The sequence below is a fragment of the Triticum urartu genome, chromosome 5 (genome assembly GCF_003073215.2).
Source record: "Triticum urartu cultivar G1812 chromosome 5, Tu2.1, whole genome shotgun sequence".
NCBI classification, from domain to species: domain Eukaryota; kingdom Viridiplantae; phylum Streptophyta; class Magnoliopsida; order Poales; family Poaceae; genus Triticum; species Triticum urartu.
Genome location: NC_053026.1, coordinates 584,257,691 through 584,329,779, shown reverse-complemented (window position 1 = coordinate 584,329,779; position 72,089 = coordinate 584,257,691). Strand labels below are relative to the sequence as shown.

The following is a 72,089-nucleotide window of genomic DNA, read 5'->3' as shown; positions in this document are numbered from 1 at the left end:
AACAAAAGTAAATAAAGTGCAGAAAGGTGGCTCAATCCTTTTGTAGCAAAGGACAAGACGGAACAAACTCTTATAATAGGAAAAGCGCTCCTGAGGACACATGGGAATATCGTCAAGCTAGTTTTCATCACGTTCATATGATTCGCGTTCGATACTTTGATAATTTGATATGTGGGTGGACCGGTGCTTGGGTGCTGTTCTTACTTGAACAAACATCCCACTTATGATTAACCTCTATTGCAAGAATCCGCAACTACAACAAAAGTATTAAGATAAACCTAACCATAGCATGAAACATATAGATCCAAATCAACCCCTTATGAAGCAACGCATAAACTAGGGTTTAAGCTTCTGTCACTCTAGCAACCCATCATCTACTTATTACTTCCCAATGCCTTCCTCTAGGCCCAAATAATGGTGAAGTGTTATGTAGTCGACGTTCACATAACACCACTAGAGGCTAGACAACATACATCTTATCAAAATATCAAACGAATACCAAATTCACATGACTACTCATAGCAAGACTTCTCCCTTGTCCTCAGGAACGAACGTAATTACTCACAAAGCATATTCATGTTCATAATCAGAGGGGTAATAATATGCATATAGGATCTGAACATATGATCTTCCACCAATTAAACCAACTAGCATCAACTGCAAGGAATAATCAACACTACTAGCAACCTACTAGCACCAATCCCGGACTTTGAGACAAGAATTGGATACAAGAGATGAACTAGGGTTTGGAGATGAGATGGTGCTGGTGAAGATGTTGATGGAGATTTCCCTCTCCTGATGAGAGGAGCGTTGGTGATGACGATGGTGATGATTTCCCCCTCCCGGAGGGAAGTATCCTCGGCAGAACAGCTCTGCCGGAGCTCTAGATTGGATCCGCCAGGGTTCCGCCTCGTGGCGGCGGAGTCTCGTCCTAAAAAGTTCCTTCTTATTTTTTCTCATCGAAAGACTTCATATAGGAGAATATGGGCGTTGGAGAGCCACCAGGGGGCCCACGAGGTAGGGGCGCGCCCTAGGGGGGGCGCCCCCCACCCTCGTGAGCAGGGTGTGGGCCCCTGGCCTTCATCTTTGGCGAGGATTTTTCTTTATTTATTTTAAGATGTTCCGTGGAGTTTCAGGACTTTTGGAGTTGCACAGAATAGGTCTGTAATATTTGCTCCTTTTCCAGCCCAGAATTCCAGCCGCCGGCATTCTCCCTCCTTATCTAAACCTTGTAAAATAAGAGAGAATAGCCATAAGTATTGTGACATAAAGTGAAATAATAGTCCATGATGCAATAAATATCGATATAAAAGCATGATGCAAAACGGACGTATCAACTCCCCCAAGCTTAGAACTCGCTTTTCCTCAAGCGAAAAGCCGATAACAATAAATATGTCCTCATGTTTAGAGGTAGAGGCGTCGATAAAAATAAAATACGGACATGAAGGCATCATGATTATTCTCACAACAGCAACATATATAGATTTTTTCATATGATTACTTATGTTCAAGTGATGATCTATTCACGATGCAAAAGTATAAATCATAAACCTTATTGGGCTCCGACAAACTATAATCTCAGTCATTGAAGCAATTGCAATTTATCATAACATCGGAAAGAGTCTATGTCAGAGCTAAAAAGCAAGTCCACATACTCAACTATCATTTAGTCCTCCATGATTGCTAACACTCATGCAATACTTGTGGTTACGGAGTTTTAATTGGACACAGAGAAAGATAGGGGCTTATAGTTTTGCCCCACAACCTTTTACCTCAAGGGTAATGTGAAGAATAATGGTCCATGCTCCCCTACATCCAATTAGATATATATATATATATATATCATGCTCTTTCCAACATGCTGAGCTTGCCAAAGGATAAAATGAAAAAGAAAAGGTGAAGATCACCATGACTCTTGCATAAGGTAGAAGATAATAATAAAGGATAGGCCCTTCGCAGAGGGAAGCAGAGGTTGCCATGCGCTTTTATGGTTGGATGCATAAAATCTCAATGTGAAAGAACGTCACTTTATATTGCCCCTTGTGATATGAACCTTTATTATGCAGTCCGTCGCTTTTATTACTTCCACATCACAAGATCGTATAAAGCTTATTTCTCCCACACCAATCAATCATACATATTTAGAGCAATTTTTATTGCTTTGCACCGATGACAACTTACTTGAAGGATCATACTCAATCCATAGGTAGATATGCTGGACTCTCATGGCAAAACTGGTTTAAGGGTATTTGGAAGCACAAGTAGTATTTGTACTTGGTGCTGAGAATTTGGCTAGCATGAGGGGGAAAGGCAAGCTAAACAAGTTAGAGGATCCATGACAACATACTTTATCTCAGATATAAGAAAGACATAACTCATTACGTTGTCTTCCTTGTCCAACATCAACTCTTTAGCATGTCATATTTTAATGAGTGTTCCCAATCATGAAAGATGTCAATGATAATATATCTATATGTGAAAACCTCTCTTTCCTTATTACTTCCTATTAATTGCAACAATGACCAAAGCTATGTCTGCCAACCCCCAACAACTTTTAATCATCATACTCTTTCTATGTGAAGTCATTACTCTCAATAAGATCAATATGAACTTTTTGTTTCTTTTTATTCTTTTTCTCTTTTCTTTTATTCTCCCAAGATCATGGCAAAATAATCAAGCCCTTGAATCAACACTAATCTTTATTATATATAGCTCACGGACTCGATTACAAAGGGAGATCATAAAGCAAAACTCAAAACTAGATCATGCCATAAACTTTATTCTACTAGATCAAGATACTACTAATAGGATCGAACTAAGAAAAACGGTAAAGATAGGAGTTGTGATTGTGATACGATACCGGGGCACCTCCCCCAGGCTTGGCAGTTGCCAAGGGGAGTGCCCATACCCATGTGATTATATCTCCTTTGTCGGTGAAGAAGGTGGAGGTGACGGATAATCGCACATCGAGCGTAAGAGGTCCTCCAGCTTGCGAATAATGCCCTTGAGTGCGACAATATGCTCCTTCAACAAAATATTTTCTTGTGTGAGATACTTGTTATGTATACGAGCTAACTCAATCATCTTGAAAGCTTCGATCTCAGTTGGGGTAAGAAGGTTATGATCAAGTTGAAGGATGTCTTTTGCTGCCGGAGCTTGATCCTCCGTGGCCTTCTTGATCCTTTCATCCTTGCTGACCCTCGTGGGTTCTTCCCTCTTCAGATCTATCTTCATTAGCCAAGCATCGTTGTCACCATTGTTGGAGGAGGGAGATGACATGATGCCTAGCCTGGAAAACCCTGGCAGAAAACAGCTCGAAACAAGCACAGATGAGATTTGCGTGATACGGGAGTCAAAACCTTTGGGAGGTTATATAATGAATTTTTACCGACCAAAATACGTATCAAGCAAGAAAACGGAGTCCGGAAGGCACACGAGGTGCTCACGAGGTAGGGGGCGCGCCCAGAGGGGTAGGGCGCGCCAACCACCCTCGTGGGGCCCTTGTGTCCTTCCCGGACTGCTACTTATTTTTCTGTTTTTCTAAATATTCCAAAACGGAGAAATATTGCCTTAAAAATTGTTTTGGAGTCGGTTTACTTACCGTACCACATACCTATTCCTTTTCGGAGTCTGAAATATTCCGGAAAGTGTCCCTTATGTATTCCTCCGGGGTTACGGTTTCAATAATATTGGTTTCAACATTTATGGGATTACCTGAGATATAATGTTTGATTCTTTGACCGTTTACCACCTTCGGATTTGTGCCCTCGAAGTTGTTGATTTTTATGGCACCGGAACGATAGACCTCTTCGATAACATAGGGGCCTTCCCATTTAGAGAGAAGTTTTCCTACAAAAAATCTTAAACGAGAGTTGTATAGCAATACATAATCACCTACATTAAACTCACGCTTTTGTATCCTTTTGTCATGCCATCTTTTAACTTTTTCTTTAAACAACTTGGCATTTTCGTAAGCTTGGGTTCTCCATTCATCGAGTCAGCTAATATCAAATAACCTCTTTTCACCGGCAAGTTTGAAATCATAGTTGAGCTCTTTAATAGCCCAATATGCCTTATGTTCTAGTTCGAGAGGTAACTGACATGCTTTTCCATAAACCATTTTATACGGAGACATACCCATAGGATTTTTGTATGCAGTTCTATAAGCCCATAATGCATCATCAAGTTTTTTGGACCAATTCTTTCTAGACCTATTAACAGTCTTTTGAAAAATTAATTTGAGCTCTCTATTGCTCAACTCTACTTGACCACTAGACTGTGGGTGGTAAGGAGATGCAATTCTATGATTAACATCATATTTAGCAAGCATTTTACGGAAAGCACCATGAATAAAGTGTGAACCACCATCAGTCATTAAATATCTAGGGACTCCAAACCTCAGGAAAATAACTTCCTTAAGCATTTTAATAGAAGTGTTATGATCAGCACTACTAGTTGGAATAGCTTCTACCCACTTAGTAACGTAATCAACAACAACTAAAATATGTGTGTATCCATTAGAGGCAGTAAAAGGTCCCATATAATCAAAGCCCCAAACATCAAACGGTTCAATAACAAGAGAATAATTCATAGGCATTTCTTGACGTCTACTAATATTACCAATTCTTTGGCATTCATCACAAGACAAGACAAACTTACGGGCATCCTTGAAGAGAGTAGGCCAATAAAAACCAGATTGCAATACCTTATGTGCAGTTCTATCTCCAGCGTGGTGTCCTCCATAAGACTCGGAATGACACTTGCGTAGGATCTGTTCCTGTTCATGCTCAGGTACACAACGTCTAATAACACCATCTACTCCTTCTTTATAAAGATGTGGGTCATCCCAAAAGTAATGTCTCAAATCATAGAAGAACTTTTTCTTTTGTTGGTATGTGAAGCTAGGTGGTATAAACTTAGCAACAATATAATTAGCATAATCAGCATACCATGGAGTACTATGAGAAGTACTTATAACATTTAATTGTTCATCAGGAAAGCTATCATTAATAGGTAGTGGGTCATCAAGAATATTTTCTAACCTAGACAAGTTGTCTGCAACGGGGTTCTCAGCTCCCTTTCTATCAACAATATGCAAATCAAATTCTTGTAGCAAGAGAACCCATCTAATAAGTCTAGGCTTAGCATCTTTCTTTTCCATAAGGTATTTAGTCACAGCATGATCAGTTTGAATAGTTACTTTAGAATCAACAATATAAGATCTGAACTTATCACAAGCAAATACAACTGCTAAAAGCTCTTTTTCAGTAGTAGCATTATTTCTTTGAGCATTGTCTAGAGTCTTACTAGCATAATGAATAACATTTAATTTCTTATCAACTCTTTGCCCTAGAACAGCACCTACATCATAATCACTACCATCACACATAATTTCAAAGGGTAGGTTCCAATCAGGTGGCTGAACAATAGGTGCAGAGACTAATGCTTTCTTAAGTATTTCAAATGCATCTACACAATCATCATCAAAGACAAATGGTATATCTTTTTGCAATAAATTAGTCAGAGGCCGGGAAATTTTTGAGAAATCCTTAATGAACCTCCTGTAAAATCCGGCGTGACCAAGAAAACTTCTTATACCTTTGATGTCCTTGGGACATGGCATCTTTTCAATAGCATCAACCTTGGCTTTATCAACTTCAATACCTCTTTCAGAAACTTTGTGCCCCAAAGCGATACCTTCATTAACCATAAAGTGGCACTTTTCCCAATTCAAGACAAGATTAGTTTCTTCACATCTCTGCAAAACTCGATCAAGATTGCTCAAGCAATCATCAAAAGAGGAACCATAGACGAAAAAGTCGTCCATAAAAACCTCACAAATCTTTTCACAAAAGTCAGAGAATATAGCCATCATGCATCTTTGAAAGGTAGCAGGTGCATTACATAAACCAAAAGGCATACGTCTATAAGCAAAAGTACCAAAAGGGCATGTAAAAGTAGTCTTTGATTGATCTCTAGCCGACACAGGTATTTGAGAGAAACCAGAATAAACATCTAGAAAGCAATAGTGTGTATGTTTGCATAATCTTTCTAGCATTTGATCAATAAAAGGTAAGGGGTAATGATCTTTCTTAGTAGCTTTATTTAATTTGCAGAAATCAATTACCATCCTATAACCTGTGATAATTATTTGTGGAATCAATTCATCTTTATCATTAGGAACAACAGTAATACCTCCCCTCTTAGGGACACAATGGACATGACTTACCCACTCACTATCAGCAACGGGATAGATTATACCTGCCTCCAGAAGCTTTAGTATTTCTTTTCTTACCACTTCTTTCATTTTAGGATTCAGACGTCGTTGAGGATCACGAACTGGTTTGGCATTTGCTTCCAAATTTATTTTATGTTGACATAAAGCGGGACTGATGCCCTTAAGATCATCAATAGTATATCCAATAGCCGCATGATGCTTCTTCAGAGTTTTCAATAATCTTTCTTCTTCATGCTCTGAAAGGTTAGCACTAATAATAACATGATATATCTTCTTTTCATCAAGATAAGCATATTTAAGATTATCAGGCAACGGTTTAAGCTCAAACACGGGATCACCCTTAGGTGGAGAAGGGTCCCCTAAAATTTCAACAGGCAAATTATGTTGCAGAATAGGTTCCTGTTTAAAGAATACTTCATCTATTTCCCTTCTTTCATTCATGAACATATCATTTTCATGGTCTAGCAAATAGTGTTCTAAAGGATCACTAGGAGGTACGACAATAGAAGCAAGACCAATAATTTCATCCTTACTAGGTAATTCTTCCTCACGATGTTGTTTACTAAATTTAGAGAAATTAAACTCATGAACCATATCATCCAAGCCAATAGTAACAACATTCTTTTCGCAATCTATCCTAGCATTAACAGTGTTCAAGAATGGTCTACCAAATATAATGGGACAAAAGCTATCTTGCGGAGAAGTAAGAACAAGAAAATCAGCAGGATATTTAGTTTTCCCACACAAGACTTCAACATCTCTAACAATTCCAATTGGTGCAATAGTATCTCTATTAGCAAGTTTAATAGTAACATCAATATCTTCTAACTCAACAGGTGCAATTTCATTCCTAATTTATTCGTATAAAGTATGCGGTATAACACTAGCACTAGCACCCATATCACATAAGCCATGATAACAATGATCTCCTTTTTAACAGAAATAACAGGCACGCCTACCACATGTCTATGTTTATCTTTAGCACAAGGTTTAGCAATTCTAGCAATTTCACCTTCGAACTGAATAACATGCCCATCAATATTATCAGACAAGAGATCTTTAACAATAGCAATATTAGGTTCTACTTTAACTTGCTCAGGAGGTGTATAAGTTCTAATATTGCTTTTACGAACAACAGTTGAAGCTTTAGCATGATCCTTTATTCTAACAAGGAAAGGTGGTTTCTCAACATAACAAGTAGGAACAATAGGATCATTATAAGTGACAGTCTTTTCTTCAACTTTAATAGGTGCAACTACTTTTACTTCTATGGGAGGATGATATTTAAACCACTTCTCCTTAGGGAGATCAACATAAGTAGCAAAAGATTCACAGAAAGAAGCTACTATCTCAGAGTCAAGTCCATATTTAGTGCTAAACTTATGGAAAATATCGGTATCCATAAAAGATTTAACACAATCAAACTTAGGTGTCATACCTGACTCCTTACCTTCGTCGAGGTCCCAATCTTCAGAGTTGTGTTTAATTCTATCCAATAAATTCCATCTGAATTCAGTAGTCTTCATCATAAAAGAGCCAGCACAAGAAGTATCGAGCATGGTGCGATTGTTATCAGAAAGCCGAGCATATTAATTTTGCATAATTATTTCTCTCGGGAGAGCTTGGGCATGAATATAACATTGATTTAAGCCTCCCCCAAGCTTGAGCGATGCTTTCTCCTTTGCGAGGCCAGAAATTATATATATAATTGCGATCACAATGAACAAGATGCATAGGGTAATACTTTTGATGAAATTCCAATTTCAATCTTTTATAGTTCCATGATTTCATATCATCACATAGCCTGTACCATATCAATGTGTCTCCCTTCAAATACAAAGGGAAGACCTTCTTCTTAGCAACATCATCGGGTATACCTGCAACCTTAAATAATCCACAAACTTTGTCCACATATATTAAGTGCTCATCAGGATGCTTTGTTCCATCTCCTGTAAAAGGGTTAGCTAGCAGTTTTTCCATCATACCCGAAGGAAATTCAAAAGGAGTTTCATTTTCAATAGGTTCAGTAGGTTGAGGAGAAACTCTTTGCTCTACTGGACGGGGTGAAGATACCCCGAACAAGCCCCTCAGAGAATTACTTTCCATAGTAACAAGTGACAGTAAATTTCAGCACACTATATAAATTTTTCCTTACCAAATTCCACCTACCAAAGGCGGTACACTCCCCGGCAACGGTGCCAGAAAAGAGTCTTGATGACCCACAAGTATAGGGGATCTATCGTAGTCCTTTCGATAAGTAAGAGTGTCGAACCCAATGAGGAGCAGAAGGAAATGATAAGCGGTTTTCAGCAAGGTATTCTCTGCAAGTACTGAAATAAGTGGTAACAGATAGTTTTGTGATAACATAAATTGTAACGAGCAACAAGTAACAAAAGTAAATAAAGTGCAGCAAGGTGTCCCAATCCTTTTTGTAGCAAAGGACAAGCCGGGACAAACTCTTATATAAGGAAAAGCGCTCCCGAGGACACATGGGAATATCATCAAGCTAGTTTCATCATGTTCATATGATTCGTCTTCGATACTTTGATAATTTGATATGTGGGTGGACCGGTGCTTGGGTGTTGTTCTTACTTGAACAAGCATCCCACTTATGATTAACCTCTATTGCAAGCATCCTCAACCACAACAAAAGTATTAAGGTAAACCTAACCATAGCATGAAACATGTGGATCCAAATCAGCTCCTTACGAAGCAACGCATAAACTAGGGTTTAAGCTTCTGTCACTCTAGCAACCCATCATCTACTTATTACTTCCCAATGCCTTCCTCTAGGCCCAAATAATGGTGAAGTGTTATGTAGTCGACGTTCACATAACACCACTAGAGGCTAGACAACATACATCTTATCAAAATATCAAACGAATACCAAATTCACATGACTACTAATAGCAAGACTTCTCCCTTGTCCTCAGGAACAAACATAATTACTCACAAAGCATATTCATGTTCATAATCAGAGGGGTAATATTATGCATATAGGATCTGAACATATGATCTTCCACCAAATAAACCAACTAGCATCAACTACAAGGAGTAATCAACACTACTAGCAACCTACTAGCACCAATCCCGGACTTTGAGACAAGAATTGGATACAAGAGACGAACTAGGGTTTGGAGATGAGATGGTGCTGGTGAAGATGTTGATGGAGATTGCCCTCTCTCGATGAGAGGAGCGTTGGTGATGACGATGGTGATGATTTCCCCCTCCCGGAGGGAAGTATCCCCGGCAGAACAGCTCTGTCGGAGCTCTAGATTGGTTCCGCCAAGGTTCCGCCTCATGCCGGCGGAGTCTCGTCCCGAAAAGTTCCTTTTTATTTTTTTTCTCATTGAAAGACTTCATATAGGAGAAGATGGACGTCGGAGAGCCACCAGGGGGCCCACGAGGTAGGGGGCGTGCCCTAGGGGGGGCGCGCCCCCCACCCTCGTGAGTAGGGTGTGGGCCCCTGGCCTTCATCTTTGGCGAGGATTTTTCTTTATTTATTTTAAGATGTTCCATGGACTTTCAGGACTTTTGGAGTTGCGCAGAATAGGTCTCTAATATTTGCTCCTTTTATAGCCCAGAATTCCAGCTGCCGGCATTCTCCCTCCTTATGTAAACCTTGTAAAATAAGAGAGAATAGCCATAAGTATTGTGACATAAAGTGAAATAACAGCCCATAATGCAATAAATATCGATATAAAAGCATGATGCAATATGGACGTATCAGAGGGTCCTTCCCTTCTTAGACCCTTCGGCCTCCCCGGATGGGTCGGCCTTCCTTTTCTTGTCTCCCTCGGCTGGGGGGAGAACTTTTCTCCTCCTCCCTGTTTTCGTGGGAGGAGTGCGCGTCAGAGTCATCGGACGATGAGTCCGATATAACCTTGCGCCGGAGACCCTTTCGTGTCCCCGTGGCCTTCTTTGTCGGCACCTCGTAAGGTGCCGGAGTCAGCATCTTCGTTAGAAGAGCATCTGCAGGATCTTCGGGCAGGGGGGCTGGACAATTAAGCTGCTCCATTGTCTCTATCCAGTCCTGTTAATGGCATGGAAACTTAGATCCAGCACATAACTAAACCAGGGCAAATAAATACCCTAAGAGATATAAAAGCCTACCGGATGGGCGCGGCGCTTTGCACTGAGTCCGCGGTCCTCGGTGAGGGAGGGAGGAATCTCGGCGCTCTTGAACAGCACCCTCCAGACGTCCTCGTGCGTCGTGTCGTAGAGCTCTCGCAGCGTCTGGTACTTGGCCGAGTCGAACTCCCACAAAACGAATGCCCGCCGTTGACACGGAAGGATCCGGCGGAAGAGCATAACCTGGACCACGTTGACAAGCTTGATTTTCTTGTTCGTCATGTTCTGGATGCAGGTCTGGAGTCCGGTCAACTCTACCGAAGAACCCCAGGACATGCCCTTCTTTTTCTAGGAGGTGAGCCGTGTGGGGATTCCGGGTCGAAATTTGGGGGCCGCCACCCAGTTGGAGTCGCGCAGCTCGGTGATGTAGAACCACCCCGATTGCCACCATTTTATGGTATCCACATAGGTGCCCTCGAGCCAGGTGACATTAGGCATCTTTCCCACCATGGCGCCTCCGCACTCTACTTACTGGCCGCCCACCACCTTCGGTTTTACATTGAAGGTTTTCAGCCATAGGCCGAAGTGGGGCCTGATGCAGAGGAAGGCCTCGCACATGACGATAAACGCCGAGATGTTGAGGATGAAATTGGGGGCCAGATCATGAAAATCCAGCCCATGGTAGAACATGAGCCCGCGAACAAATGGGTGGAGAGGAAATCCCAGTCCATGGACGAAATGGGTAAGGAAAACTACCCTCTCATGGGGTTTGGGCGTGGGGACGATCTGCCCCGCATTTGGCAGCCGATGCGCGATATCCGCGGCCAAGTATCCGGCTTCCCGTAACTTTTTGATGTTCTCCTCCGTGACGGGGGAGACCATCCACTTGCCTCCTGCTCCGGACATGCTTGGAGTGGTTTGAGAAGAAGAACGCGAGCTTGGGCGCTAGAGCTCGAGTGTGCGGGAATGGGTAAGTGAGAAGGAAGAAGGCGTGGGTGAAAAAAGTAAATCTTTGTCCCTTTATAAGGGCGGAGGAGGCGATGTGTCTCCCCACTTGCCTGGCAAAACCGCTTATTCCCCAGGCGCCGTAATTGATGGCGCGGTTGGGTTCCCCATGTTTGTATTGATGATAATCCCGTTATAAGGGGAACATGATCTCTGCTTTGACAAGACGTGTCAAGGAAACCGCCTCGTGTTATGTGCGGAGCTGGTTAAGAAAAATGGTTCGAATAATAACCGGGCCATTGCGTGATGTCATGCTGTCAAAACGTGTCAGCAGATTAGATTTGTGGAAATATAATTCTCTCTACGGTGGTATGTGGAACTTATTTTGCAGGGTCGGACACTATCCTTGTATTCAAACTCTTCCATGGTGTATTCGGAGGAGGAACCCGCCTTGCAATGCCGAAGACAACACTGCGCGCCGGACTCATCGTCATTGAAGCCTGGTTCAGGGGCTACTGAGGGAGTCCTGGATTAGGGGGTCTCCGGACAGCCGGACTATATCCTTTGGCCGGACTGTTGGACTATGAAGATACAAGATTGAAGACTTCGTCCCGTGTTCGGATGGGACTCTACTTGGCGTGGAAGGCAAGCTAGGAAAAATGGATATGTATATCTCCTCCTTTGTAACCGACCTTGTGTAACCCTAGCCCCATCCAGTGTCTATATAAACCGGAGGGTTTAGTCCGTAGGACAACATACAATCATACCATAGGCTAGCTTCTAGGGTTTAGCCACTTTGATCTCGTGGTAGATCAACTCTTGTAATACTCATATCATCAAGAACAATCAAGCAGGACGTAGGGTAATGCCTCCATCAAGAGGGCCCGAACCTGGGTAAACATCGTGTCCCTTGCCTCCTGTTACCATCCGCCTTAGACGCACAGTTTGGGGCCCCCTACCCGAGATCCACCGGTTTTGACACCGACAGTCATCATCATCCTCATCATAGTATCCATGTTCAACATCATCTTGTGATTGATCAATTCCTAGAGAGGGTAATTCATTAGATAAATGATCATTTCTATGGTTATCTTTATGAATTCTAATAGCTTTGGAAATGATATTGCTAATGATTCCAACATCTCCTTTGGCACTGGTAAGATTAGTAAGCTCAAATAAGCAGTCACCAAATTTGGGATTGTTGGAACTCATCTTAATCAAGGCAATAGACTTATGGAGAATTTCATCTAGATTTTTCAAGGAATAACTTGGAAAGCGTTCCTCAAGAAATCTCCATATAGTGTAGGCACAATCAAGAGTAGGCAAACATTCAATCAAGTTTCTAGGCAAGCCTCTGATGATAAGATTAACAGTTCTAAGGTTGCGGATCATGTCAATAGACTCATCAAGGGTAGGATGCAAAGGATCAACATGAGGTGCACAAGGGCTAGTAATGTACTTGTTCAAATGATATTCATTGAAAATCTCAAGCATTTCATTTTTCCACTCATGAAAATATTCTCCATCAAGAATAGGCACTCTACGTCTAAGACTCCCCAAATTAGACTCATCCATCTTCCTCCAATGGTGTTTAAACCAAAGCAATGGAGACCAAAGCTCTGATACCAATTGAAAGGATCGAGAAGAGGTGTCTGGAGGGGGGTGATTACACACTAAGTGCTAAAGGTTGCAGTTTTTAATTTCTTTAAGTTGAAGTGGAGTTTTGGCACAAGTTTAACAATCACAATACATATCAAGCAAGCATGCAAAGAGTATATGAGCAGTGGAAAGTAAAGCATGCAACTTGCAAGAATGTAAAGAGATGAGATTGGAGTGTGCAAACGCAATTTGGAGACACGGAGATTTTTGAGACGTGGTTCCGATAGGTGGTGCTATCGTACATCCACGTTGATGGAGACTTCAACCCACGAAGGGTAACAGTTGCGCGAGTCCACAGAGGGCTCCACCCACGAAGGGTCCACGAAGAAGCAACCTTGTCTATCCCACCATGGCCGTCGCCCACGAAGGACTTGCCTCGCTAGTGGTAGATCTTCACGAAGTAGGCAATCTCCTTGCCCTTACAAACTCCTTGGTTCAACTCCACAATCTTGTCGAAGGCTCCCAAGTGACACCTAGCCAATCTAGGAGACACCACTCTCCAAGAAGTAACAAATGGTGTGTTGATGATGAACTCCTTGCTCTTGTGCTTCAAATGATAGTCTCCCCAACACTCAACTCTCTCTCACAGGATATGGATTTGGTGGAAAGAAGATTTGAGTGGAAAGCAACTTGGGGAAGGCTAGAGATCAAGATTCATATGGTAAGAATGGAATATCTTGGCCTCAACACAAGTGTAGGTAGTTCTCTCTCAGAAAAAGTAGGTTGGAAGTGTAGGTTTGTTCTGATGGCTCTCTCCATGAATGAAGAGGTGGTGGAGGGGTATATATAGCCTCCACACAAAATCTAACCGTTACACACAACTTGCCAATCTTGGTGGGACCGAATTGTTAAACTCGGTCGGACCGATTCAGCAAAGCTAGTGACCGTTAGGGTTTTCAGTGGGACCGACTGGATCAACTCGGTGGGACCGATGTGCTAGGGTTAGGGTAAATCCAAATCTCGGTTTGACCGATTACTCAAACTCGGTGGGACCGATTTGGGTAATAAGTGAAACAGAGAGTTGGCCAGGCAAACTCGGTGGGGCCGATTGCATATCTCGGTGGGACCAAAAATATTGCAATAGGTAATAGACAGTTTGCAAGCCCATCTCGGTGAGACCGAGATCCCATCGATGAGACCAAACTGATTAGGGTTTCTAGAAGTGGCTATGTCAACTGAACTCGGTGGCTCCGGATAGAAAGAATCGGTGGGGCCGAATTGGATATTTGGTGTGGGACATATTTGGAAGTGAGAAAGTGGTTGAGGGCTTTGGAGCATATCACGAAGCACTTTGAGCAAGCAAGCCATTAAGCAACACCTCATCCCTTCTTAATAGTATTGGCTTTTCCCATAGACTCAATGTGACCTTGGATCACTAAAGTAGAAAATGTAGAGTCTTGAGCTTGGAGCTTGAGCCAATCCTTTGTCCTTAGCATTTTGAAGGGGTTCCACATCCTCTAGTCCATGCCACTTCATTGTTGGACTTATCCGAAACATACTAGGTAAAAGTGTTAGTCCAACAAGAGATATGTTGACATTAATTACCAAAACCACCTAGGAAGCACTTGCTCTTTCAACATACTTAAATATTTCTATGAAAACTATGCTCATAATGTCTATGTCAAAGAATTTATTGAAAGAATGACCGTTGCTTCGGAAGAAAATAATGATATGCATGAATCTATAAATAATTATGATTCCGATGATTTGATTGAAATACCCCTTGATGAACATGATGGTTGCTATCCTTCTGTCCATGATGCCAATATTTATGAAGATGAATTTGCTATAGTTCCTTATGTTAAACATGAGATCGTTGCTATTGCACCCATACTTGATAGTTTCTTTGATGAAAAGCATGATTGCAATGATGTTATTATAAATTCTATTAATGTCAATTGTGTTAATGATATGCAAAACCTCAAGCTCGGGGATGCTAGTTTTGCTATGACTACTATTTGTTGCAATGATCATGATTGGGGTGATTCTTCTATTGATCTTGAAAATTTATTTAAGCCCCATGATGAATATGAGATTGATAATAGTGTTTGCAATATTATTGAGAGTGGGTTTGGAAGAGTGTCAACTTTAGATCCCACATATTTGGAGCATGTTCAATCTTATGAATTTTTTTGATAAAAGTGGGTTTGGAGAGGTCATGACTTTAGTTAATTTTAATCCCACTATTTTGGAAGAGTGTCAACTTTGCATACATGTGGATCGTGTTAAGAATATGTTTTGTGATAGCTATATTGTTGAATTTTCTTATGATCCTACATGTAATTATTATGAGATAAGAAAATATGGTTGTAGAAATTTTCATGTTACTAAATTACCTTTCGTTATGTTGAGATTGCTATTGTTTCTTTCTGTTTCCTTGCATATGCTAGTTTTTGCTTGCCTTGATAATTTGTTTGCCTATAAGATGCCTATGCATAGGAAGTATGTTAGACTTAGATGTGTTTGTCACTTGTTTTATTATGCTCCCTTTGTGACTCAATTCTTGTCTTTCATGTGAGCATCATTGAAATTTTTATGCCTAGCTAGGGGCGTTAAACGATAGCGCTTGTTGGGAGGCAACCCAATTTTATTTTTGTTCCTTGATTTTTGTTCCTATTTAGTAATAAATAATTTATCTATCCTCTGTGTTTGGTTGTGTTTTTTGTGTTTAATTAGTGTTTGTGCCAAGTAGAACCGTTGGGAAGACTTGGGGAAAGTCTTTTTGATCTTGCTGTAAAAAACAGAAACTTTAGCGCTCACGAGAATTGCTGCCATTTTTTACTGGAGAGTGCTATTTAGTTAATTATTTTTGCATATGATTAATAGATGAATTCCTCACGTCCAGAAATATATTTTAGAATTTTTGGGGTTCCATAAGTATTCAAAACCTACAGATTACTACAGACTGTTCTGTTTTTGACAGATTCTGTTTTTCGTGTGTTGTTTGCTTATTTTGATGAATCTATGGCTAGTAATAGAGTTTATGAACCATATAGAAGTTGGAATACAGTAGGTTTAACATCAATATAAATAAAGAATGAGTTCATTACAGTACCTTGAAGTGGTGGTTTGTTTTCTTTTACTAACGGAGCTCACGAAGATTTTCTTTTAAGTTTTGTGTTGTGAAGTTTTCAAGTTTTGGGTAAAGATTTGATGGATTATGGAACAAGGAGTGGCAAGAGCCTAAGCTTGGGGATGCCCAAGGCACCCCAAGGTAAAATCCAAGGACAACCAAAAGCCTAAATTTGGGGATTCCCCGGAAGGCATCCCCTCTTTCGTCTTCGTCCATCGGTAACCTTACTTGGAGCTATATTTTTATTCGCCACATGGTATGTGTTTTGCTTGGAGTGTCTTGTATGATTTGAGTCTTTAATTTTTAGTTTACCACAATCATCCTTGCTGTACACACCTTTTGGGAGAGACACACATGAATTGGAATTTATTAGAATACTCTATGTGCTTCACTTATATCTTTTGAGTTGGAAATGTTTTGCTCTAGTGCTTCGCTTATATCTTTTAGAGTAAGGCGGTGGTTCTATTTTATAGAAATAATTGATCTCTCATGCTTCACTTATATCATTTTGAGAGTCCTTTAGAACAGCATGGTAATTCACTTTGCTTATAAATTTTAAATGCTAAGAGAAGTTGGATGCTTGATAGATTGTTTTGAGATATAAAGGTGGTAATATTAGAGGTGTGCTAGTTGAGTAATTGTGAAATTGATGAATACTTGTGTTGAAGTTGGCAAGTCCCGTAGCATGAACGTATGGTAAACGTTATGTGACAAATTTGAAGCATGGGGTGTTCTTTGATTGCTTTCCGTATGAGTGGTGGTCGGGGACGAGCGATGGTCTTTTCCTACCAATCTATCCCCCTAGGAGCATGCGTGTAGTGCTTGGTTTTGATGACTTGTAGATTTTCGCAATAAGTACGTGAGTTCTTTATGACTAATGTTGAGTCCATGGATTATACGCACTCTCACCCTTCCATCATTGCTAACCTCTTCGGTACCTTGCATTGCCCTTTCTCACCTTGAGAGTTGGTGCAAACTTCGCCGGTGCATCCAAACCCCGTGATATGATACGCTCTATCACACATAAGCCTCCTTATATCTTCCTCAAAACAGCCACCATACCTACCTATTATGGCATTTCCATAGCCATTTCGAGATATATTGCCATGCAACTTTCCACCGTTCCATTTGTTATGACACGCATCATCATTGTCATATTGCCATGCATGATCATGTAGTTGACATCGTATTTGTGGCAAAGCCACCGTTCATAATTTTTTCATACATGTCACTCTTGATTCATTGCATATCCCAGTACAACGCCGGAGGCATCCACATAGAGTCATATTTTGTTCTAAGTATTGAGTTGTAATTCTTGAGTTATAAGTAAAAAGAAGTGTGATGATCATCATTATTAGAGCATTGTCCCAGTGAGGAAAGGATGATGGAGACTATGATTCCCCCACAAGTCGGGATGAGACTCCGGACGAAAAAAGAAGAGAAAAGATGCCAAAAGAAAGAAAAAAAGAAGGCCCAAATAAAAAATAAAAAAATAAAAAAGAGAGAAAAGAGAGAAGGGACAATGTTACTATCCTTTTTCCACACTTGTGCTTCAAAGTAGCACCATGATCTTCATGATAGAGAGTCTCATATGTTGTCACTTTCATATACTGGTGGGAATTTTTCATTATAGAACTTGGCTTGTATTCCAATGATGGGCTTCCTCAAATGCCCTAGGTCTTCGTGAGCAAGCGAGTTGGATGCACACCCACTTAGTTTCTGTGATGAGCTTTCATATATCTATAGCTCTAGTGCATCCGTTGCATGGCAATCCCTACTCCTTGCATTGACATCAATCGGTGGGCATCTCCATAGCCCATTGATTAGCCGCGTCAATGTGAGACTTTCTCCCTTTTGTCTTCTCACACAATCTCAATCATCATATTCTATTCCACCCATAGTGCTATGTCCATGGCTCGCGCTCATATATTGCGTAAAAGTTGAAAGAGTTTGAAAAAGGCTAAGTATGAAACAATTGCTTGGCTTGTCATTGGGGTTGTGCATGATGAGAGCATTTTGTGTGATGAAAATGAAGCATGGCCAAACCATATGACTTTGTAGGGATAAGTTTTCTTTGGTTATGGTATTTTGATAAGACATAATTGCTTGATTAGCATACTTGGAGTGTTACTATTTTTATGTTAACAATAAAATTTTATCTTGAATCTTTCGGATCTAAACATTCATGCCACAATAGATAAAAATACATTAAAGAATATTCTAGAAAGCATTCCACATCAAAAATTCTGTTTTTACCATTTACCTACTCAAGGACGAGCAAGAATTAAGCTTGGGGATGCTGATACGTCTCCAACGTATCTATAATTTTTGATTGCTCCATGCTATTATATATTCTGTTTTGGATGTTTAATGGGCTTATTTATACACTTTTATATTATTTTTGGGACTAACCTATTAACCGGAGGCCCAGCCCAAATCGCTGTGTTTTTTTGCCTATTTCAGTGTTTCGCAGAAAAGGAATATCAAACAGAGTCCAAACGGAATGAAACCTTCAGGAGCGTGATTTTTGGAACAAACGTGATCCAGAGGACTTGGAGTGGATGTAAAGCAACCAATGAGGAGGCCACGAGGCAGGGGGTGCCTGCCCCCCTGGGCGCGCCCTCCCCCCTCGTGGGCCCCTCGTGGCTCCACCGACCTACTTCCTCCTCCTATATATACCTACGCACCCTGAAAACATCCAGGAGCACCACAAAACCATAATTCCACCACTGCAACCTTCTGTACCCAATAGATCCCATCTTGGGGCCTTTTTCGGAGCTCCGGCGGAGGGGGCATTGATCACAGAGGGCCTCTGCATCAACTCCATGGCCCCTCCGATGATGCGTGAGTAGTTTACTTCAGACCTTCGGGTCCATAGTTATTAGCTAGATGGCTTCTTCTCTCTCTTTGGATCTCAATACAAAGTTCTCCTCGATTATCTTGGAGATCTATTCGATGTAATCTTCTTTTGCGGTGTGTTTATCGAGATCCGATGAATTGTGGGTTTATGATCAAGATTATCTATGAACAATATTTGATTCTTCTCTGAATTCTTTTATGTATGATTGGTTATCTTTGCAAGTCTCTTCGAATTATCAGTTTGGTTTGGCCTACTAGATTGATCTTTCTTGCAATGGGGGAAGTGCTTAGCTTTGGGTTCAATCTTGCGGTGCTCGGTCCCAGTGACAGTAGGGGAAACAACACGTATTGTATTGTTGCCATCGAGGATAAAAGGATGGGGTTTATATCATATTGCATGATTTTATCCCTCTACATCATGTCATCTTGCTTAAAGCGTTACTCCATTCTTATGAACTTAATACTCTAGATGCATGCTGGATAGCGGTCGATGTGTGGAGTAATAGTAGTACATGCAGGCAGGAGTCGGTCTACTTGTCACGGACGTGATGCCTATATACATGATCATACCTAGATATTCTCATAACTATGCTCAATTCTATCAATTGCTCGACAGTAATTTGTTCACCCACCGTAATACTTATGCTATCTTGAGAGAAGCCACTAGTGAAACCTATGCCCCCCGGGTCTATTTTCCATCATACAAGTTTCCAATCTATTTTATTTTGCAATCTTTACTTTCAATTTATATCATAAATATACCAAAAAATATTTATCTTATTATTATTATCTCTATCAGATCTCACTCTTGCAAGTGGTCGTGAAGGGATTGACAACCCCTTTATCGTGTTGGTTGTGAGGTTCTTATTTGTTTGTGCAGGTACGAGGTGACTCGCGCGTGGTCACCTACTGGATTGATACCTTGGTTCTCAAAAACTGAGGGAAATACTTACGCTGCTTTGCTGCATCACCCTTTCCTCTTCAAGGGAAAACCAACGCATGCTCAAGAGGTAGCACCTACGAGGTTCGGTAGTAACTTGATCAGAAGTTTCATGATTATCATCATTAGCTTCCTCACTTACTAGTCTAGGAATCACTGCAACTGATTTCTGTGATGAACTACTTTCCAATAAGGGAGTAGGTACAATTACCTCATCAAGTTCTACTTTCCTCCCACTCACTTCTTTCGAGAGAAACTCCTTCTCTAGAAAGGATCCATTCTTAGCAACGAATATCTTGCCTTCGAATCTGTGATAGAAGGTGTACCCAACAGTCTCCTTTGGGTATCCTATGAAGACACATTTCTCCAATTTGGGTTCGAGCTTATCAGGTTGAAGCTTTTTCACATAAGCATCGCAGACCCAAACTTTAAGAAATGATAACTTGGGTTTCTTGCCAAACCATAGTTCATAAGGTGTCGTCTCAATGGATTTCGATGGTGCCCTATTTAACATGAATGCAGCCGTCTCTAAAGCATAACCCCAAAACGATAGCGGTAACTCAGTAAGAGACATCATAGATCACACCATATCTAATAAAGTGCGGTTACGACGTTCGCACACACCATTACGCTGTGGTGTTCCTGGTGGCGTGAGTTGCGAAACTATTCCGCATTGTTTCAAATGAAGACCAAACTCATAACTCAAATATTCACCTCCACGATCAGATCGTAGAAACTTAATTTTCTTGTTATGATGATTTTTCACTTCACTCTGAAATTCTTTGAACTTTTCAAATGTTTCAGACTTATGTTTTATCAAGTAGATATACCCATATCTGCTCAAATCATCTGTGAAGGTAAGAAAATAACGATACCCGCCGCGAGCATCATCACTCATCGGACCGCATACATCAGTATGTATTATTTCCAACAAGTCTGTTGCTCGCTCCATTGTTTCGGAGAATGGAGTCTTAGTCATCTTGCCCATGATGCATGGTTCGCAAGCATCAAGTGATTCCAAAAGCCCATCAGCATGGAGTTTCTTCATGCGCTTTACACCAATATGACCTAAACAGTAGTGCCACAAATAAGTTGCACTATCATTATTAAACTTATATCTTTTGGCTTCAATACTATGAATATGTGTATCACTACTATCAAGATTTAGTAAAAATAGACCACTCAGCAAGGGTGCATGACCATAAAAGATATTACTCATACAAATAGAACAACCATTATTCTCTGATTTAAATGAATAACCGTCTCGCATCAAACAAGATCCATATATAATGTTCATGCCCAATGCTAGCACCAAATAACAGTTATTTAGGTCTAAAACTAATCCTGAAGGTAGATGTAGAGGTAGCGTGCTGACGGCGATCACATCGACTTTGGAACCATTTCCCACGTGCATCGTCACCTCGTCCTTAGCCAATCTTCGCTTAATCCGTAGCCCCTGTTTCGAGTTGCAAATATTAGCAACAAAACCAGTATCAAATACCCAGGCGCTACTACGAGCATTAGTAAGGTACACATCAATAACATGTATATCAAATATACCTTTCACTTTGCCATCCTTCTTCTCCGCCAAATACTTGGGCAGTTTCGCTTCCAGTGACCAGTCCCTTTGCAGTAGAAGCACTCAGTCTCAGACTTAGGTCCAGACTTGGGCTTCTTCACTTGAGCAGCAACTTGTTTGTTGTTCTTCTTGAAGTTCCCCTTCTTCCCTTTACCATTTTTCTTGAAACTGGTGGTCTTGTTGATCATCAACACTTGATGCTCCTTCTTGATTTCTACCTCCGCAGCCTTTAGCATTGCGATGAGCTCGGGAATTGTCTTGTCCATCCCTTGCATATTATAGTTCATCACGAAGCTCTTGTAGCTTGGTGGCAGTGATTGAAGAACTCTGTCAATGACACTCATTAGGAAGATTAACTCCCAGCTGAGTCAAGTGGTTGTGGTACCCAGACATTCTGAGTATATGTTCACTGACAGAACTATTCTCCTCCATTTTGCAGCCATCATCTTTCAACTTTCAACTTAGCTTTCTCTACCATCATCTTTCAACTTAGCTTTCTCTAGGAACGCATTAAAATTCAACAGAACAACAACATGGGCCATCTATCTACAACAACATAGACATGCAAAATACTATCAGGTACTAAGTTCATGATAAATTAAAGTTCAATTAATCATATTACTTAAGAACTCCCACTTAGATAGATGATACGTCTCCAATGTATCTATAATTTTTTATTGTTCCATGCTATTATATATTCTATTTTGGATGTTTAATGGGCTTTATTATACACTTATATATTATTTTTGGGACTAACCTATTAACCCAAGGCCCATTGCAAATTGTTTTTTTGCCTATTTCAGTGTTTCGTGATCCAGAGGACTTGGAGTGGACGTCAAGAAACAACCGAGGAGCCCACGAGGTAGGGGGCGCGCCCTCCCCCCTCGTGGCTCAACTGACCTACTTCTTCCTCCTATATATACTCATATACCCTGAAAACATCCAGGAGCACCACGAAACCCTATTTCCACCGCCGCAACCTTTTGTACCCAAGAGATCCCATCTTGGGGCCTTTTCCGGAGCTCCACCGGAGGGGGCATCGATCACGGAGGGCCTCTACATCAACTCCATGGCCCCTCCGATGATGTGTGAGTAGTTTACTTCAGACCTTCGGGTCCATAGTTATTAGCTAGATGGCTTCTTCTCTCTCTTTGGATCTCAATACAAAGTTCTCCTCGATCTTCTTGGAGATCTATTCGATGTAACTCTTTTTGCGGTGTGTTTGTCGAGATCCGATGAATTGTGGGTTTATGATCAAGTCTATCTATGAACAATATTTGATTATTCTCTGAAATCTTTTATGTATGATTGGTTATCTTTGTAAGTCTCTTCGAATTATCAGTTTGGTTTGGCCTACTAGATTGATCTTTCTTGCAATGGGAGAAGTGCTTAGCTTTGGGTTCAATCTTGCGGTGCTCGATCCCAGTGACAGAAAGGGAAACGACACGTATTGTATTGTTGCCATCGAGGATAAAAACATGGGGTTTATATCATATTGCTTGAGTTTATCCCTCTACATCATGTCATCTTACCTAATGCGTTACTCTGTTCTTATGAACTTAATACTCTAGATGCATGCTGGATAGCGGTCGATGTGTGGAGTAATAGTAGTAGATGCAGGCAGGAGTCGGTCTACTTGTCACGGACGTGATGCCTATATACATGATCATGCCTAGATATTCTCATAATTATTCGCTTTTCTATCAATTGCTCGACAGTAATTTGTTCACCCACTGTAATACTTATGCTATCTTGAGAGAAGCCACTAGTGAAACCTATGGCCCCGGGTCTATTCTCCATTATATTAATCTTCCGTTAACAAGCTATTTCTTTTACCTTTTATTTTGCAATATTTACTTTTAATCTTTATCATAAAAATACCAAAAATATTATCTTATCATCTCTATCAGATCTCACTCTATTAAGTGACCATGAAGGGATTGACAACCCCTTTATTGCGTTGGTTGCGAGGTTCTTATTTGTTTGTGTAGGTACGAGGGACTTGCGTGTGGCATCCTACTGGATTGATACCTTGGTTCTCAAAAACTGAGGGAAATACTTACGCTACTTTGCTGCATCACCCTTTCCTCTTCAAGGAAAACCAACGCAGTGCTCAAGAGGTAGCAATAGACATCCCTCTAATCATCTAAGTGATCACGTGATCCATATCAACTAAACCATGTCCGATCATCACGTGAGATGGAGTAGTTTTCAATGGTGAACATCACTATGTTGATCATATCTACTATATGATTCACGCTCGACCTTTCGGTCTCAGTGTTCCGAGGCCATATCTGCATATGCTAGGCTTGTCAAGTTTAACCCGAGTATTCTGCATGTGCAAAACTGGCTTGCACCCGTTATATGTGAATGTAGAGCTTATCACACCCGATCATCACGTGGTGTCTTGGCACGACGAACTGTAGCAATGGTGCATACTCAGGGAGAACACTTGTACCATGAAATTTAGTGAGAGATCATCTTATAATGCTACCGCCGAACTAAGCAAAATAAGATGCATAAAGGATAAACATCACATGCAATCTATATAAGTGATATGATATGGCCATCATCATCTTGTGCCTTTGATCTCCATCTCCAAAGCATCGTCATGATCACCATCGTCGCCGGCTTGACACCTTGATCTCCATCGAAGTATCGTTGTCGTCTCGCCAACTATTGCTTCTACGACTATTGCTACCGCTTAGTGATAAAGTAAAGCAATTACATGGCAATTGCATTTCATACAATAAAGCGACAACCATATGGCTCCTGCCAGTTGCCGATAACTCTGTTACAAAACATGATCATCTCATACAATAAAATTTAGCATCATGTCTTACCATATCACATCACAACATGACCTGCAATACTTTGTTGTTGCAAGTTTTATGTGGCTGCTACGGGCTTAGCAAGAACCGTTCTTACCTACGCATCAAAAACCAAAACGCGGTATAGTGATTACTTTTTGATCTTCAGAAAGAACCATGTTCATTGAATCCTATTCAACTAAAGTTGGAGAAACAGACACCCACTAGCCACCTGTGTGCGAAGCACGTCGGTAGAACCAGTCTCGCGTAAGCGTATGCGTAATGTCGGTCTGAGCCGCTTCATCCAACAATGCCGCTGAATCAAGAATCAACTAGTGACGGCAAGCAATATGTATATACCCACGCCCACAACTCCTTTGTGTTCTACTCGTGCATATAACATCTACGCATAGACCCGGCTCGGATGCCACTATTGGGGAACGCAGTAATTTAAAAAAAAATCCTATGCACACGCAATATCCATCTAGCTGATGCATAGCAACGAGAGGGGATAGAGTGTTGTCTACGTACCCTCGTAGACCGTAAGCGGAAGCATTATGACAATGCGGTTGATGTAGTCGTACGTCTTCACGATCCGACCAATCCTAGCACCGAAAGTACGACACCTCCGCAATCTGCACACGTTCAGTTTGGTGACGTCCCACGAACTCTAGATCCAGCTGAGGTCGAGGGAGAGTTTCATCAGCACGACGGCATGATGATGGTGATGATGAAGTTACTGACGCAGGGCTTCGCTTAAGCACTACAACGATATGCCCGAGGTGGAATTCTGTGGAGGGAGGCACCGCACACAGCTAAACAATCAACTTGTGTGTCTATGGGCTGCCCCCCCCCCCCCCCGTATATAAAGGAGTGGAGGAGGGGGAGGGCCGACCCTCTATGGCGCGCCCCAAGGGGGGATTCCTACTCCTACTAGAAGTAGGTCCCCCCCCCTTCCTAGTCCAACTAGGAGGGGGAAGGAAGGAAGAGGGAGAGGAAGGAAAGGAGGGCCCGGGCCCCTCCCCAATTTGGATTGGGCCTTGGGGGCGCACCCCACCACTTGGCCGCCTCCTCCTCTCTTCCTCATGGCCCATCAAGGCCCATTAACTCCCCGGGGGGTTCCGATAACCCCCCCGGTACTCCGGTATATGCCCGAACTCATCCGAAACCATTCCGATGTCCAAACATAGCCTTCCAATATATCGATCTTTATGTCTCGACCATTTAGAGACTCCTCGTCATGTCCGTGATCACATCCGGGACTCTGAACTACCTTCGGTACATCAAAACACATAAACTCATAATACCGATCGTCAGCGTGCGGACCCTACGGGTTCGAGAACTATGTAGACATGACCGAGACTCACTTCCGGTCAATAACCAATAGCGGAACCTGGATGCTCATATTGGTTCCTACATATTCTACGAAGATCTTTATCAGTCAAACCGCATAACAACATACGTTGTTCCCTTTGTCATCGGTATGTTACTTGCCGGAGATTCGATCATCGGTATCTCAATACCTAGTTCAATCTTGTTACCGGCAAGTCTCTTTACTCTTTCTGTAATGCAACATCCTGTAACTAACTCATTAGTCACATTGCTTGCAAGGCTTATAGTGATGTGCATTACCGTCCCAGAGATACCTCTCCGATACATGGAGTGACAAATCCTAATCTCGATCTATGCCAACTCAACAAACACCATCGGAGACACCTGTAGAGCATCTTTATAGTCACCCAGTTACGTTGTGACATTTGATAGCACACTAAGTGTTCCTCCGGTATTCGGGAGTTGCATAATCTCATAGTCATAGGAACATGTATAAGTTATGGAGAAAGCAATAGCAATAAACTAAATGATCAAAGTGCTAAGCTAACGGATGTGTCAAGTCAATCACATCATTCTCTAATGATGTGATCCCGTTCATCAAATGACAACTCTTGTCCATGGCTAGGAAACTTAACCATCTTTGATTAACGAGCTAGTCAAGTAGAGGCATACTAGTGACACTCATTTTGTCTATGTATTCACACATGTACTAAGTTTTCGGTTAATACAATTCTAGCATGAATAATAAACATTTATCATGATATAAGGAAATATAAATAACAACTTTATTATTGCCTCTAGGGCATATTTCCTTTAGTTAACGGGTTATCGGATCCAAAACCGGACCCGATAGCTTAACGGCGACCCGTTACGGTGGATGCGACGTGTCGGTTACCCTTGAAGACAAACACTTCCATGACGCGTCATTTATCGTCATGGAAGTGAACACTTCCGTGATGATAATTTTGATATTGTCATGGAACACTTCTACGACAGCACAAGTATGCCTATCTTGGTTCCGTCATAAAATCGTCATGGATGTACATGCATGACAGAAAACATGACCTACTATGACAAACACGTATCATCACGGAAGTGTTTTTTTGTAGTGATTGCTTAAATGCATCAAAAGTGGGTGAATAGTCCTGCAACATCACATGGACAATTCAAAAAAATGTAAAGATACAACCATAATTCTAGAAGTTGTGGACCTCTGGATGTGGCATTCATATTGGATCGCCAGGATCTCACAATGACCTGAATGTTTTGCAAAGACATCCTCAATTTTCAAGGCTTTTATGTTGGAGAGGCACCACCAATGAATTTAAAAGTCAGTGGATGTCAATACAACATGGGCTACTATCTTGCTGATGGCATATATCCTCATGATCTACCTTTGTGAAGACAATATCAAACCCTCAAGGTACCAAGAATATTTATTTTGCGAGATGTCAATAAGTAAGCACGTATAAAGGATGATGATCGGGCATTTGAGGTTCTACAGGCTCGCTTTGCCATTGTGAGTGATCCTGCACGATTTTGACACCAAATGATTTGTGGCGCATCATGACCGTGTGTGTGCTCTTGCATACCACGATCATAAAGAATGAGCGGGAAACTATGAGAATGAGAGGAACAAATTTATATAGCACATGCTTAGCCATAGAGGGATGAAGGACGACTCCAGAAATTTGTAGAAATGCATCGGATGGAAAACCGCGTAGGTCATGAACAACTTCGTGATGATTTAGTTAAGCATTTGTGATCGCTTCACGGTCAATAAACTTCTTCGTATTATGTTCTACTTGATTTTTGGGGAGCCATAGGGCGGAGTGCATTGAAAAAAAACTGACTCGAGAACTTCTCGTACCCGTCTAAAACTACTTTTACTAAGAACACATGTGCGTTGCAACGGGGCCACATTAACTTTAAGAGTTCAATATCAATTATGTTAATATTACATTTAATATTCTCATACATATTAAGTGACATTGATGACCTTTTTTACCATCAAATTCTCACACACATACCCTCTCCCTCCCTCTTCCTCACTCTCTCCCCCCTCTCCCCTTCTCTCTCTCGCTCTCTCTAACACACACACATCCATCTTATTAGGTATGGGACCATAATCCATCTATTTCACACGCACACGCGCTAGTGCATAACAATATGGATTATGTGTATTATATTTGCCACCACAACTGAGGGAATTAATTTCATGTAATCGGTCAGCCACAGCTCCATGACAAACAATACATCTAAATTCCCAGCGTTATTTTCATGTAACATTGACGAGAGGTCAACGATGGTGATTGTTTCCTTTGTTTGAAGATTGATTACCATCCGTGAGTTAAGCTGGGTACCAAAGAAGAATCTGAACGTGTTACGTGAATTGATTGTTGTCTTGTACGTTTGGTTTTGATATTTGAAGATTGATTACCATCCGTTAGTTGGGTTACCAAAGAAGAAATCAATCACCATATGTAGAAAAAGGAACTACATTGCACATGCTTACACCTCATCTACTCGTGAGAATATATAGAATTGGAGCAAACAAAATAAGTGCAGACGAGAGATAAACATCAATGAGGATCCATAATGTCTTGACTAATATGTTGTCCTCCAGCTTGAGAAGCACCTACAAGAAATTGGGAGGTGGGAGGGAGAACGAAGAAAACAGGGGAGGTGGGACGAAAATAAACCCAGAACGGAGACTACCAACTAAGACATTAGGAGTAGAGATCATTTAGTTGATAAGAATAAATTGAAAACGGTGTTAAAAAGGAGAAACAGATTAGAATACATTGAAAAACCAAAAGGACGATATAAAAGGGGATTCGCCTTGCCCCCCGGGCCTTGCCACCGAACCGGCTCAGCGGTCCAGTCCCTGCGCGGTCGTCTTCTCCTGTTCCCCGAGCCGCGTCGCTACAGAGCCGGGCTCCTGTCGTACCACCTCGCTGGCATCGAAGGGGAATGGATAAGGGTGACGCCCTGCCTTCCCTGCCCCCATGGCCTCACTCCTCCTCGACGCCCCCTCTCGAATCCACTTCTCCTCCTCGCTCGCTCGACCCCGTCGATCTGGACGACGTTAGATGCCACAGCCACCATGACCGACCCCGTCCACACGGCCACTACCCTCCCTGCGGGCTAGGAGCTTGTCGAGGAGCTCCGAACGCCTTCGCTACTTCGTCTGCGCCAACGAGATCAAGTCCAGCACCCCCGCATCGACGTCGCTGCCGTCTTCCTCAACCTTGGGCCATCGCAACATTGCCGTTCGATCCGCGCCGCCCCGAGCTCTCATGTCTTCCCCTAGGGCGCCATTGACACCGCCATGATCTCCTCTTGCCTTTCCCCTGTTTCCCCTTTCGTTTGCTCTCGTTAGGTATTTTGCCGTGGCCGAGAACCGCCGTCCGCCATGGACATTGCAGGGGTAGCCACCGAGCTCCTCGGATTGACCCCGTGGCACATGCCCGCTCCTATGCACGCCCATGCCCGAGCCTGCCGCTCTTCTTCCGCGCCCGCGGGGCCACTCCCTCTCCATGCCCACGCCCGTGCTACATCGCGTCGGTAGCGCCCGCCGCTGCCGTCACGCTCGCCGCAGCCACCGCAACACTGTGCCCCGCGCGACACATACCCTGGCCGCGCGCCACACTCTCGCTGGCTGCGTTCGCCCCATCTGCTGCCGCCTACCCCTTCGCTCGCCCCGCTGCCGTGCCCTTGCCTCGCGCCGCCTCCAATCGTGGCCATCTTCTGCCGACCGCCCCCTCAGCCACGCCGGCCGCATATCTGTCCTCCATCGTCGGCCGCTCGCCTCGCGTGCTGCATGCTGCTTCCTGCTGCTATGCGCTGCTCTACCGCTGGTACGCTGCTGCGCCATGCCCTCGACACCGTCGTGGACAAATGTGGCGGAGGGATTGTTAGGGCGTGTTCGGTAGCCCTCCAGCTTCTCAAATCCTCGACTCCAGACTCGGAGTCCAGCCGAACGGTCCAAATCCGGGCTATCGGACAGAGAAGCTGGCTATTGGCGCAGTGTAAAATCGGTGGAGTCACGGAGTTGGGCAAACCGAGCTCCCAGAAATCGAAGGAGCGGGAGTTGACAGAAATTACGCGCGATTGCCACCGCCAAGTGAACATCGAGCGTACCGATTCGAGCCCACCCCCCGCACGACTGCTCTATCCTCACGTTATCCTCCTCCTCTCGTTCCTCACACAACCCATGTGAGCCAGCCAGCAGGAGGCCGCCGAGCCCTGTAGCCGGCCGCCACCCTCTCTGCTCGAAGCCCGACATCTCTATCGTCCTACGCCGCGGACGTTCCAATCCGCTAGGAGAAGCCCAGGCCGCAGGAGTAACAGCAGTCGTTCCCATCCCTAACCCCCGACGGCCTCGCCGGATCCAGAGGAGGTCGCTCCGGCAACCTTGGCTACCCCATCCCGACTCGTAGTACACCTGCATCGCCGTCCATCTCTCATCCCCTTCACAACCCGCTCGTTGGCCTTTGATCTGATGTGCTTCGTTGACCAGGAGAGAGACATATTTTTTTGAATATCCAGGAGAGAGATAGATGGGTTGTACATGGTACGCCGTGAGGTTGATCAATGGGCTGCGAGCCAGCTAGAACGGGCCAGATTCGTTATTTGTGGGCTTTCAGCCTGGCGGATCGATTCCAGCAAGAAGCTAGCGCACCGAACAGATTGTTCGCTCCGGGAGTTGACGAGAGAAGCTGGCTGCTGGTTACGAGCGACGGAGTTGAGGATTTACCAGCCATGGAGGACTACCGAACAGGCCCTTAATGGAGTACGAGAAGGAGGTGGCGGAGAAGGTGTGGAGAGGCAGGAGGTCTGGGGTGGTGTCACCTGGCTGTGGTGGAGGTGTTTATGCGAGAAGGAGCCGGAGTGGAAGGAGAGGTCACAATTGAAAAGAATCGCAAAAAAATCATAACCCGGAGACCAAAAAATGGTAATATCGATGGAGGGGTGATTTCCTTCAATAGGTGGAAAACATAGGAAATATTGGTTGTTATCAAGGAAAGGTAAAAAATTAGGAAAGTTAGGATTTTTGAACTGATTTTTATGCAATTGGGGTTTTATTGTTTGGTAACGTGATATCAGTACCTGCCCGTTTGTGACGTGTGTGATTAGGAAAGTTTGCAAATGTTAAGAACCTATTTATTGGGAGGAAAGTTGTGACGTGTCTGTTATCTGTTTCCTAAAACAAATTTCATTAATAAGAGAAATCGATTGATTTAGATAAGTTAGGAAAGTTAGATTAGAATATATTATTTATTTCCTGAAAATTTGTTATTTGTTTTCTAAAACAAATTGAATCAATAAAAGGAATCGATTGATTTGCATAATTTAAGAAAGTTAGATCCGTGATTTGTTATACGTTAGGAAAGTTCTGGTTGTAATAAAGAGTGGAGAGAAAAATGAACCGATAGATCAGGGTGGGAGGAGAGACGAAAAAACTAACAAAAATAAATCGCGGAGACTATTCACCAACTCGTCATTAGGAGTAGAGATCAGAAGTTTTGTACTCTGAACGATTTCGATTGTATCGTGTTAAATTTTTTTTTGTAGAGGCACGCGACAATTTTCCTTTAACGGGAGGGGGGCACGTAGCATCTTTTATCTGCATCAGGCAGACAAGTCAACCGAACGTGCCGGAATCTCTAACAGGCACCCCGTGTTACTACAGGGTCACTGCCGCGCGGGCCCGCCCGGCGCAACGTGCCGCGAGGTCGTCGGAGCCGTGCTCGCGACGCCCCCGACGCGCGGGCCCCGGAAAAAGAAACGTCACGCGCACGAGGCATCAACAGACAGCGAGCGCGCCTTAAACAAGCGGGGTTAATAACGACGGCATTAATCACATTTGATTTCCTTCCCTCTCCCCGAAAATCTTCCACCTCCCCCCTCGCCTCGATCGAGCCAGCCAGCGACCTCGTCGTCGTCACCCCCACCAACCAGTTCCCCCTCGCCGACGCTACCACCCCCCCGTGCGCCGAGAGCCCCGGATCAGATCCCCACCGCCCGCTAGCTCCCGCTCCGCCCATTCTTGGATCCCGTCCCGGGCCGCGCGGAGCCGGCTTGACGGGGTCCAGCTGACGGCGGCGCCCCCCCGCTCCCGCGGGCCATTGGAGCTCCGCATTGGGGCGCGCGCGCGGAGATCTGAGGCCGGCCGGGAGGCGGGGATGGGGCGCCGGTGGGCCCCGGGGATCTGCGCGGTGGCGCTGCTCTGGCTCGCCGCGGCCGCTGCCGGAGATCCCGATCCCGACGAGCTCGAGCGCGCGTGAGTCCCGCTCTCCTGCGCCCTGTTTTTCCCTGCCTGCTCGCTCGCTTGCTCTGTCTGTCGGTGCTGTCGATTGCGTTGACTGTGCTGCGCCCAGGGGGTGTCGAGCTGATTATTTTGCGTTGGATTGCTCGTTATGCGTGTTTGCTTGCGCTTATTGGTGGAACCGTCAATGCTTTTGCTGATACACGCAACACAACGGGATGTTACGGTGTCCTAGAGTAAGAATGGGAAAGCGCTCCGCGTTTCCTGCAATGCTAATTCTGTTTGCTGTCTCTTTGTTCTTCAGTCCCCACCTTGTTTCAGGTCATGTGCTTCTCATGTTTCCATTCATTAGATACAAAGTTAGGTGAGATGTCGAGGAATAATATGTGGTTGGTACATCGTCACTTGTGCATGGAAGCTAAGATGTGGCTGCTACACTACCTGGGCAAGGTCTTTTTGTTACTGATACTTGTGAATAGTTGCAACTGTTGCAACTTTGGAGCTGAGCTCAAAATTGAGCTTCGGTTCGACATTGGCTGATTTGATGAATTATGCTTGCTTCAGAGCTGATTATTGATGAATAGTTCTCCTTGTTTCGTTTACTTCTCTGCTTCCAGTTTAGTGATGTGAAGCATTAGGTCCTGATATCTTGTAGTCTCCATCGGACATTGCTAGATTAGTTAGAAGGTCATCCTTTTTTTTCTTTTATGGAACGATGATTCTTCTTAGATGATGATACACTGAACACCCAGTCACCCACAATTTGTATGGTATTGAGTGTGGAACCACACTGAAGGTTTCATTGGGAGCACTGGATAGGCTTCTTTCTTAGTAATTGAACCCTGAAGCAGACAACTTCATTTACGAATATGCTTGTGAACATTCTGTAAAATGATGAAAAACATAGCTGTGCTCATCATCTGCTAGACTTCTATCGAATTGGATACCTGTTGAGTATTAACCAGGTACGCCTGTGCAGGTTTCCAATTGTGGAGCCAGATTATGGCCACACTAAACTCCGTCTGTCGGAACAAGGTCTTGAGGCCATCCGGAGGATCGAAAATCCTATCGCTATTGTTGGTGTAAGTTTGGATTATTATTTGGAAGATCTTATATCCTTCCTCAATTTTCATTTTTGAAAAAAGCCAAAGCACCATCTTATGTCTGCTGAATTGTTTGGCCAACACAGGTCATTGGTCCATATCGATCTGGAAAGTCTTTTCTTCTGAACCAACTTCTCTCCTTATCATGTGATAAAGGTAGATGCTGCTTGGCTCCTCCTAGTATTAGCCATGGATTTGATGAGATGCATTCCAGGACTAACAATAAATTAATAAACTTGATGAGGCAGGTTTTGGAGTTGGCCATATGCGGGATACTAAAACGAAAGGTGACTTTTTTTGTTGCGAAATCATGTTCTTGTAGCTGTATTGTCCATTTGCTGAGGGAAGTTTATACACTTATGATCATACCTGTTCTCTTATTGCAGGTATATGGATTTGGGGCAAACCTGTTGAGATGGATGTTGATGGCACCAAAGTATCTGTCCTTTATCTTGACACAGAAGGATTTGAGAGTGTTGGAAAGTCCAATGTATACGACGATAGGTTTGTGCTCAGATGTGTGCTGTATGCCTTTTTCTGATCTTTTTCAAGGACTGAAAATCATACCGTGTTGGATTGTTTTTCTTTGGGCAGGATATTTGCGTTGGCAACAGTCTTAAGTTCTGTGCTTATCTATAACCTTCCTGAGACGGTTCTCTCTCTCTCTCTCTTTCTCTCTCTCTCTCTGTGGCGCATGTAATTTTATTTTATCGCGACTCTGCACATTGCAGGTGCGTGAAGCTGATATATCGAGGCTCTCATTTGCTGTTGAAATAGCCGAAGAATTCTATGGAAGGTTTGTTTTCTCTTTCTGTTCTTATTTGCAATTTAATCTTTTCTAACACTGACATTTTCCCTTGAAATTTCGTTTGCTAATTGTGGCGAGCAGAGTGAAGGTAATATTCACTTTTCTTGAATCTATATCAGCATAATAGGAATATGTATAACTATTAACAGAGCTTCTTGTTCTGAATTGCATCAGGGGGAAGAGATTGCCTTTGAGCCAGCAAAGCTTCTCTGGCTTATCCAGAGGGATTTCCTGCGTAAGTTACCTATTAAATAGTTGTTCTGTGAGTATGACGAGAAAAATAGAGCTAGTGTCTGAACCTAACAAGTATATATGACTAATGGCCATTATTCTGTATAGCATGTGATAAACCACATACAAGTATATGACCATTTTAGCAACATGTTAATAGGGTTCAACAAGCATAGCTTACACCAGTTTGTTAGACAGAATTGATAGAACAGAAAACTGTGGGCTGTTATTCATGCAACATCAGTTATTGCACTATGAGTAATAACATATCATTCATTTCCTTCCTGTATCCCAATAGGCTTGCCTGTTTATGAGATTGTGTAGGTTTAATTTGGACAAACAATACATTGTACTTGACTTATGGTGAGACTGTACAATCTAAGTAGAGTTGATCAGTTGAGCCTTTCGATATATCCAGTAAAATTTTGTGACAACATATTGATATGTTATTTAGGGTTATTTACCACTGTGGTGGTATCAATGTTTTTTATTGAAGTTGTTAACATTCTGCTGCGTATTAGATGATGTGGCGCTAGTGTTAGTCAAAATAATCACGTGAGTTATGCACTTTCCTTACCATCTGTCTCAAGTATCTGATATTTTGCTTACTATTGTATTATCAGATAGAAATGTCCTCTCACAGTACTAAATTTTTTGAGCAGAAGGAAAATCAGTTCAGCAAATGGTCAATGAAGCCCTCCAGCGGGTACCTAATGATAATGGTCAGTCCAATTAATGATGTTTTAGCAGAGAAAGTTATTACGTATAGTACAACTGACATGCTTTTTTGTTGTATCTATTTCTTCAGGGAACAAATATATTGACGAGGTACAGTTATCTATGAGTCTACAATATTTTACAAAAGATATCGAAATCAGAACTCTCATACAGTTTCTTTTTCCTAATGTGTTTTTAGGTCAATCAAATCAGAGATTCTTTGGCAATTATGGGAAACAACAGCACTGCTTTTAGCTTGCCCCAGGTGCATTTATGCTAAATTTGACCTAGGATCAAACTTTAGTTAAGATAGCCATTAGCTAGCTTAAAGATCTTCTATTCTTGTTTATGAAGCTTATTTTCTCATATAAAACCTCCCATCAGAAAATACAGTTGAGAGCACAAATTCTTTGAATGATTGCTTGCAAAGTTCCTCTTCTGGAATGTAGTTGCAAAAAATATGCTAAAACCGTATTCCTGAACTACAACAACAACAACAAAGCCTTTAGTCCCAAACAAGTTGGGGTAGGCTAGAGGTGAAACCCATAAGATCTCGCAACCAACTCATGGCTCTGGCACTACCTTTAAAAAAATTTAGCTTCAACTTTTTTTTATAGAAGTCATTCTAAACACATCTAGAGACTTAGTATTTTTCTAGGTCCATTTTGTTAACTTGTCTTTATAAATGCATCACTGGAGGGCAACGATTACGAGTCGAACGACTAGTCGCTCGACTAGTCTACGAGTCGCAGAGTGGATGTCGACTCATTTTCTCGTGTAGACTACAAATACGAGTCAAGCCGTGGATGGACTAGTCGACGACTAGTCTGGACTAGTCGACATATACGAGTCGAGAGACTCAAAAAAGAGAGCTGCCTTAGCTGGGACGAGGCGCCGCCAGTACCCACTGCCTTGCCACCGCCGCCGCCACCCACCGCCGGGACGGCGGATGGCGCAGCCAGGTGCGGCGGCCGGCCGGAGCTCGTGCTCAGGCGGCGGCCATGGCGTGACCCATAGGGGCGCGGGGCCTTGAGATAAGAGAGAAGGAAGAGAGAGAGGAGAGGAAAGGAGGAGGCATGGCAGTGGTCGGCGGGCTCGCCGGCGGAAGGCGGCAGGAGGCGCGGGTCGCATGCGCGCGTGCTCCCGTGCGTGATTACGCTGGCGGCGGCGATTGGAGAGGTCAGGAGCTAGGGTTCCAGTGGCTGGGAGCTAAGTAGGCTGGCCATTTGGGCGCCATTTGGGCCCAAATGGGCCAGTTGGGGGGGGGTTGCGTGGTGCTGGGCTAGTATTTAGACAATGGCTGGTCCTATTGCATACCCACTTGGGCCCAGAACACTGCATGGCTCAATTATTTAGACAGTGGCTGTTTTATTGCATACTGTACTGTTAGTACGTTAGTATATACTACATACTACCACTAGGTATTAGTAGCTGAGTACTACAGTACTATGTATAGACTCTACCTCGGAACGACTCGTCGACTCGTAAACCTTGCTGGAGGGAAAATCTCATAAATTATTTCAGAACTTAACTTTTTTAATGAGTATTCCTACAAGCTTACAACAACAAAGCCTTTAGTCCCAAACAAGTTGGGTAGGCTAGAGGTGAAACCCATAAGATCTCGCTACCAACTCATGGTTCAGGCACATGGATAGTAAGCTTCCACACACCCCTGTCCATAGCTAGTTCTTTGGTGATACTCCAATCCTTCAGATCTCTCTTTACAGACTCCTTCCATGTCAAATTCGGTCTACTCCGACCTCTCTTGACAGTCTCTGCACGCTTTAGCCGTCCGCTATGCACCATGTCAAATTCGGTCTACCCCGACCCCCAGCTGGCCCATTTGGGCCCAAATGCGCCGGCTGGGGGGTGCTGCGTGGTGCTGGGCTAGTATTTAGACAGTGGCCGGTCCTATTGCATACCCACTTGGGCCCAGAACACTGCATGGCTCAATTATTTAGACAGTGGCTGGTTTTATTGCATACTGTACCGTTAGTATATACTACATACTACCACTAGGTATTAGTAGCTGAGTACTACAGTACCATGTATAGACTCTACCTCGGAACGACTCGTCGACTCGTAAACCTTGCTGGAGGGAAAATCTCATAAATTATTTCAGAACTTAACTTTTTTAATGAGTATTCCTACAAGCTTACAACAACAAAGCCTTTAGTCCCAAACAAGTTGGGTAGGCTAGAGGTGAAACCCATAAGATCTCGCTACCAACTCATGGTTCAGGCACATGGATAGTAAGCTTCCACACACCCCTGTCCATAGCTAGTTCTTTGGTGACACTCCAATCCTTCATATCTCTCTTTACGGACTCCTTCCATGTCAAATTCGGTCTACCCCGACCCTCTCTTGACATTCTCCGCACGCTTTAGCCGTCGCTATGCACCTGGAGGCCTGCGTTGAATATGCCCAAATCATCTCAGACGATGTTGAACAAGCTTCTCTTCAATTGGTGCTACCCCAACTCTATCTCGTATATCATCATTCTGGACTTGATCCTTCCTCGTGTGGCCACACATCCATCTCAACATACGCATCTCTGCTGCACCTAACTGTTGAACACGTCGCCTTTTAGTCGGCAAACACTCAGTGCCATACAACATTTTGGGTCAAACCGCCATCCTGTAGAACTTGCCTTTTAGCTTTTGTGGCACTCTCTTGTCACAGAGAATGCCAGAAGCTTGGCGCCACTTCATCCATCTGGCTTTGATTCGATGGTTCACATCTTCATCAATACCCCCATCCTTTTGCAGCATTGACCCCAAATATCGAAAGGTGTCCTTCCGAGGCACCACATGCCCATCAAGGCTAACCTCCTCGCGCCTAGTAGTACTGAAACCGCACATCATGTACTCGATTTTAGTTCTACTAAGCCTACCCTTTTGATTCCAAGGTTTGTCTCCATAACTCTAACTTCCTATTTACCCCCGTCCGACTATCGTCAACTAGCACCACATCATCCGCAAAGAGCATACACCATGGGATATCTCCTTGTATATCCCTAGTGACCTCATCCATCACCAAGGAAAAAAGACAAGGGCTCAAAGCTGACCCCTGATGCAGTCCTATCTTAATCGGGAAGTCATCAGTGTCGACATCACTTGTTCGAACACTTGTCACAACATTATCGTACATGTCCTTGATGTTGATGAGGGTAATGTACTTTGCTCGGACTTTGTGTTTTTCCAAGGCTCACCACATGACATTCCGCGATATCTTATCATAGGCCTTCTCCAAGTCAATGAACACCATATGCAAGTCCTTTTGCTGCCTGTATCTCTCCATAAGTTGTCGTACCAAGAAAATGGCTTCCATGGTCGACCTCCCAGGCATGAAACCAAACTGATTTGTGGTCACGCTTGTCATTCTTCTTAAGCGGTGCTCAATGACTTTCTTCCATAGCTTCATTGTATGGCTCATCAGCTTGATTCCATGGTAATTAATACAACTCCGAACATCCCCCTTGTTCTTGAAGATTGGTACTAATATACTCCGTCTCCATTCTTTTGGCATCTTGTTTGCCTGAAAAATGAGGTTGAAAAGCTTGGTTAGCCATACTATCGCTATGTCCCCGAGGCCTTTCCACACCTCAATGCGGATACAATCAGGGCCCATAACCTTGGCTCCTTTCATCCTTTTTAAAGCCTCCTTGACCTCAGACTCTGTGCATGTTGGTCTCATCAAAGGAGTCGTCCAGTTCAACGGTAGAACTCTCATTCTTCCCATTGAACAACTTGTCGAAGTACTCCGGCCATCTATGCTTAATCTCCTCGTCCTTAACCAGGAGTTGGTCTGCTTCGTTCTTGATGCATCTGACTTGGCCAACATCCCTCGTCTTCCTCTCGGGGATCTTGGCCATCTTATAGATGTCCCTTTCATCTTCCTTCGTGCCTAGCCGTTGGTAGAGGTCCTCATACGCCCGACCCCTTGCTTCACTGACAGCTCGCTTTGCGGCCTTCTTCGCCATCTTGTACTTCTCTATGTTGTCTGCACTCCTATCCAGGTATAGGCGTCTGAAACAATCTTTCTTCTCCTTAATCGCCTTGTGGACATCATCATTCCACCACCAGGTATCCTTAGCTTCGCTTCTCCTTTGCATGGACACTCCAAACTCCTTCGAGGCCACCTTACGAATGCAAGTCGCCATCTTCATCTACACATTGTCCGCATCCCCTCCCTCCCAAGTGCCCTCCTTAATGACCCTCTCCTTGAACGCCTGAGCTACCTCCCTCTTGAGCTTCCACCACTTCGTTCTATCGACTTTGGCACACTTATCCCGCTGGACACGGATCCGAAAGCGGAAGTCAGCGGCCACCAACTTATGCTAAGGGACAACACTCTCTCTAGGTATCACCTTACAATCTAGGCACGCACGCCTATCTTCTCTTCTCGAGAGGATGAAATCAATTTGGCTAGATTGTTGGCCACTACTAAAAGTCACCAGATGTGATTCTCTCTTTTTAAAGAGGGTGTTAGCTACGATCATGTCATAGGCTAGAGCAAAGCTCAAGACATCCTCTCCTTGATTCCTCATGCCATAGCCAAAGCCCCCATGCACTCCTTCAAAACCTGTGTTAGATGTACCCTTGTGGCCATTGAGGTCTCCTCCTATGAAGAGCTTCTCGCCAGTCGGTACACTCCTAACCATGTCCTCCAGGCCTTCCCAGAACTTCCTCTTGGTGTTCTCATTGTGGCCTACTTGCGGGGCATACACGCTGATATCATTGAGAACTAAGTCCCCAACCACCAGCTTGACCAGGGTAATCCAGTCCCCACGTCTCTTGACGTCTACCACTCCATACTTGAGGCTCTTGTTGATCAAGATGCCTGCGCCATTTCTTTTTGCAGACGTCCCCGTGTACCACAGCTTGAAGCCGGTATCCTCCACCTCCTTTGCCTTCTAACCCCTCCATTTGGTTTCTTGGGCGCAAAGGATATCAACACTTCTCCTCACCGTTGCATCGACTAGCTCTCGAAGCTTCCCTGTCAGAGACCCTACGTTCCAGCTACCTAAGCGGATCCTCCTAGGCTCGGCTAGCTTCCTTACCCTTTGCACTCGTCGAGTCAAATGCAAAGACCCTTGCTCATTTCCACTACATCCGGGCGCCAATGTAGCGTGCCACTAAGCATGCGACAACCGGATCCTCGCCCACTTGACACCGTATCCAGATCAAAATACGGCCAATGTTTTCGAGTTGATGAGTCGACGAGTCGCTCAGGGGGGCGACTCTAGACTAGTCTAGACTCATGGTCGATGAGTCGACATGGCGACGAGTCGACGTGAGTTAAGCAGCAGCCAGGGGAGGAGCACAAGTGCTCAGCAGCAGCAACAACAAGGGGAGGAGCACAATAGCAGGAGCAGCAACCAGGGGAGGGGAGGAGAACAACAGTAGCAGGGAAGGAGGGTAGGAGCACACCATAGGAGGGTAGGAGCAGAACAGCAGCAGGGGCAACCAGGGGTGGCGGCTGGAGAGGGTTGGATCGGGGGGAGGTGGGGGATGATCGATCTAGGTTTCCAGGGGAGATGGGCCGGCCCATACTGTAAACAAAACATATAACAGTTGGGCTCAATTTAAGTGAGTCGCTCGACCCAGAAAGAGCGACTAGTCGAGACTAGTCGCTCGACTCATGCCAGGAGTCGAGTCGAGAGTCTGAGTCGAACCTGGAGCAGCGACTTGTCGACTAGTCGCGACTAGTTGAACGACTCGAAACCAGAGGATACGGCGCGCCACCGGGGGGGGGGGGGGGGGGGGGGGGGGGTGATGGCCTGGCCCTTGCCCATTTGACACAACACCCGGGTTTCGATGTGGTGCGTCGCTGAGAGGGTTATGCCCCAATGATTTTTTTTTGGGGGTTTCATCTCCATAAGTGTGGCTGAGTTTTTACGTCGGCTCGCCAAGCCTATCACAACCCTCCTCCTTTACCCGGGCTTGGGACCGGCTATGTTGAGACAACATAGGCGGAGTTAGTATTCCTACAAGCTTGTTTTCAAATTTTTATTTTGAACGTCTATTTTGAAATTTGTCATGTGGAAGGTTATTTCAGAAGCTTGGGTCCGAAACATTTATTTAAAGTGAAACTTATCACCATACTCCAGTTTCAAAAATAAAACCGTTTTCAAGAGGGTCTCGGCAAAGTTGCTTGGGAAAATTCAGTTTTGAGCTTTTGGTACAACTTCTAAAAACCTACATTGAGAACTTGATTTTAGGAACTCTTTCTGAAGTTTGCTTGTGATATCCTATTTTTAAATCAATGGCGCTGGTGTTATTTACAGCCTCATCTACAAAGAACAAAGCTATGCGACATGGAGGACAAAGAGCTTGAGCCGTTATACGTTACAAGGCGAGAGCAATTGAAGCAGGTTGTTGGATCCATCATTAAACCTAAATTTGTGCAGGGAAAAACTCTCAATGGAAAGGAATTTGTGTCCTTTCTGCAGCAGGTAAAGATACTTGATGTGGTTGCTGTTGACGTAAATCTGATAAATTAGTTTCTTAGAATAATTGTTCCTCTTATGCTTCAGATACTTGAAGCTTTGAATAAAGGAGAGATTCCATCAACAGGATCTCTTGTTGAAATTTTCAACAAGGCTATTCTTGAACGCTGTCTGAAGGTATATAAGGAAAAGCTGGAGGGCTTACGTCTACCTGTACCAGTAGAGAAACTGCAGCAAATTCATGAGGTGGCGAATGGCGAAGCCAAATTGCTGTTTGATAAACAGCACTTTGGTAAGCATCATGCTGTACAGTCAATCCTCAAGCTTGAAGATGAGATTACAAAGGTTCGTTAATAGTTCTATGTTGTTCTAATGTAACGGATATTTAAATGCACGTAGTCTCCAAATGGTATTGTTTTGATGCACTTCAGAATGAATCATAAAATGCTCCTTTGATATGTACTATGGTGATACAGATCTACATGTGGATTCTCAAATCTTTTTGTTGTTTTGCATTCCTTTTTGTGCCATTTCTTACATGCCTTGTAATAAACTTCCACTCAAGATAATATATTTACATACTTACAGGGTGTACCTTGTAGGTGTACAAAAACTTCCTTCTAGCTAATGAGTATCAATCGTCCAAGCTTTGCGAAGCACGTTTCTCGGAATGTGAAGATCAAATGGATCACCTTCAAGTCTTGAAACTTCCTTCCATGGCAAAGTTCAATGCAGGTTTTTTTTACTGCAATCGGACTTTTGTAATGGAATGTGTGGGGCCTGCAAAGGAAAGATATGATCATAGGATGTCAAAGGTCTGTCTTTTATTCCAAACATAGTACTTTGCATGACAAGTGGATACAGCAGCACCTATGCACATTTATGGTCAATTATTGAACTCTTTCTACCACTCGTTCATTGCCCAGTATCATATTTCATCTCATTGCCCAGTATCATATTTCATCTCATCTAGCTATCATGCTAGAGATTCAGGCATTTCCATATTGGTAACATTTTCTCCCATGGGTAAGGCTAATATTTGTGACCTTATATCGCATCGCTACTGGTTCCTTGAATAGCAGAAGAACCATGCAAACTAATGAACTAGATGCATAACATTAAGTCTTGAGAAACATCCCAAAATAAAACTTGTGCTTCAGCTCTTTGCATCCGTCATTTAAACCCTCACACGTTGAATCAGCTTTTCGATATGCCATGCTTCAAAATCATGGTGCATGTTAGAGATATGACATGCAATCGAACACGATGAAGAACGAAATCAAACACATGGACACAAGGATTTAACGTGGAACACCCCTCCAACACGAAGGGGAAAGAACCACAGGCGCCAGCCAGCAAATCTTTAGTATACCGGGGGAAGTTACAAACTCTGGGAATTTGGATCATAACATAACAGCGCATCACAGATTCTGCAAATTGTTATGTTCTGGCTTTCCTTGTCAATCTAGAGGCTGCTTCAACTCTTTGAAACTTATAATCTTTATCTAACTACACTCTAATTTGGTATTGCATTCAGATGCTCCTCAAATCTCGTGCTCTTTTCATCAAGGAATACAATAACAAGCTCTTCAATTGGTTGGTGACTTTTGCTCTGGTCATGGTCGTGCTTGGGCGCTTTGTGATCAAGTTCTTTCTACTTGAAATTGCTGCATGGGTAATGTTTATCTTCCTGGAGACATATACAAGAATGTTCTGGTCAGCAGAATCGCTGTACTATAATCCAGCTTGGCACATAATCGTTTCATCCTGGGAAACCATCGTGTACAGTCCACTTCTTGATCTGGACAGGTAGGTCTTTCATCCCCATGTAATGTACTCCCTCCGTCCCAAAATATAAGAACGTTTTTAACACTAGCATAGTGTCAAAAACGTTCTTATTCTGGGACAGAGGGAGTAATAAATATACAATAGCAACCATATATTATCTCGCATGCTGCCTTCTTTTCTAATAATATGCCACCCTTTGTGTCTGCAGATGGGCCATCCCCATAGCCTTGTTGCTATTGTTTTGGCTTTTTTACTGGCGTTGCTTTGCTAGAAGGAAACGTGGCAGCCGCTCGGTGCTGCCACTGTACAAGAACTCTCACAAGAACTCCAGTCGCCCTAGATCAGACTGATCACATACATGGGTTTGTTTTTGAAGTGGAGGTACAAAATATCACCCCCAAAAGAGATAGAACAAGAGGATAGTTTTGCGTCTTTCATCCATGCGGTTGGATGGGCTTTCTTTTGATGACGGTCGCCGCAACCCCTGTGCTGCGTCTCAGATTCGTTTTGGCTGATGAAGAGATGGGAGTTCTGGCGTCTGGTGCTTGCGCTTAGCGTTTGTTGTAACATTGAATATGTTTATGTGCTTTATGTAGCTAGGATTTTCTTACGAGGTACGGCCTCATTCATTGTTTATTGTTCGCTTTGCGAACAAACCTCATATATGAATTGGTTTTGTTAAGCCATAGTGGGCATAATTTCTGAACAGACTGATGGACCTTACATTTTTGCCGTGATGGGCAATGGAATCCCTTGGTTTGGGCATTTCTCCGAAGGGGACTTGTGTAGTGTCATTTACAGCGTCATTTCCAATCAACCTTGCACCGTATCCTGATTCGCTGAACTGCTCTTGATGGTTCCTGCACAAGGCAATCTTGACGATTGCCGCTCCGGTGTAGGGTGGTGGGAGAACATTCTCTTGGTGATTTTGTGCTTTTTTTTTTTCATTTCCTATGAGTCTTTGTGTTCCTGCCATCTTCAGCCACGTTTGCCAAGTTCAGGGTGCGTTTCCTGCCAATGTTCAAACATTGAACAGTTTCTATGCCGTGTATAAAGATTTTATGGAGTCGATTCAGGCTACTGCAGTTTCTACAGGAGAGGATGTTAGTTATGTTTCCTTTCACTTTTACTGTTTGTCGGAAAAAAGAAGACAAAATATGTTAAAGCAGGCTGCCAGAAACGACATCCATCCAAAGTAATCACCCGGCAGCATTGACAACGTACAGTTTTACTAAATCTGTTGTGTTTCAGGAACATAGCGACGAGGCCACTAGAGGTCACAGCCAAAGAACAAATAGCATAGGATTATCAACATCCACCACCAAGATAGCCCAACAATAATTTCATGCGACTTCGTGGCCCCAAGGAGCTGGCTGCTCCTATGAGGTCGATCCGGACGAAGCCGGCCCGCCACACATCCTCTTCTGGAGGTGCTCCAGGCTCGCTACACGATGCAGCGAATCGGGTCTGCCCATCTTGCCGGTATCCATGGCCTCGTTGAGGAAATTGTCATCCTCTTGCGCAGAGGAAGCCATCTCAGGCATGTACCTGTTGTTACCTCCGGCCTCGCTTGTGGAGAAGTAAGCGCTGAGGTCGTCTGGGACGGCCGCGTCAGAGGTGGCCTCTGATGGGGAGCCGGTGAAGGGCATGCTGAGGGATGACATGTCGGAGCCAGCAGGGAACAGAGCGCTCATGCCTGTCACCCGCTTCACTGAGTCCTCTGCCATCTTCACCTGCGAAATTTGGTGTGTAAGTATGTTCAGAGCAGACAATGGCCAACATAGGGACTATAGGATACAGTGGCAACAGATTCTTTCTCTAAAAACTGGGTATCGTGCAGTCTGAGGTGGAAATGTCATTTCGAACAAGCCTAAGCAGCCGATCCAACAGACACAGATGCATAGAACAAAATGCATGTAATAAAGGAGCATACCTTTGCTCTTAAGGTTTCAACATCTGCTTTTAATACCCTATTGTCGACAGCAGCACCATTGTATTTCTGATTAACATCAGCAAGTCGCCTTAACAGTGAGGAGTTCTCAACTCTTAACTGTGATACCTGTAACGAGCCAACCACAACAAAAATTTCATAAGGCAAAAATTTCAGTATCATGTGTCCATCAACAAACAACATTGTAAATTATCAGACCTGTGCTTCTAGCTCATTCAGGTGAGCTGCCTTTCTGCTTCTTGAACGCCTGGCCGATTCCCGATTGGATTGCTTCCTGGAACCAGTCAAGAAGCTAGCATAATATCCAAGAAGTGGACGCTCAATAGCGTCATAGAGGAGAGAGACCCCAGCACAACATCAGGAGTTACACTATTCACGATAAAAACATACTGAAGTGCAAACCAGCATACCATGATGTACGCTTCAATAATTTGACATTACTAAAGACCCAAATGCCGTTCTGCAATCTATACGCCTAGGGCGCTGTGCATACTTGCATCTAACTGTGGTATCATTTTCAGTCCTGTACTAAGCAGACCATTCATATCTTTTTTATTCTACTTGATACAATCACTCCGTCAGTATCAGACAAGTCATCTAACAAATATGATATGGATACCTTTTTTAAATAACCTTTACTTGTCCATTGAACAATCATAAAGCATATAAGCAATGAGCTATGTCTATAGCCAAGATATGAACACCCATACAAATTACTCGGCAAAGAGATGATGATACTGCTGGAAACTGACAGAGCTAAGCAAGGGGGAAATTCTAAAGAAAGGGCTAACTTGAGGGAAAAGGGCATTCGTGCATGATGAGACAACAAGATGGTGCATATAATTACAAGCAGGTAAAAGTGATTACCTCCTCCGCAGTCTTTGATCAGTAGGGGCCCCATTCCCAGTGATCTCATCTTCTCCTTCCATATCATCATCTTCTGACTGCTCCCGCGAAGAAGAGCTAGCGGCTTGCTTTACAAGGGCATCAGCATTTTGTACCAATTGTGGACCCAATACCCCACTTGCGCCACCAGCTAGCTTGTTTTGAACTGGAACCACATTACCTGATATGTGTCCAAAAGCCAAGACATGTCATGTCAGCATCACAGAATATGCTTTTCTGTTTATGTTTCACAACATGGCATAGCATGATGCCAGGGAACTATGGTTTACACTACTCAGTTAAACTGTGAAGTCTATCTGCTCAAGGAAAAAACAGGATGATTTCCTTCGAGAACTCAAAACAGGATACTGAGTGTGCCCTCCTAGGTCTGGGGAAAAGGGCATAAACACGCTTGCCAGCAGGCAATCCAGCAAACAAATGTTTTAACAAAATTCCAAGAAATACAACTTAACACTGTTCATTTCAAAAAGAATATTTCCATGTTTATGATAATCAGAAAAAAGATGTAACAAATCAAAGATTTAAGAATCATTAAGCAAATATGGTATGCATGGTAGTTCATTCCCTACCGCAGGTTCCTAACTAGTTCAAAGATGTGACCAGAAGATAAGTACCTCCTATGGGATTAATAGTGCCTATATGCTGAACATCTGCATTTGGCAATGACGGATTAGCTGCAAAACGTTCTGGAGGCATGGCACCAGAGGCCTGCGGACGAAAATGACATGAGCTAGTATTACAAATGAGCAGAATAACAGAAATGCACTAAAAAATGAAAATGCAGACGAAAATGACACGAGCTAGTATTACAAATGAGCAGAATAACAGAAATGCATTAAAAATGAAAAAAATGCACGTGAACTTACTTGTCCTTTTAAATATAATAACAATGTATAATAGAGTAATAAAATGGACACCTCCAAGTATTGGATGGGTAAAACTGAACTGTGACGGATCCTATGCTATGGATGGCGCTGGTTCAGGCATGGTGCTATGTGATGTACAGGGGCAAATCATCTGCTCTGCTTGTAGGCAGTTTTTCTCATGTCGTGAAGCGTTGGAAGCAGAGCTGAGTTCTTGCATGGAGGGTTTGTCGTTTACTCTTCAGAGAAGTGAGTCTCTGATAGCCATTGAGCTTGATTCTCTGGTAGCTGTGAAGACGATCCAAGGCCGCGACCGAGATAGATCTATCTATGCTTCTCTTGTCAAAGAAATTAGACACCTTATGTCTCTATGTGAAACTTGTATTACTCATGTTAACCGATCTCAAAATAAGGTTAGTTACAGTTTAGCAAATTTTGCTAGAATGGAAGGCAGAACCATGACTTGGATTGGATCTGGCCGCCAATTGCAGTTGAGCTAGCACTCACTGATTGTAATAACTTCCTGGTTGAGTAATACAAGTTTTTCACTCGCAAAAAATGAAATAAAATATAGGGTTATTTCTTTGAAGCGAACACATTATCCAGCTCCAGGTAACGCCTCCTATAGTGGGGCAGCTGACCCGGGTTCAAAACCTGGGTCTCGCATACAAAATCCCCCTCACCGGCACGTCTAGTGCCAGCTCCACACATGAGCGTGTTCAAGGGAGTTCATCACCTTCTAAAAATCCCCCAGGGGGCTGTCTCCCCCCCACAGATTGAGTGTTTTAGGGTTACTTCTTTGAAAAGGCTACAGTTGCAATATCATAACAGTAATAGGAAAAGACAAACAACTTAAGAACACACCTTTAGTGGGGAAACTCAAGGAGAGAAGTTCTGATTAAATAACAAATCAAATTATTAATGTGCTGAAGTCAAAACTCAAAAGCCCATATAATTCCCAAGAATATACATAATAAGCTAATTTCATTGATCATAAAACTGGAAACGGACAGAAGACAAATAAAGGTGACATCAGCCAAGAGCCAACTAAAGCACAAGCACATCCGCTTTACAACAGGGATTCAAACTGAGCATCCAAACACTCACCAAAAAGTGATAAAATGGTGGCCGCATTGGACGCCCAAACAGTCAGAAATTCACAGAATCATCAAACTCGCAACGCATTCTGTGATCTCTATGCTAGCCAATGCCTACACATAAGGATAAACTATTTTGTTTTTGTCTTTGTTTTTGTTATTTGGGGTACAGATGATGCACTATGAAGACAGATTTTACCCGAACCCATCCAGATCGCAGATGCTACAATATCATAGCCTAGGCGGGACCGAAGCAGTCGTATTGTAGTATATACCATCTACAGATTCCTAGAACCGAGCAGGCAATGCAGAGCTCTGCAGATCACAGACGCCATAAGATCACATTACTAGTAGTATAAGGTAACCACAATGACCGATCTAATAAAATGGCTAAACATTTCGGAGCACGCCGCAGTATTCGAAACGCCTAATAAGATGGTAGGAGCTGACGGTCGTACCCTCCACATGGCGACGGCGGCGAGGTCCTTCTCGAGCTTCTGCTTGAGCATGGCGTTGTACTCCACCGGGTCCACCACAGCGCCCGAGGCAGCGGCAGCGGCGGTCTGCTTCACCTGCGCGGCCCCGCCCCCGCTAGCACCGGCCATCGGGGTAGGGTCTGCGGCGGGGCTGTCGAGCACGGCCTCCTCGAGGAACTTCTGGAAGCACCACTCGGACGGGCACCGGTTCATCGCGCCCTCCGCGCCGCCCCCTCCAGCGGCCGCCGGCCGCGGCGACGGCTGGCCCCAGAAGGGGTCGGGGATCTCCTCGACGGAGAAGACGCGCTCCATGAGAGAATACGCCGGGGGACCTTCCTGATCCGGAACCGCGGCGCGGGGAGGGCGAGGCTGCGGCGGGTGGGATTTCCACGAGGCCGCGGAGGATTCGAGGGTTTGATCGGGAACTTTTCTCCCTCTGGTCGGTGTCGTGTGTCTCGCTTGGGGGCAGAGGGGAGAGGGGAGACGGGTAGTGGGAGGGAGGAGGAAGAGAGACAGGGAGCGGGGATTGGATGGTGGCTGGCTTGGCTGGTTGGTAAAAGGGGAAAATGGTGACTCAGCGGGCGATCACGAGTCCACGGCTCCGCGCCGGCGCACGCGGCGGTATTGCGGCGGCGCGGATTTCCTCCCCTTTTCCGATTTTTGGAAGGTGAATTTGTTCTCTCTCTTTCATTTTGTATTCTTCTCCTTTTGGGAATCTTAGCTTTTGATTTTTCTTGCCCTCCCTTTTTATAAATAAATTGCACTCCCATTATTCCCGATGCTTCCTGGAAGGCCGGTGGCGCGGGCAGCCTTGGTTATCTTATCTTACCTTTTCGATTTATTTATTTTTGAGAAAGACTTCTGATCTGTTCATAAACTGTCAAAATAGTACTATAAAGAACACAAAAAATAAAGATTACAACCAGATGAGCAAACACTTAGCAACGACTACAAGCATTAGAGCGAGTTGAAGGCGCGCCACTGTCGTCGCCCTTTTTTTACCGGAGCCGAGGCAAATCTTAATTGTAGTAGATAGTCGATAAGTCGTCGTGCTCAGGCCACCACAGACGCCTCCATTGTTGACTGGAATGTCTCCTCTCACTAAACGAGAATCGCTGAAAATCCTGAAATAAATTCAGAAAAATACAAGCACCAGTGCTAAGTCTATGACTTGAATCCTGGTAAACGAGAATCGCTGAAAATCCTGAAATAAATTCAGAAAAATACAGGCACCAGTGCTAAGTCTATGACTTGAATCCTGGTGAGTTGATTCCACTGAAAAAATCAAACCTTGTGAGCTAGGCCCAGTTCGCTTTTTCTCTCTCAATTTTAAAGCATATAAATATGAACCAAGTAAGAGCATCTACAACCGCAACTCGTAATTTTGGGCCCCTCAAATGTCCGTGGACGCGTTCGAACGTGCCCGCGGACAATGACCGGACGGCCCTTAAATTTGGTCATTTGCAACCACAAACCCTATATCCGAAACACCTAATACATGCAAAGCACATGCACGTTGATCATGTTGGGACCGCTGGGCTGTTTAGTGAGAATTGATCAGGTGGTAACAACAAATAGCCGGGTTTTAGATGTTTAGTCCCACCTCGTCGCATGAGGAGCTAGTCGACCGGCTTAAATAGCCGGGTCATCCGGAAGCGACAAGCTTCAATCATCATTGCATCCTTTGTCAGGGAGATATACCGTCACTATTCACAAATGGAACATTGATGTTTGCATAGCTCCGTTTGGATGTAGATAATAATAAAATTCAATGAACAACATAAAAAACTCTTTCATTGCAATAGGCCCATCAAGGTATATGAACGAGATGAACTTAACACTCGATGAAAATCATCAATTGATGACATGCAATCCAGTGTCAAGCTACCTCGTTCGCACAACGAGAATTGATTGACCTATGCAAAGACAGAGAAGTTTGCCGCCGTCCGCTGGCGCGGCTATTTAAGCCGGTCGGTGTCCGTCTCGCGTGGCGAGGTGGGACTAAATTTGGGTGCAGAGATGAGAGAGGAAGAAGCTTTGGGTGGTTGTAGATGGGACCGCTATGACCTGGAGCAGGGTGCCGAGTCGCGCCAAGTCACGCATGGGCTGCCTCATATCTGCCTCCTATTTGGGCTGAATATGAGGGGTGTCGATTAGTTCGGGCGTTTGAGGCTGGTTTGAGTCGCCCGTCTAGGTTGTTTTTCTGTGACCGATCAATGATCAGACTGTTCGCCCGGGCGTTTGAGACGAGTTTGGAGCGCTTGGCTGTAGATGTCCTAAAGTCATCATAGATCGCACGGAGACCTAGCAGGCTCACCTATCACCACATACATGTTTTTCTCTTCTTTTTCATTTTCCTACTGATTCGGGGCAAAGGAAATGGAGATGGCAGGTGCACCTCTCATTTCAATTCAGCATATGCGTGATGGAGCTCATGTACGTTAATGGCGACCAGTGACATGACACGCTCGACTGCAACTTGGTCCATTCTTATCTACCTTTTGCACCATCGATGTGACAAAAATGACGAGCAATGGTTCTTTCTTGATTGCTCCTTTGGCTGTTTAAAGGATATCCTTGTTTTTCCCTCATCCAAAAAGGCAAACGCCATGCATTTATTTCTCTCCGTCGATCAAGACTCTTCATTTCTTTTCAAAGAGGGCAGTGTGCTTTCAGAATAAGATTGTGTGTGGAATTGTGATGACATTTTCGCTGTGCAACATCTGCGTCATGTTTTTTTCTAAATAGCAAATATTCAGCCCATGTGTGGGTCGTCGGACGCACCTGGACGCGGATGCAACCTCGGACTGGCAGGCGAGACCCACGCAGAAACCTATCGGTCCGATGGGCGGCTCCTTTGATTTTAGGGGAGGACGCATTCATGGTGCCGCCACTTCGTCGTGCCGTCTGAGGGACCAAGTCCGGCTATTTAAAATAGATGGTGAGGCAAGCCTAACCCGTCTCATTCTCATTCCTCCCGTCTGTGCCACCACTGCCCACTCCTCTCACTATTCTCATCTCTTCAGAGGTCCGCCAACACCGACGTTGCCATGGTCCGCAACAAGATAATCTACTACAGGCTGCTCATGCCGAAGCAACGTGCGTAGATCCAGGCGGAGATGCGGGCCATGGCGGAGGCCCGCTCCATGCATTGCGCCATAGCATTGCGGTCGGTCTGCCTTCGGATACGACGTATAGTCCCGACAAGGAGGCGTCGACGTACATGGAGGTGGATACGCCGAAGCAGGAGGAAGTGTGGGGGTGGAGTTGATGGCACCGCTGTAGGAGGTGTCGAAGGAGCCACCGTCGGACGAGGAGGAGGCACCAACACAAGTCCATGCTGAATTCGGGATGGAGGACGCGCTCACGGAGTTCGAGCTCACCTAGGTGGAGGAGGCAGCGGAGCAACAAGCCATCCTCAACTCCATCCACTCGGAGGTGGAGGTGGAGGCCAACCACCACTTCCTCCGCGAGGCGGCCTGATACGTCCATTTTGCATCATGCTTTTATATCGATATTTATTGCATTATGTGCTGTTATTACATATTATGTCACAATACTTATGTCTATTCTCTCTTATTTTACAAGGTTTACATGAAGAGGGGGAATGCCGGCAGCTGGAATTCTGGGCTGGAAAAGGAGCAAATATTAGAGACCTATTCTGCACATCTCCAAAAGTCCTAAAACTTCACGGGAGCACGTTTCAGAATATATAAAAAAATATTGGATGGAAGAAGTACCAGAGGGGGGCCACCCACCATCCACGAGGGTGGGGGCGCGCCCTACCCCCCGAGCATGCCCCCTGCCTCGTGGGCCCCCTGGCAGCCCTCTGATGCCCATCTTTGGCTATATGGAGTCTTTCGTCGAGGAAAAAATCATAAGCAATCTCACGGGACGAAACTCCGCCGCCACGAGGCGGAACCTTGGCGGAACCAATCTAGGGCTCCGGCGGAGCTGTTCTGCCGGGGAAACTTCCCTCCGAGAGGGGGAAACCATCACCATCGATCCTCTCATCGGGAGGGGGTCAATATCCATCAACATCTTCACCAACACCATCTTATCTCAAACCCTAGTTCATCTCTTGTATCCAATCTTTGTATCAAAACCTCGGATTGGTACCTGTGGGTTGCTAGTAGTGTTGATTACTCCTTGTAGTTGATGCTAGTTGGTTTACATGGTGGAAGATCATATGTTCAGATCCATTATGCATATTAATACCCCTCTGATTATGAACATGAATATGCTTTGTGAGTAGTTCCATTTGTTCCTGAGGACATGGGAGAAGTCTTGCTATAGGTAGTCATGTGAATTTGGTACTCGTTCAATATTTTGATGAGATGTATGCTGTCTCCCCTCTAGTAGTGTCATGTGAACGCCGACTACATGACACTTCGCCATTGTTTGGGCCTAGAGGAAGGCATTGGGAAGTAATAAGCAGACGATGGGTTGCTAGAGTGACAGAAGCTTAAACCCTAGTTTATGCATTGCTTCGTAAGGGGCTGATTTGGATCCATATGTTTCATGCTATGGTTAGGTTTACCTTAATACTTCTGTTGTAGTTGCGGATGCTTGCAATAGGGGTTAATCATAAGTGGGATGCTTGTCCAAGGAAGGACAGTACCCAAGCACCGGTCCAACCACATATCAAATTATCAAAGTACCGAACGCGAATCATATGATCGTGATGAAAACTAGCTTGATGATAATTCCCATGTGTCCTCGGGAGTGCTTTCCTTTATATAAGAGTTTGTCCAGACTTGTCCTTTGCTACAAAAAGGATTGATCCATCTTGCTGCACCTTATTTACTTTTATTACTTGTTACCCGTTATAAATTACCTTATCACAAAACTATCTGTTACTGATAATTTCAGTGCTTGCAGAGAATACCTTGCTGAAAATCGCTTATCATTTCCTTCTGCTCCTCGTTGGGTTCGACACTCTTACTTATCGAAAAGGCTACGATAGATCCCCTACACTTGTGGGTCATCAAGACTCTTTTTTGGCGCCGTTGCCGGGGAGTGAAGCGCCTTTGGTAGGTGGAATTTGGTAAGGAAAAATTTATATAGTGTGCTGAAATTTACTGTCACTTGTTACTATGAAACATAATCCTTTGAGGGGCTTGTTCGGGGTATCTTCACCACGACCAGTAGAGCAAAGAGTTGCTCCTCAACCTACTGAACCTACTGAAAATGTTTGCTTTGAAATTCCTTCGCGTATGATAGAGAAACTGCTAGCTAATCCTTTCACAGGTGATGGAACATTACATCCCGATTTGCACCTAATCTATGTGGATGAAGTTTGTGGATTATTTAAGCTTGTAGGTATGCCCGAGGATGTTATCAAGAAGAAGGTCTTCCCTTTATTTTTGAAGGGAAAGGCATTGACATGGTTTAGGCTATGTGATGATATGGGACCATGGAACTACAACCGATTGAAATTGGAATTTCATCAGAAGTTTTATCCTATGCATCTTGTTCATCGTGATCGTAATTATCTATATAATATTTGGCCTCGCGAAGGAGAAAGCATCGCTCAAGCTTGGGGGAGGCTTAAGTCAATGTTATATTCATGCCCCAATCATGAGCTCTCAAGAGAAATTATTATTCAAAAAAATTATGCTCGGCTTTCTCTCGATAATCGCTCCATACTCGATACTTCTTGTAATGGATCTTTATGATGAATACTATTGAATTCAAATGGGATTTATTGGAAAGAATTAAACGCAACTCTGAAGATTGGGATCTCGACGAAGGTAAGGAGTCAGGTATAACACCTAAGTTTGATTGTGTTAAATCTTTTATGGATACCATGCTTTCCATGAATTTAGCTCTAAATATGGACTTGACTCTGAGATAGTAGCTTCTTTCTGTGAATCCTTTGCTACTCATGTTGATCTCCCTAAGGAGAAGTGGTTTAATATAATCCTCCCATTAAAGTAAAAGTAGTTGCACCTATTAAAGTTGAAGAAAAGACTATCACTTATAATGATCCTGTTGTTACTGCTTTTATTGAGAAACCACCTTTCCCTGCTAGAATAAAGGATCATGCTAAAGCTTCAACTGTGGTTCGTAAGAGTAATACTAGAACACCTACACCCTCTGAGAAAATTAAAGTTGAACCTAGTGTTTCTATGGTTAAAGATCTCTTGGCCGATAACATTGATGGGCATGCTATTTACTTCTGGGATGAAGCTGCTAGAATTGCTAGACCTGATACTAAAAATAAACATAGACCTGTTGTAGGCATGCATGTTATTTCTGTTAAAATAGGAGATCATTGCTATCATGGCTTATGTGATATGGGTGCTAGTGCAAATGCAGTACCTCATTCCTTATAAAAATAAATTATGCATGATATTGCACCTGCTGAGATAGAGGAAATTGATGTTACAATTAAGCTTGCCAATAGAGACACTATTTCACCAGTTGGGATTGTTGGAGATGTTGAAGTTTTGTGTGGGAAAGTTAAACATCCTGCTGATTTTCTTGTTCTTGGTTCCCCACAAGATGACTTTTGTCCCATTATATTTGGTAGACCCTTCTTGAATACTGTTAATGCCCAAATAGACTGCAAAAAGGATGTTGTTACTATTGGTCTAGGGGATGTCTTATGAGTTTAATTTTGCTAAATTTCGTAGACAACCCCGACGTCTATGATACGACCATTTTGCATCATGCTTTTATATCGACATTTATTGCATCATGGACTGTTATTTCACTTTATGTCACAATACTTATGGTTATTCTCTCTTATTTTACAAGGTTTACATAAGGAGGGAGAATGCCGGCAGCTGGAATTCTGGGCTGGAAAAGGAGCAAATATTAGAGACCTATTATGCACAACTCCAAAAGTCCTGAAACTCCACGGAACATCTTAAAATAAATAAAGAAAAATCCTCGCCAAAGATAAAGGCCAGGGGGCCCACACCCTGCTCACGAGGGTGGGGGAGCGCCCCCCCTAGGGCGCGCCCCCCTACCTCGTGGGCCCCCTGGTGGCTCTTCGACGCCCATCTTCTCCTATATGAAGTCTTTCGATGAGAAAAAAATAAGAAGGAACTTTTCGGGACGAGACTCCGCCGCCACGAGGCGGAACCTTGGCGAATCCAATCTAGAGCTCCGGTAGAGCTGTTCTGTCGGGGATACTTCCCTCCGGGAGGGGGAAATCATCACCATCGTCATCACCAACACTCCTCTCATCGGGAGAGGGCAATCTCCATCAACATCTTCACCAGCACCATCTCATCTCCAAACCCTAGTTCATCTCTTGTATCCAATTCTTGTCTCCAAGTCCGGGATTGGTGCTAGTAGTTTGCTAGTAGTGTTGATTACTCCTTGTAGTTGATGCTAGTTGGTTTAATTGGTGGAAGATCATATGTTCAGATCCTATATGCATATTATTACCCCTCTGATTATGAACATGAATATGCTTTGTGAGTAATTATGTTCGTTCCTGAGGACAAGGGAGAAGTCTTGCTATGAGTAGTCATGTGAATTTGGCATTCGTTTGGTATTTTGATAAGATGTATGTTGTCTAGCCTCTAGTGGTGTTATGTGAACATCGACTACATAACACTTCACCATTATTTGGGCCTAGAGGAAGGCATTGGGAAGTAATAAGTAGATGATGGGTTGCTAGAGTGACAAAAGCTTAAACCCTAGTTTATGCGTTGCTTCGTAAGGGGCTGATTTGGATCCATATGTTTCATGCTATGGTTAGGTTTATCTTAATACTTTTGTTGTAGTTGCGGATGCTTGCAATAGAGGTTAATCATAAGTGGGATGTTTGTTCAAGTAAGAACATCACCCAAGCACCGGTCCACCCACATATCAAATTATCAAAGTATCGAACGCGAATCATATGAACGTGATGAAAACTAGCTTGACGATATTCCCATGTGTCCTCAGGAGCGCTTTTCCTATTATAAGAGTTTGTTCCGGATTGTCCTTTGCTACAAAAGGATTGGGCCACCTTGCTGCACTTTATTTACTTTTGTTACTTGTTGCTCGTTACAATCTATCTTATCACAAAACTATCTGTTACCACTTATTTCAGTACTTGCAGAGAATACATTGCTGAAAACCGCTTATCATTTCCTTCTGCTCCTCATTGGGTTCGACACTCTTACTTATCGAAAGGACTACGATAGATCCCCTATACTTGTGGGTCATCAAGACTCTTTTCTGGCGCCATTGCCGGGGAGTGTAGCGCCTTTGGTAGGTGGAATTTGGTAAGGAAAAATTTATATAGTGTGCTGAAATTTACTGTCACTTGTTACTATGGAAAGTAATTCTCTGAGGGGCTTGTTCAGGGTATCTTCACCCCGTCCAGTAGAGCAAAGGAGTTGCTCCTCAACCTACTGAACCTATTGAAAATGAAACTCCTTTTGAATTTCCTTCGGGTATGATGGAAAAACTGCTAGCTAACCCTTTTACAGGAGATGGAACAAAGCATCCTGATGAGCACTTAATATATGTGGATGAAGTTTGTGGATTATTTAAGCTTGCAGGTATACCCGATGATGTTGCTAAGAAGAAGGTCTTCCCTTTATCTTTGAAGGGAGACACATTGATATGGTATAGGCTAGTGATGGGGGGCGGGGGGGGGGGGGGGGGGGGGGGGGGGGGGGGGGGGTGTTTGGGGGGGGGGGGGGGGGAGATGCATTGACATGGAGGGTGATGATATGAGATCATGACTAAAACGATTGAAAGGGAATTTCATCAAAAGTATACCCTATGCATCTTGTTCATCGTGATCGCAATTATATATATAATTTCTGGCCTCGCGAAGGAGAAAGCATCGCTCAAGCTTGGGGGAGGCTTAAATCAATGTTATATTCATGCCCCAATCATGAGCTCCCGAGAGAAATAATTATGCAAAGTTTTTATGCTCGGCTTTCTGATAACAATCGCACCATGCTCGATACTTCTTGTGCTGGCTCTTTTATGATGAAGACTACTGAATTCAGATGGAATTTATTGGATAGAATTAAACACAACTCTGAAGATTGGGACCTCGATGAAGGTAAGGAGTCAGGTATGACACCTAAGTTTGATTGTGTTAAATCTTTTATGGATACCAATATTTTCCGTAAGTTTAGCACTAAATATGGACTTGACTCTGAGATAGTAGCTTCTTTCTGTGAATCTTTTGCTACTTATGTTGATCTCCCTAAGGAGAAGTGGTTTAAATATCATCCTCCCATAGAAGTAAAAGTAGCTGCACCTATTAAAGTTGAAGAAAAGACTGTCACTTATAATGATCCTATTGTTCCTACTTCTTATGTTGAGAAACCACCTTTCCCTGTTAGAATAAAGGATCATGCTAAAGCTTCAACTGTTGTTCGTAAAAGCAATATTAGAACTTATACACCTCCTGAGCAAGTTAAAGTAGAACCTAATATTGCTATTGTTAAAGATCTCTTGTCTGATAATATTGATGGGCATGTTATTCAGTTCGAAGGTGAAACTGCTAGAATTGCTAAACCTTGTGCAAAGATAAACATAGACCTGTGGTAGGCGTGCCTGTTATTTCTGTTAAAATAGGAGATCATTGTTATCATGGCTTATGTGATATGGGTGCTAGTGCTAGTGTTATACCGCATACCTTTATACAAAGAAATTAAGAATGAAATTGCACCTGTTGAGTTAGAAGATATTGATGTTACTATTAAACTTGCTAATAGAGATACTATTGCACCAATTGGAATTGTTAGAGATGTTGAAGTCTTGTGTGGGAAAACTAAATATCCTGCTGATTTTCTTGTTCTTACTTCTCCCAAGATAGCTTTTGTCCCATTATATTTGGTAGACCCTTCTTGAACACTGTAATGCTAGGATAGATTGCAAAAGAATGTTGTTACATTGGCTTGGATGATATGGTTCATGAGTTTAATTTATCTAAATTTAGTAAACAACATCGTGAGGAAGAATTACCTAGTAAGGATGAAATTATTGGTCTTGCTTCTATTGTCGTACCTCCTAGTGATCCTTTAGAACACTATTTGCTAGACCATGAAAATGATATGTTCATGAATGAAAGAAGGGAAATAGATGAAGTATTCTTTAAACAGGAACCTATTCTGCAAACATATTGCCTGTTGAAATTTTAGGGGATCCTCCTCCACCAAGGGTGATCCCGTGTTTGAGCTTAAACCTGCCTGATAATCTTAAATATGCTTATCTTGATGAAAAGAAGATATATCCTGTTATTATTAGTGCTAACCTTTCAGAGCATGAAGAAGAAAGATTATTGAAAACTCTGAAGAAGCATCATGCTGCTATTGGATATACTCTTGATGATCTTAAGGGCATTAGTCCCACTCTATGTCAACATAAAATAAATTTGGAAGCAGATGCCAAACCAGTTCGTGATCCTCAACGACGTCTGAATCCTAAAATGAAAGAAGTGGTAAGAAAAGAAATACTAAAGCTTCTGGAGGCAGGTATAATCTATCCCGTTGCTGATAGTGAGTGGGTAAGTCTTGTCCATTGTGTCCCTAAGAAGGGAGGTATTACTGTTGTTCCTAATGATAAAGATGAATTGATTCCACAAAGAATTATCACAGGTTATAGGATGGTAATTGATTTCCGCAAATTAAATAAAGCTACTAAGAAAGATCATTACCCCTTACCCTTTATTGATCAAATGCTAGAAAGATTATGCAAACATACACACTATTGCTTTCTAGATGGTTATTCTGGTTTCTCTCAAATACCTGTGTCGGCTAGAGATCAATCAAAGACTACTTTTACATGCCCTTTTGGTACTTTTGCTTATAGACGTATGCCTTTTGGTTTATGTAATGCACCTGCTACCTTTCAAAGATGCATGATGGCTATATTCTCTGACTTTTGTGAAAAGATTTGTGAGGTTTTCATGGACGACTTTTTCGTCTATGGTTCCTCTTTTGATGATTGCTTGAGCAATCTTGATCGAGTTTTGCAGAGATGTGAAGAAACTAATCTTGTCTTGAATTGGGAAAAGTGCCACTTTATGGTTAATGAAGGTATTATCTTGGGGCATAAAGTTTCTGAAAGAGGTATTGAAGTTGATAAAGCCAAGGTCGATGCTATTGAAAAGATGCCATGTCCCAAGGACATCAAAGGTATAAGAAGTTTCCTTGGTCACGCCAGATTTTACAAGAGGTTCATTAAGGACTTCTCAAAAATTTCTTGGCCTCTGACTAATTTATTGCAAAAAGATATACCATTTGTCTTTGATGATGATTGTGTAGAAGCATTTGAAATACTTAAGAAAGCATTAGTCTCTGCACCTGTTGTTCAGCCACCTGATTGGAATTTAGCCTTTGAAATTATGTGTGATGCTAGTGATTATGCTGTATGTGCTGTTCTTGGGCAAAGAGTTGATAAGAAATTAAATGTTATTCATTATGCTAGTAAGACTCTAGACAATGCTCAAAGAAATTATGCTACAACTGAAAAAGAGCTTTTAGCAGTTGTATTTGCTTGTGATAAGTTCAGATCTTATATTGTTGATTCTAAAGTAACTATTCACACTGATCATGCCGCTATTAAATATCTTATGGAAAAGAAAGATGCTAAACCTAGACTTATTAGATGGGTTCTCTTGCTACAAGAATTTGATTTGCATATTGTTGATAGAAAGGGAGTTGAGAACCCCGTTGCAGACAACTTGTCTAGGTTAGAGAATGTTATTGATGACCCACTACCTATTAATGATAGCTTTCCTGATGAACAATTAAATGTTATAAGTACTTCTCGTAGTACTCCATGGTATGCTGATTATGCTAATTATATTGTTGCTAAATTTATACCACCTAGCTTCACATACCAGCAAAAGAAAAAGTTTTTCTATGATTTAAGACATTACTTTTGGGATGACCCACATCTTTATAAAGAAGGAGTAGATGGCGTTATTAGACGTTGTGTACCTGAGCATAAATAGGAACAGATCCTACGCAAGTGTCATCCCGGGGCTTATGGAGGACACCACGCTGGAGATAGAACTGCACATAAGGTATTGCAATCTGGTTTTTATTGGCCTACTCTCTTCAAGGATGCCCGTAAGTTTGTCTTGTCTTGTGATGAATGTCAAAGAATTGGTAATATTAGTAGACATCAAGAAATGCCTATGAATTATTCTCTTATTATTGAACCGTTTGATGTTTGGGGCTTTGATTATATGGGACCTTTTCCTGCCTCTAATGGATACACACATATTTTAGTTGTTGTTGATTACGTTACTAAGTGGGTAGAAGCTATTCCAACTAGTAGTGCTGATCATAACACTTCTATTAAAATGCTTAAGGAAGTTATTTTCCCGAGGTTTGGAGTCCCTGGATATTTAATGACTAATGGTGGTTCACACTTTATTATGGTGCTTTCCGTAAAATGCTTGCTAAATATGATGTTAAATCCTATGGGTATGTCATTAAATATAAAAATATTCATGGTGCTTGCATATAAAAATCCTATGGGTATGTCTCCGTATAAAATGGTTTATGGAAAAGCATGTCACTTACCTCTCGAACTAGAACATAAGGCGTATTGGGCTATTAAAGAGATCAACTATGATTTTAAACTTGCCGGTGAGAAGAGGTTATTTGATATTAGCTCACTTGATGAATGGAGAACCCAATCTTATGAAAATGCCAAGTTGTTTGAAGAAAACGTTAAAAGATGGCATGACAAAAGGATACAAAAGCGTGAGTTTAATGTAGGTGATTATGTATTGCTATACAACTCTCGTTTAAGATTTTTTGCAGGAAAACTTCTCTCTTAATGGGAAGGCCCCTACGTTATCGAAGAGGTCTATCGTTCCGGTGCCATAAAAATCAACAACTTCGAGGGCACAAATCCGAAGGTGGTAAACGGTCAAAGAATTAAACATTATATCTCAGGTAATCCCATAAATGTTGAAACCAATATTATTGAAACCGTAACCCCAGAGGAATACATAAGGGACACTTTTCGGAATGTTTCAGACCCTGAAAAGGAATAGGTATGTGGTACGATAAGTAAACCGACTCCAAAATAATTTTTAAGGCAATATATCTCCGTTTTGGAATATTTAGAAAAATAAGTAGTAGTCCAGGAAGGACACGAGGGCCCCACGAGGGTGGTGGGCGCCCCTACCCCCTGGGCGCGCCCCCCTACCTCATGAGCACCTCATGTGCCTTCCGGACTCCGTTTTCTTGCACGTTACGTATTTTGGTAGGTAAAAATTCATTATATAACCTCCTGAAGGTTTTGACTCCCGTATCACACAAATATCCTCTGTTTTCGTTTCGAGCTGTCCCGTTGCAGATCAAATCAACATGTCTTCCCAGGATTCGGAAGGAGAAAGCTATGTGGACGATTACTTAGTAAATCCCAAGGTCTATGGAGATGTGGAACACGATGGATGGACCACGGAGGAAGAAGAGGACTATGAACCCAAGGGGAAGGAGGAGACGAGCTCAGATGAAGATGAAGCACCATTACCTCAACCCGGGGACATGCACGTGGAGTTCAAAAAGTCAAGTCTCCCTAATAGGGTAAAGAAACCCAAGTTCGAGTTTATCCCTTTTCGTCTCTTGCAGGAAAATAAGCAGGACCTATGCAAAAAGATATTAACCCTGGAGTGGGAGATTGATGATCTGAGGGATCAAAATGCCGTCCGCAAGCGCAAATTAAGGGAGAAGCCTAAGCCATCAACTAAGCCAACAACACCTCCACCTTCTTCACGGACAAAGGAGATATAATCACATGGGTATGGGCACTCCCCTTGGCAACTGCCAAGCTTGGGGGAGGTGCCCCGGTATCGTATCACCATCACAACTCCTATCTTTACCGTTTTTCTTAGTTCGATCCTATTAGTAGTATCTTGATCTAGTAGAGTAAAGTTTATGGCATGATCTAGTTTTGAGTTTTGCTTTATGATCTCTCTTTGTAATTGAGTCCGTGAGCTATATATAATAAAGATTAGTGTTGAGTCAAGGGCTTGACTATTTTGCCATGATCTTGGGTGAATAAAAGAGAAGAGAAAAAGAATAAAAAGAAACAAAAAATTCATATTGATCTTATTGAGAGTAATGACTTCACATAGAAAGGGTATGATGATTAAAAGTTGTTGGGAGATGGCAGACATAGCTTTGGTCATTGTTGAAATTAATAGGAAGTAATAAGGAAAGAGAGGTTTTCACATATAGATATATTATCATTGACATCTTTTATGATTGGGAGCACTCATTAAAATATGACATGCTAAAGGGTTGATGTTGGACAAGGAAGACAACGTAATGAGTTATGTCTTTCTTATATCTGAGATAAAGTATGTTGTCATGGATCCTCTAACTTGTTGAGCTTGCCTTTCCCCCTCATGCTAGCCAAATTCTCAGCACCAAGTACAAATACTACTTGTGCTTCCAAATACCCTTAAACCAGTTTTGCCATTGGAGTCCACCATATCTACCTATGGATTGAGTAAGATCCTTCAAGTAAGTTGTCATCGGTGCAAAGCAATAAAAATTGCTCTAAATATGTATGATTGATTGGTGTGGGAGAAATAAGATTTATACCATCTTGTGATGTGGAAGTAATAAAAGCGACGGACTGCATAATAAAGGTTCATATCACAAGGGGCAATATAAAGTGACATTCTTTCGCATTGAGATTTTATGCATCCAACCATAAAAGCGCATGGCAACCTCTGCTTCCCTCTGCGAAGGGCCTATCCTTTATTATTATCTTCTACCTTATGCAAGAGTCATGGTGATCTTCACCTTTTCTTTTTCATTTTATCCTTTGGCAAGCTCAGCATGTTGGAAAGAACATGATATATATATATATATATATATATATATATATATATATATCTAATTGGATGTAGGGGAGCATGAACCATTATTGTTGACATTACCCTTGAGGTAAAAGGTTGTGAGGCAAAACTATAAGCCCCTATCTTTCTCTGTGTCCGACTAAAACTCTGTAACCACAAGTATTGCGTGAGTGTTAGCAATTATGGAGGACTAAATGATAGTTGAGTATGTGGACTTGCTTTTTAGCTCTGACATAGACTCTTTTCGATGTTATGATAAATTGCAATTGCTTCAATGACTGAGATTATAGTTTGTCGGAGCCTGTCGGTGTCAAAACCGGCGGATCTCGGGTAGGGGATCCCGAACTGTGCGTCTAGGCCGGATGGTAACAGGATGCAGGGAACACGATGTTTTACCCAGGTTTGGGCCCTCTTGATGGAGGTAAAACCCTACGTCCTGCTTGATTAATATTGATGATATGGGTAGTACAAGAGTAGATCTACCACGAGATCGGAGAGGCTAAACCCTAGAAGCTAGCCTATGGTATGATTGTATGTTGTAGTTGTTGTGTCCTACGGACTAAAACCCTCCGGTTTATATAGACATCGGAGAGGGTTAGGGTTACACAAGGTCGGTTACAAAGGAGGAGATATCCATATCCGTATTGCCTAGCTTGCCTTCCACGCCAAGTAGAGTCCCATCCGGACACGAGACGAAGTGTTCAATCTTGTATCTTCATAGTCCAACAATCCGGCCAAAGGATATAGTCCGGCTGTCTGGAGACCCCCTAATCCAGGACTCCCTCAGTAGCCCCTGAACCAGGCTTCAATGACGATGAGTCCGGCGCGCAGTATTGTCTTCGACATTGCAAGGCGGGTTCCTCCTCCGAATACACCACGGAAGAATTTGAATACAAGGATAGTGTCCGACCCTGCAAAATAAGTTCCACATACCACCGTAGAGAGAATAATATTTTCGCAAGTCCAATTTGCTGACTTGTTTTGACAGCATGACGTTATGTCATGGCCCGGTGATTATTCGAACCGTTTCCTTTAACTAGCCCCGCACATAACGCGATGCAGTTTTTTGACACGTCTTGTCAAAGCAGAGATCGTGTCCCCTTATTACGGGATTCTCATCAATACGGGCGTGGGTAACCCAACCGTGCCATCGATTACGGCGCTTGTGGGATAAGCGAGTTTTACCAGGCTAGTGGGGGGCGCATAGTTTCGTCCGCCCATATAAAGGGATAATGATTCACCTTTTCATCCACGCCTTCTTCCTCCTTTGCTCATCCATTTTCGCACACTCGAGCTCTAGCGCCCAAGTCCGCACTTCCCACCTCAACCTTCTCCAACCATGTCCGGAGCGGGAGGCAGGTGGATGGTCTCCTCCGTCACGGATGGAGACATCAAGAAGCTGCGCGGAGCCGGATACTTAGCCGCGAATATCGCGCATCGGCTGCCCGCTGCGGGGCAGATCGTCCCTACCCCGGAACCTCATGAGAGGGTAGTTTTCCTCCACCACTTCCTCTGCGGACTGGGGTTTCCCCTCCATCCATTCGTCCGTGGTCTCATGTTCTACTACGGGCTGGACTTTCATGATCTGGCCCCGAACTTCGTCCTCAACATTTCGGCGTTCATCGTCGTGTGTGAGGCTTTCCTCCACATCCGGCCCCACTTCGGCCTGTGGTTAAAGACCTTCAATATCAAGCCGAAGGTGGTACGAGGCCAACAAGCAGAATGCGGCGGAGCCATGGTGGGCAAGATGCCCAATGTTATATGGCTTGAAGGCTCCTTTGTGGAGACAATAAAGGGATGGCAATCGGCGTGGTTCTACATCACCGAGCCGCGCGACGCCAAATGGGCGACAACCCCCGAGTTTCGATCCGGATTCCCTACACGGATCACTTCCTGGAAAGAGAAGGGCTTGTCGTGGGGTTCATCGGTGGAGCTGGATGGACTCCAAAAATGTATCCGGAGTATGGCAAGCAAGAAGCTCAAGCTTGTCAACATAGTCTAGGTTATGCTCATCCACCGGATCCTCCTGTGTCAACAACGGGATTTTAACTTGTGGGAGTTCGACCCGGCCCAGCACCAGACTCTGAGCGAGCTCTTTGATATGACACACAAGGACGTCTGGAAGGTGATGTTCAAGGGCGCCGAGGTCCCTCCTTCTCTCGCGAGGACCGCGGACTAAGCGCAAAGCGCCTAGCGCGTTCAATGAGTTTAATACGTCCCGTAGGACATTTATTTCCCCTAGCTTAATCATGCGCGGGGTCTAATCTCCATGCCTTTGACAGGACTGGGTGGAGACTTCGGGGCAGATTAACTGTCCGACCCCTTTCCTCGAAGACACTGCGGGCGCTCTCCTGACGAAGATGCTGACTCCGGCCCTTACAAGGTGCCGGAGAAGACCAAGAAGGCCAAGGGAACCCGAAAGAGTTCCCGGTGCCAGGTGTTATCGGACTCATCGTCCGATAACTCTGCGGCACACTCCTCCCCCGAAGATGAGGAGGAAGAAGAAGATGCTCCCCCTCCAGGCGGGGGAGACAAGAAAAGGAAGGCCGTCCCAACTGGGGGGACCGAAGGGTCCAAGAAGGGAAGGACTCTCCTTCTGGACAGCTCCACCACCGCCGATGAACACGAAGACGAGTGGTTGCCCAGGGCCAAGCCCCTGGGGAGATCGTAAGTATTCGGATACCAGAGTAACTAATAGCATTCCTTTGTCGCACTTCTTTCCCTAACGTCGAACATAATTATGCAGGCCGCCACGAGCCAGTATCGATGTATCATCGGATGGCTCCCTGGGCTCGTCGGACATGGATAGCGATCCAGTCCCGACCGCCACCTCCCCTCATCCTGCTGACGACGCCGAGGTGCTGTCTCAAGAGGCACCGGGTCGAGGGGAGACAGTCCTGGAGGCGCCTCAAGGCGACCTTCCGGACTCCGGGAGTCGAGGGGACGGGGCCCCTGAGAGCTCCGAGTTCGGCCCTCAGCCGAACACCGCGCCGAAACCTCTTGTGGTTCCGGGCCCGGGCAGGCGGCCTCCTTCCAAGAGGGGCAAGACGCCTGTGCCGGTGACCTCTGTCCATCCAGAGGCGCCGGACAATCTGCTGGAAGCGCTTCGCAGTGCTTCCATCGACGAGGAGCACCGTACTATTATGTGTGCGGTGGTCCAGAAGGTTCAGTCCGCCAAGAGCGGATTGACTGAAGCCTGTGCCAGCCTTCTAACAGGCTTTGAGGTAAGTGTTTTTTTAAAATACTAGGAAACATGCCCGTGCGTTGCAACAGGAGAAACAATTCACCCACATGACCATGTAAATTGTGACACAATATTCAATCGACTAAGATGAACTCAAAAGAAAAAATGAGCAAAGCTAGAGTATTAACATACATCTCCAGTGACGAGATTAATTGTGCAAAGCAAAAAAAAGGAGAGCAAGGTATCAACAGACTTATCTTGATGCCACATCAATTCACATGTTCAAAGTTTGATCCTCAAATGGACCAATCTTGAATTTTTTTTTGTTGAATGAATATGAACCGAAGGAACCCAACATATAAAATAATTCCAAGCAATTAAGAATCTACAATTGACACGTGATCATGGTGCTAATAGTAGAATGAACATTTTTATTAAACAAATTTTAGAACCAACAATATTAAATGGTTAACTTCTCGCTTCTGAGGTGATGGAACTGGGTCTTCTCATAATGTTCAAGTACATCCTTACCTTCTCATCTAGGACCTGAAAGCTGAAAAGAAGCAAAAAAGAAAGTAAAATTTGTGGTCACTGAAATATTTACAATGTAAACCAAATATATAGTCTTCCCACGACTACCTTATCAGAGAACTTGTATATATTTGAAGGTGTGTCTAGAAGACAATTAATTAAGTCTAATGGTGGATAGCGTTTTTATTAGAGAAGTGGTTTTTTTGGTTAGCAACTGATAAAAAATGCATCCTATGCTCCAAATGGAATGTAAATGCTGCATTTTGGAGGAAACGACATTCCAAACATGTTAAGAAACATGAATATAAGCGAAATCCCAGAAATTATTAAAGATGATTTTACCCTTCTTGGAAGCAAGATAAGTTCGTTCGGATGTAGTCAAATTCATTTACTGTCCAACATTATAGTGTTACTAACATGTTTACACTATTAACTAAAATGCTAACTGAGTGGCAACTATTTTGTACCTGTAGTTGGGTTTTCTGGAGCTCACTGATGACAAGGGAGCAACACATGTGACAGAAGGAGGGGGCAGGGAGTTTAGTTCATGATAAGCATTCGAAAAACAGTCTTTGATGTATATACGCAAGAGATTGAAATCTACAATGTTTAAAGATGGTAATTCCAAAAGGAGTAAGAATTCTCCTTGAAACCAGAAACATATGGAGAAAATGAGAGCTACACAGATTTTCCATGGTCAACCATTGAGAAGTTTAACGCCTGAAAATACTGCAGTACATCTACAGAAGATCTCCATTGATCACGGGGAGTATAACGCCCTCGATGCGGCTATATCTCCCACATGTCGAAGCACGACTTAGAGGCATAACCGCATTGAAAGCAATGTCGCAAGTAAGGTAATCTTCACACAACCCATGTAATACATAAGGGAAAAGAATATATAGTTGGCTTACAATCGCCACTTCACACAATACATGAATAAAGCATTACATCATCCAAATACAATCAAGGTCCGACTACGGAACCAAAATAAAAGAAGAACCCCAAATGCGACAAGGTCCCCGATCGACCCCAACTGGGCTCCACTACTGATCAACTAGAACAAAACAACACAAAGGACAAGATCTTCATTGAGCTCCTCCTTGAGCTTGGTTGCGTCATCTGCACGGTTCAACGACACCTGCAAACTGGTTTTGGAAGTATCTGTGAGTCACGGGGACTCAGCAATCTCACACCCTCGCGATCAAGACTATTTAAGCTTATGGGTAAGGTAAAAGGTATGAGGTGGAGCTGCAGCAAGCGACTAGCATATATGGTGGCTAAACATACGCAAATGAGAGCGAGAAGAGAAGGCAAGGCACGGTCGATAAAACTATGATCAAGAAGTGATCCTAGAACAACCTACGTCAAGCATAACTCCAACACCGTGTTCACTTCCCGGACTCCGTCGGAAAGAGACCATCACGGTTACACACGCGGTTGATGCATTTTAATTAAGGTCAACTTCAGGTTTTCTACAACCGGACGTTAACAAATTCCCATCTACCCATAACCGCGGGCACGGCTTTCGAAAGTTCAAATCCTTGCAGGGGTGTCCCAACTTAGCCCATAACAAGCTCTCACGGTCAACGAAGGATATTCCTTCTAGCAGGAAGACCCGATCAGGCTCGGAATCCCGGTTACAAGACATTTTGACAATGGTAAAACAAGACCAGCAAAGCCACCCAGATGTGCCGACAAATCCCGATAGGAGCTGCACATATCTCGTTCTCAGGGCACACCGAATGAGCAAGACGTCGGGTGGGCCAGCCCAGAGTTGCCCCTGGTAGCTCCGGACATTGCTCAGTTTGGACCAACACTCAGAGGAGCACTGGCCTGGGGGTTTAAAATAAAGATGACCCTTGAGTCTGCAGAACCCAAGGGAAAGAAAAAGGCTAGGTGGCGAATGGTAAAACCAATGTTGGGCCATGCTGGAGGAGTTTTATTCAAGGCGAACTGTCAAGGGGTTCCCATTATAACCCAACCGCGTAAGGAACGCAAAATCCGGGAACATAACACCGATATGACGGAAACTAGGGCGGCAAGAGTGGAACAAAACACCAGGCATAAGGCCGAGCCTTCCACCCTTTACCAAATATATAGATGCATTAATTAAATAAGAGATATTGTGATATCCCAACAAAATATCCATGTTTCAACATGGAACAAGCTCCAATCTTCACCTGCAACTAACAACGCTATAAGAGGGGCTGAGCAAAGCGGTAACATAGCCAAACAATGGTTTGCTAGGACAAGGTGGGTTAGAGGCTTGGCTCAACAATATGGGAGGCATGATAAGCAAGTGGTAGGTATCGTAGCATAGGCATAGCAAAAGAGCGAGCAATTAGCAAGCAAAGATAGAAGTGATTTCGAGGGTATGGTCATCTTGCCTAAAATCCCGCAAGGAAGAAGAACGAGTCCATGAAGAAGACAAACGGACGTTGTCGAACGAATCCTCACAACACGACGTTACCGGATTACCGAGACGAAGTACACCGGAAAGAAAGCAAACAACATAGTAAACAACCACCACATAAGCATGGCACGATGCACAACCAAGTATGATGCATGTCCGGTTTAAATATGCATGGCATGACAAAGTGCACAAACAAAACTACAAGTTAAGTGGGGCTCAATATGTTGCATATTGAAGAAAAAAACCACATGAGTTATTTAGTTCTCTCTCGTTTAGGTACCCAACGATATTAAATGTTGATTAACATGGCAAGAGGTGAAGCAAAAGATGACCACCTAACTAGGCAAGTTTAAAAGAGGCCGGAAATAACAAACAACAATTCCGGTAAATCCCCATATGCATTTAGCAATTTGGTGCAACAACAATTTTAAACATTTTAAATGTTGTTATCATGATGCGGATGACAAGTGCAAGTTTATGGAAGTTTTAAGGCAATGTTGACATGAGCATTATGAAGCATTTGTCACCGTGGTGGAAAGAAAGGGTGCCACGGTGAAGAATCCGAAAATGATGCCACGGCACCATATCGGTTTTGGTAGCTCACGGAGATACCGGTGCAAAAGGAAAAGTGACGGAAGCGTGTCATGCAAGGATGGTGGGGTGCTCCCGGAAACCGGGTGTCCCATATGATGGTGGCAAGGCAAAAGAGGGGCTTCGTGCAACGAACAACTCCGACACGGAGCAAACACGGGCATATCATACACCACACATGCATTCGTCCACGGGCGTCGTCTGGGCGTTTTACCTTTGAAGCGTGCGGTTTTGCGGCGGTTCGAGTTCGTAGTGGAAGTAGTGGTACTCGCAGATTGTAGTGGAAGTAGAGGTTCACGAGTCGAAGAGGAAGTAGTCGTCCATGTTCGAGGAGCGGTAGTGGTACACGGTCGTCATCGAACTTGGCGTCACATCGTGTAGTCGTACACATTCCGTAGATGTTCATGTCATCGGTGTCGTGGTACTTGGGGTCTTCGGACTTGCCGGTCCCGTTCTTGCGACAGTCATAGTGGAAGTAGTAGTGCTATCGTTCATCTGTGATCATCGGGACGGTAGTGGAAGTAGAGGCACATGACGTCTTGTCGAAAATCATGCGGCGGTAGTTGTACACATGTTGTAGTCGAACTTGATGGAACCAATGTCCTCGAGGGTAGTCGTGGTACTCGTCGCATTCCAGAACCGAAGTGGTACTTGGCAATATCCGGGACGGTCTTGGCGTTTCGGTGCGGTGTAGTGGTACATGTCAACGGTCATCGTGGTACTACGTTCCGGTCCTGTAGTCGTACTAGGCATTGATGGACCTTCGAGGGACTTGCGTATCCGAAGGGGTACTTGGAGATCGAAGGACGTCGTGGTACTTGATGGCCCGGGTCTTGGCGTATCCAAAATGGTCGTTGTCGGTGTCAAAACCGGCGGATCTCGGGTAGGGGGTCTCGAACTGTGCGTCTAGGCCGGATGGTAACAGGAGACAAGGGACACAATGTTTTACCCAGGTTCGGTCCCTCTTGATGGAGGTAAAACCCTACGTCCTGCTTGATTAATATTGATGATATGGGTAGTACAAGAGTAGATCTACCACGAGATCAAGGAGGCTAAACCCTAGAAGCTAGCCTATGGTATGATTGTTGTATGATGAAGTTGTCCTACGGACTAAAACCCTCCGGTTTATATAGACACCGGAGAGGGTTAGGGTTACACAAAGTCGGTTACAATGGTAGGAGATCTTGAATATCCGCATCGCCAAGCTTGCCTTCCACGCCAAGGAAAGTCCCATCCGGACACGGGACGGAGTCTTCAATCTTGTATCTTCATAGTCCTGGAGTTCGGCTGAAGGTATAGTCCGGCTACCCGAACACCCCCTAATCCAGGACTCCCTCACCCTGCGTAAACCTTTTTTTACTGTCTCTTGTTGATACATATCCACCGTTGAGAAGGATGCTGACGTCTTGGCATGTGGCCACGCCAGAACAATGCACGTACCTGGACACAAGGGGCTTCTTACAAAGGCCATTATTTGGGCCCGGTTTATTCCACAAAGACCGAATACCTTAGGGAGTGTTCGGCGTTGCGAGTTTGGCCCTATATGCATCAGCTCCGAATCATTGTCTTTGGTCAAATGTTGGGTTTGACCGGCTCCTGTGTTTTGGTGCCTTACGTTCCGCTTTACCGGCTAAGGTAGCACCAGGAGAACTACTGCGATTGTGCCCTAGTTCATCCGGACGAGCACCTCAGTAGAGAAAGCCAAAAACTAACTGTCATGATATAGCGTGAGACTGGTCAACCACTCGATGACCTATGGGAATGTTATAATTCCTCCGCCTTAACGAAGGGCCGTTTTCCGGCTAGGCATGTATGCACCCCGGGATCGGGAGAGTGTGGAGCCACCAGGGGCTATCTAGTAGCCCCACTGTCAAACTCCTATGGCTAAGTGAAAGTGTTAAAGCATTATAGTCCGGTTGCCTCGCTCGCTCCGCTATCACCTCCTTAATAGGACCAAGACGTTGGGTTAAGTGTGAACGCGTGTTTTTGCGAGCACCTCCGCATTATATGCGTGGGGGTTGAAGCCGACGAATGCAATCTTTCAGGTTATACACATGTATACATAAACGGCCGCCCAGGAGGCATCATATTACTTTCAGGCAAAAGTATAAAAATAGCCTTATAAAAATTTATAGAAGCATTTCGCTTACAATGAGATTACATATCACTCAAACATAATATTTTTTGAGCACTGGGTCTCTATCAAACGAGCACCCTCAAGAACTTCTTCAAAGTAGTGCTCAGCAGCCCTTCGACCTATGGCCGAATCCCGCGCTGCAACAGTGGTAGCATCCATCTCCGCCCAGTATGCTTTAACACGGGCAAAGGCCATCCGTGCGCCCTCTATGCACGCCGACCTCTTCATCGCATTAATGCGCGGCACCACGTCAAGGAACTGT

General features: G+C 43.7%; 2 protein-coding genes across 3 annotated transcripts; one reads left to right on the top strand and one right to left on the bottom strand.

The window, feature by feature from the left end:
• Window positions 1-31,370: 31,370 nt before the first annotated feature.
• On the top strand, window positions 31,371-43,650 carry LOC125510960 (guanylate-binding protein 4-like). 2 transcript variants are annotated; one of them, XM_048676244.1, is made up of 17 exons: window positions 31,377-31,792; window positions 32,757-32,859; window positions 32,967-33,036; window positions 33,129-33,167; window positions 33,267-33,384; window positions 33,475-33,532; window positions 33,612-33,676; window positions 33,770-33,776; window positions 33,863-33,923; window positions 34,582-34,641; window positions 34,728-34,747; window positions 34,836-34,901; window positions 40,926-41,093; window positions 41,175-41,432; window positions 41,690-41,902; window positions 42,625-42,896; window positions 43,084-43,650. In XM_048676244.1, the coding sequence occupies exons 1-17, from the start codon at window positions 31,695-31,697 to the stop codon at window positions 43,223-43,225; spliced, it is 1,818 nt and encodes a 605-aa protein (XP_048532201.1). In that variant the 5' UTR covers window positions 31,377-31,694; the 3' UTR covers window positions 43,226-43,650. The 2 variants fall into 2 exon arrangements, 1 of the variants encoding a protein (XP_048532201.1); XR_007284844.1 differs by lacking the exon at window positions 43,084-43,650 and having other exon boundaries at window positions 31,371-31,792; window positions 41,676-41,902; window positions 42,625-42,876.
• Window positions 43,651-44,087: 437 nt separating this feature from the next.
• LOC125510961 (bZIP transcription factor RISBZ2-like) lies at window positions 44,088-48,772 on the bottom strand. Its single transcript, XM_048676246.1, has 6 exons — window positions 48,151-48,772; window positions 46,347-46,440; window positions 45,694-45,892; window positions 45,025-45,100; window positions 44,809-44,934; window positions 44,088-44,608 (listed from the first exon to the last, which is right to left on the bottom strand). The coding sequence occupies exons 1-6, from the start codon at window positions 48,478-48,480 to the stop codon at window positions 44,255-44,257; spliced, it is 1,179 nt and encodes a 392-aa protein (XP_048532203.1). The 5' UTR covers window positions 48,481-48,772; the 3' UTR covers window positions 44,088-44,254.
• Between the last annotated feature and the right edge of the window lie 23,317 nt (window positions 48,773-72,089).

Excerpts from the sequence above, each read along its gene's own strand:
- LOC125510960 (XM_048676244.1), top strand. The coding sequence starts at position 31,695 with ATGGGGCGCCGGTGGGCCCCGGGGATCTGCGCGGTGGCGCTGCTCTGG. Across the intron at positions 31,793-32,756 it reads CCCGACGAGCTCGAGCGCGC|GTTTCCAATTGTGGAGCCAG; the intron begins GTGAGTCCCGCT and ends ACGCCTGTGCAG. Across the intron at positions 33,037-33,128 it reads CTCCTTATCATGTGATAAAG|GTTTTGGAGTTGGCCATATG; the intron begins GTAGATGCTGCT and ends TTGATGAGGCAG.
- LOC125510961 (XM_048676246.1), bottom strand. The coding sequence starts at position 48,480 with ATGGAGCGCGTCTTCTCCGTCGAGGAGATCCCCGACCCCTTCTGGGGC. Across the intron at positions 46,441-48,150 it reads CCGCCGTCGCCATGTGGAGG|GCCTCTGGTGCCATGCCTCC; the intron begins GTACGACCGTCA and ends TTTCGTCCGCAG. Across the intron at positions 44,935-45,024 it reads TGAATGAGCTAGAAGCACAG|GTATCACAGTTAAGAGTTGA; the intron begins GTCTGATAATTT and ends GGCTCGTTACAG.